Genomic DNA, 69,039 nt, shown 5'->3' with positions numbered 1-69,039 from the left:
CCAGATGTGAACAAGGGGGACGTAAAGAGTGAGAGCGATGGCGCCAAAGAGTATATACCGTACAGTTGCTAAGGTGGGGCCCCGACATGGGATACTCACCACACACGGGGATATGAACACACACACAAAATGCGCCACACACTACCACGTGCTTGAACACATATCACCCTCAGCACACATTTCACCACACATACACCAACCTCGCCACATAAAAGTCGAAACACAAAAGTCGCCGCTCAAAACTCGCCACGCGCAGAACTCGCCACATGCAAAAACTAGGCTCTTGCAAAACTCGCCACAAGTGCAAAACTCACCTCATGGAAAACTCGCCACACGCAAAACTTGCACATGCGGAAAGATTGCCACATGCACAAAAGTTGCAACACATGCAAAATTTCTTCACACAAAACTTGCACATACTCAAAAGGCACCACACACAAAACTCGCCACGTGCAAAACTCGCCATGCGCAAAACTTGCTGCACACAACTTGCTACACTAACCTGTCACATGCAACTCGACACACAAAAAGTTGCTACACGCATGTTGCCACACACAACTCATCTCACAAAAGTCGCTACATACATGTCGCCACACGCAACTCAACACACACAACTTGACAAACGAAACTCGCCCTAAAACACACACAAGTCTGGTATTAGCCTTCAAAAATAAAAATCTGATTAATAAGCAGACAAACTACAAGAGCAACAAATGTACCATATAGGAAATACAGCAGCTGTCAGTCACATGACCTGTCTATTATGTGTATGTGTGAGCTAATATATACTGCCAGGGGGAGGGCTTCCTACTGGCTGGGGATTTATCAGGCTGCCAATATAGCTTACAAATACTGAGGTAAAAATACTGAGCAAATAACGTGTGAACGAGGTCTAATACAGGAGGAGATGACACACAGGTATATACTATATACAGGAGAGATGACACACAGGTATATACTATATAGAGGAGGAGATGACATACAGGTACATATATATATACAGGAGGAGATGACATACAGGTATATACTATATACAGGAGGAGATGACACACAGGTATATACTATAGACAGGAGCAGATGACCTACAGGTATATACTATATACAGGAGGAGATGACATACAGGTATATGCTATATATAGAAGATGACATGCAGGTATATACTATATACAGGAGAGATGACACACAGGTATATACTATATAGAGGAGGAGATGACATACAGGTACATATATATATACAGGAGGAGATGACATACAGGTATATACTATATACAGGAGGAGATGACACACAGGTATATACTATATACAGGAGCAGATGACCTACAGGTATATACTATATACAGGAGGAGATGACATACAGGTATATGTTATATATAGAAGATGACATGCAGGTATATACTATATACAGGAGGAGATGACACACAGGTATATACTATATACAGGAGGAGATGACATACAGGTATATACTATATATAGAAGGAGATGACATTCAGGTATATACTATATATAGGGGAGATGACACACAGCAGGTATATAATATATACAGGGGAGATGACATACAGGTATATACTATATACAGGAGATGACATACAGATGTATACTATATATAAGGGAGATGACAAACATGTATATACTGAGGTGATGAGGTGAAAATGAGAGGTGTGAGGTGAAAATGAAAAGGTGTGAGTGCAAAATGAGAGGAGTGAGGAAAAATAATGGAGTGATCAGAAAATGACAGATGTGAGGTTGAAATGACAAGTGTTAGGGGGGAATGAGAGGAGTGCGGGAGAAAATGAGAGATGTGATTGGGAAAATGAGAGGCGGGATGGGAAAATAAGAGAAGTGAGGTGCTATAACTAACCACAGATATTTACTATGCCCAGGCAACGCCGGGCTCTTCAGCTAGTATGATATATAGGGTGCCAACCTCCGCAGCAAGGTAGGGGTACAGATACAAACAACTGGTACTGGTTTTAGGTTGTATGTGGTATGTGTTTTTATTATAAAGAGTATTATTAAATGTTAAGTTTTATTAGGTATATTTTTCTATTCATATATGGTGTTCCTTTGCTGTGAATTTCTGTTTTTGTTGGCACCTTTATTATATGTTCTGTGATATAATCCCTGTCACTGTGTCCAGCATTCTGCCCCTGTCACTGTGTCCAGCATTCTGCCCCGTCACTGTGTCCAGCTTTCTGCCCTCCCTGTGTCCAGCTTTCTGCCCCCCCCTGTGTCCAGCTTTCTGCCCCCCCTGTGTCCAGCTTTCTGCCCCCCCTGTGTCCAGCTTCCTGCCCCCCCGTGTCCAGCTTCCTGCCCCCCCGTGTCCAGCTTTCTGCCCCCCCCTGTGTCCAGCTTTCTGCCCCCCCGTGTCCAGCTTTCTGCCCCCCCGTGTCCAGCTTTCTGCCCCCCCGTGTCCAGCTTTCTGCCCCCCCGTGTCCAGCTTTCTGCCCCCCCGTGTCCAGCTTTCTGCCCCCCCCCCGTGTCCAGCTTTCTGCCCCCCCGTGTCCAGCTTTCTGCCCCCCCGTGTCCAGCTTTCTGCCCCCCCCCCCGTGTCCAGCTTTCTGCCCCCCCGTGTCCAGCTTTCTGCCCCCCCCCTGTGTCCAGCTTTCTGCCCCCCCCCGTGTCCAGCTTTCTGCCCCCCCCCGTGTCCAGCTTTCTGCCCCCCCCCGTGTCCAGCTTTCTGCCCCCCCCGTGTCCAGCTTTCTGCCCCCCCCCCGTGTCCAGCTTTCTGCCCCCCTCCTGTGTCCAGCTTTCTGCCTCCCCCCCTGTGTCCAGCTTTCTGCCCTCCCTCTGTGTCCAGCTTTCTGCCCTCCCTCTGTGTCCAGCTTTCTGCCCTCCCTCTGTGTCCAGCTTTCCGGGCCCCCCTCTGTCCAGCTTTCTGCCTCCCCCCCTGTGTCCAGCTTTCTGCCTCCCCCCTGTGTCCAGCTTTCTGCCCTCCCTCTGTGTCCAGCTTTCTGCCCTCCCTCTGTCCAGCTTTCTGCCCCCCCCCCCGTGTCCAGCTTTCTGCCCCCCCCGTGTCCAGCTTTCTGCCCCCTCCCGTGTCCAGCTTTCTGCCCCCTCGTGTCCAGCTTTCTGCCCCCCCCCCGTGTCCAGCTTTCTGCCCCCCCCGTGTCCAGCTTTCTGCCCCCCCCGTGTCCAGCTTTCTGCCCCCCCCGTGTCCAGCTTTCTGCCCCCCCCGTGTCTAGCTTTCTGCCCCCCCCAGTGTCCAGCTTCCTGCCCCCCCCCCCATGTCCAGCTTTCTGCCCCCCCCCCATGTCCAGCTTTCTGCCCCCCCAGTGTCCAGCTTTCTGCCCCCCCCCCCCGTGTCCAGCTTTCTGCCCCCCCCCGTGTCCAGCTTTCTGCCCCCCCCCGTGTCCAGCTTTCTGCCCCCCCCGTGTCCAGCTTTCCGCCCCCCCCCGTGTCCAGCTTTCTGCCCCCCCTCCCTGTGTCCAGCTTTCTGCCCCCCCCCCCTGTGTCCAGCTTTACTGCCCCCCCCCCCCCCCCGTGTCCAGCTTTACTGCCCTGACCCCCCCAATTCCCCCCCCCCTCCCCGGATCGCTTCTCTCAATAAAAAAAAAACAAGTTCTGCTTTCCTGCCGCGCTCCTGCTCTCTCCACGCAGCTGCAGCGTGCACTCGCCGGCGACTGACAATGACGTCAGATGCCGGCGACCTTCACGCTGCGGCTGACAACTATTGACATGCGGGCGCGGCCCGCACGTCAATAGCGTTGAACAGCTGTAGCTAAGGGCCCGGTTCAGCCTGCGGCTGTCGGTAGGGGCCCGGTGAGCAGGTAAGAGGCCCCCTCTGCTCACCGGGCCCCATACGCCAGTCACCGCTGTAATGCCCTGATGGCGGCCCTGGCTGTATGTAACAAATTCTAGTGGGCAACGCAGTCCAACAGTGTTTCACCAATCTGATGCACTGTAATGATTCCACTGGTTCACTGTCGGACTTCCGTGCTGTAGTGCCCCTGTGTCACGCAGGGGGCAGTCCGGCAATCCAACCTACTACAATGTTTCCGCCAGGTTATGCATATTGCCGGTCACTGTGCTCCTTGAGTTCACCTCAAGTGACAGTTGGCGGCTCAGAGGGTTCTGTGATAACCACAAACTGTTATCTCCAGTGACCTCACAGGTGGCGGCTTCCATGCCACCCTTAGTGTGTGTACGGCGGACACGGGGAGGGGTCACGTTTTATGATGTCACTGTGGCTACTGTATGTATTGGAGCTGGGGATCGTCTTGGGACCTCGATGTGGATTACACTGGACCTTGTGGATCTCCTTGAACCTGCAGGTGTTTTCTTTTTTGGGGGGGTAAATGGGTTAAAGAGGGTGTCTGTTTTTATATTTTAATTACATGTTTTTAATCTGTGTTTCTTTATTTTTACTTACAATGTTAGTAGTCGGGGTGTTTCATAGACACTTCTCTATTACTAACCCTGGGCTTGATGTCAGCTCTGATTTTTGACAAATCACAGTTGTAATTATACTTACAGCTCTGGCAAAAATTAAGAGACCACTGCAAAATGTTCAGTTTATCTGATTTTTCTCTTTATAGATATACTAGCTATTGAACCCGTTCTACGCCCGGGTGGCGAGCATTTATATTGGTATATGGTCTCCATCCTGGTATGTGCTGCTCCATCCTGCGCCCCCATCCTGTCATGTGCTGCTCCCATCCTGCGCCCCCGTTCTGTCATGTGCTGCTCCCATCCTGCGCCCGTTCTGTCATGTGCTGCTCCATCCTGCGCCCCCATCCTGTCATGTGCTGCTCCCATCCTGCGCCCCCGTTCTGTCATGTGCTGCTCCCATCCTGCGCCCCCGTTCTGTCATGTGCTGCTCCCATCCTGCGCCTCCATTCTGTCATTTGCTGCTCCCATCCTGCGCCCGTTCTGTCATTTGCTGCTCCCATCCTGCGTCCCCATTCTGTCATTTGCTGCTGCCATCCTGCGCCCGTTCTGTCATGTGCTGCTGCCATCCTGCGCCCGTTCTGTCATGTGCTGCTGCCATCCTGCGCCCGTTCTGTCATGTGCTGCTGCCATCCTGCGCCCGTTCTGTCATGTGCTGCTGCCATCCTGCGCCCGTTCTGTCATGTGCTGCTGCCATCCTGCGCCCGTTCTGTCATGTGCTGCTGCCATCCTGCGCCCGTTCTGTCATGTGCTGCTGCCATCCTTCGCCCGTTCTGTCATGTGCTGCTGCCATCCTGCGCCCGTTCTGTCATGTGCTGCGGCCATCCTGCGCCCGTTCTGTCATGTGCTGCTGCCATCCTGCGCCCGTTCTGTCATGTGCTGCGGCCATCCTGCGCCCGTTCTGACATGTGCTGCTGCCATCCTGCGCCCGTTCTGTCATGTGTTGCGGCCATCCTGCGCCCGTTCTGTCATGTGCTGCTGCCATCCTGCACCCGTTCTGTCATGTGCTGCGGCCATCCTGCGCCCGTTCTGACATGTGCTGCTGCCATCCTGCGCCCGTTCTGTCATGTGCTGCGGCCATCCTGCGCCCGTTCTGACATGTGCTGCTGCCATCCTGCGCCCGTTCTGTCATGTGCTGCTGCCATCCTGCGCCCGTTCTGTCATGTGCTGCGGCCATCCTGCGCCCGTTCTGTCATGTGCTGCTGCCATCCTGCGCCCGTTCTGTCATGTGCTGCTGCCATCCTGCGCCCGTTCTGTCATGTGCTGCTGCCATCCTGCGCCCGTTCTGTCATGTGCTGCGGCCATCCTGCGCCCGTTCTGTCTTGTGCTGCGGCCATCCTGCGCCCGTTCTGTCATGTGCTGCGGCCATCCTGCGCCCGTTCTGTCATGTGCTGCGGCCATCCTGCGGCCGTTCTGTCATGTGCTGCTGCCATCCTGCGCCCGTTCTGTCATGTGCTGCTCCCATCCTGCGCCACCATTGTATTATATGCCCCCCGCTCCAGTGTGTATGCCCCCGAATGCTGCTGCCATATAAAAAAAAAAAAAATACCATACTCACCTATCGTCCGGCTCCACTGCAGGTATGTCTTCAAGAAAATGGCGCCGGAAAGCGGGGACTGCGTAGGCGCCGATTCCGGCAGCAGGAATCGGCGCCTGCGCAGTCCGCGCTTTCCGGCGCCATTTTCTTGAAGACACACCTGCAGTGGAGCCGGAGTGTGTCTTCAAGAAAATGGCGCCGGAAAGCGCGGACTGCGCAGGCGCCGATTCCGGCAGCAGGAATCGGCGCCTGCGCAGTCCGCGCCCTCCGGAGCCGGGAGCAGAGGAGCCGGGAGACGGAGCCGCAAGCAGCGCTGGGACCGGGAAAGGTGAGTATACTTACCCTCCCTCCTGGCGGTCCCTGACTCTCCGGTGGAGATCGCGGTATGCGTTCAGTGCTTACGCATACCGCGATCTCCCGGGAGCGTCGCTCTGTGAGGCCCAGACTGCGCCGACGCTTGCGCAGTCTATAGAGGCTTCGGACAGAGTGACGCTCCCAGCGTTATATTATAGATTTTTGAGTAAAATGTAAATTGTTCTTTTATTCTATAAACTTTTGACATGTCTCAGAATTTTCAAGCAATACATTTAGCATTTTCTTCTAACAAAGAAAAATTGTCAAAATAAAAAAAACCCCAGTGCTTTCAGACCTCAAATAATGCAAAGAAAACAAGTTCCTAATTATTTAGAAACAACAGTACTAATGTTTTAACTCAGGAAGAGTTCAGAAATAGTGATGAGTGAACGTGCTTGCCACTACTCGTTATTCGCTTGTGTATCGGGGTACTCGGCGAGCACCGAGCATTTCTGGGATTATTCGGCGGTAACTGCAGTCTCCACCCAGAAGTTTTGGTGGACTTTAGAGACCCAATCACGGTGCAGGGATTGTCTGCCAGGCCATGAAACGTGGCAGCCATCTTTGTTGTGTCGTGCAGTGATTGGCTGGGCCGTACAGCATCATCCTGAGTATAAGAGTCTTGGCGCCGCCCTGCTCGCCGCATTCTGTTCCTGTTTCAGCGAGAGTAGGGAGAGTTGCTGCAGAGATAGGGTCAGAATCGTGGTTTTTAGAGTGAGTGTAGGTCTGCAACTCTTACATCCACAACTCCTGAGAAACCAAAAGTCCTTTTTAGGGCTAATTCGTGGGTCCCGATATTGCAGCGCTTGGTAGGCAGGGCACAGCATATCCACATCAGTGCAAGACCTGCAGGCTCTGTATGTGCGTCGATTGCTCCCACTGCATCCTTCCCAAAGCTCCATAACTGCCTGCTGCTGCAGCTTATTTACTGTCTATGTACCTATTTTTCCTAAAAATCCCTCCCCCCCAAAAAAATACAGTCTGTTCTGTCAGACTGAGGCCTGTTGAAAAGTTATAGTTTGTCAGGCATACGTAGCATAGTTGTGTGTGCGACCCTTGTGCCCCCTCTTTGTTTGGTCTTTTAAATTCACCGAAAAAGGCCTCATATATCTGCGTGCTCCATGTTTGGTCATTGGAGGCCGGTGTACTTATTTTTTGGCTGTGTGATAGTCAAATTCTATACAGCACTATTTCGCATTAAAAATTTCAAAGGCCACAGATTTGCCAGTGTGGTATTTCCGTTACAGCCGTCATATATCTCTGTGCTCCCAGTTTGGGCATTGGAGGCCGGTGTACTTATTTTTTGGCTGTGTGATACTCAAATTCTATACAGCACTATTTTGCATAAATTAACTTTAACCCCTTTACCCCCAAGGGTGGTTTGCACGTTATGGACCGGGTCAATTTTTACAATTCTGACCACTGTCCCTTTATGAGGTTATAACTCTGGAACGCTTCAACGGATCCCGGTGATTCTGACATTGTTTTCTCGTGACATATTGTACTTCATGATAGTGGTAAAATTTCTTTGATATTACCTGCGTTTATTTGTGAAAAAAACGGAAATTTGGCGAAAATTTTGAAAATTTCGCAATTTTCCAACTTTGAATTTTTATGCAATTAAATCACAGAGATATGTCACACAAAAAATTTAATAAGTAACATTTCCCACATGTCTACTTTACATCAGCACAATTTTGGAACCAAAAAATTTTTTTTGTTAGGGAGTTATAAGGGTTAAAAGTTGACCAGCAATTTCTCATTTTTACAACACCATTTTATTTTAGGGACCACATCTCATTTGAAGTCATTTTGAGGGGTCTATATGATAGAAAATACCCAAGTGTGACACCATTCTAAAAACTGCACCCCTCAAGGTTCTCAAAACCACATTCAAGAAGTTTATTAACCCTTCAGGTGCTTCACAGGAATTTTTGGAATGTTTAAATAAAAATTAACATTTAACTTTTTTTCACAAAAAATTTACTTCAGCTCCAATTTGTTTTATTTTGCCAAGGGTAACAGGAGAAAATGGACCCCAAAAGTTGTTGTACAATTTGTCCTGAGTACGCTGATACCCCATATGTGGGGGTTAACCACAGTCTGTGCGCATGGCAGAGCTCGGAAGGGAAGGAGCGCCATTTGACTTTTCAATGCAAAGTTGACTGGAATTGAGATGGGACGCCATGTTGCGTTTGGAGAGCCACTGATGTGCCTAAACATTGAAACCCCCCACAAGTGACACCATTTTGGAAAGTAGACCCCCTAAGGAACTTATCTAGAGGTGTGGTGAGCACTTTGACCCACCAAGTGCTTCACAGAAGTTAATAATGCAGAACCGTAAAAATAAAAAATCATTTTTTTTCACAAACATTATCTTTTCGCCCCAAATTTTTTATTTTCCCAATGGTAAGAGAAGAAATTGGACCACAAAAGTTGTGGCACAATTTGTCCTGAGTACTCTGATACCCCATATGTGGGGGTAAACCATTGTTTGGGCGCATGGGAGAGCTCGGAAGGGAAGGAGCGCCGTTTGACCTTTCAATGCAAAATTGACAGGAATTGAGATGAGACGCCATGTTGCGTTTGAAGAGCCACTGATGTGCCTAAACATTGAAACCCCCCACAAGTGACACCATTTTGAAAAGTAGACCCCCTAAGGAACTTATCTAGATGTGTGGTGAGCACTTTGACCCAATAAGAGCTTCACAGAAGTTTATAATGCAGAGCCGTAAAAACAAAACAAAATTTTTTTCCCACAAAAATAATTTTTTAGCCCCCAGTTTTGTATTTTCCTGAGGGTAACAGGAGAAATTGGACCCCAAAAGTTGTTGTGCAATTTGTCCTGAGTGCGCTGATACCCTATATGTGGGGGAGAACCAGCGTTTGGGCGCATGGGAGGGCTCGGAAGGGAAGGAGAGCCATTTGGAATACAGACTTAGATGGAATGGTCTGCAGGCGTCACATTGTGTTTGCAGAGCCCCTAATGTACCTAAACAGTAGAAACCCCCCACAAGTGACCCCATATTGGAAACTAGACCCCCCAAGGAACTTATTTAGATGTGTTGTGAGAACTTTGAGCCCCCAAGTATTTCACTACAGTTTATAACGCAGAGCCGTGAAAATAAAATAAAAAATTTCCCCTCAAAATTATTTTTTAGCCCCCAGTTTTGTGTTTTCTCGAGGGTAAAAGGAGAAATTGGACCCCAAAAGTTGTTGTCCAATTTGTCCTGAGTGCGTTGATACCCCATATGTGGGGTGAACCAGCGTTTGGGCGCATGGGAGGGCTCGGAAGGGAAGGAGCGCCATTTGGAATGCAGACTTAAATGGAATGGTCTGCAGGCGTCACATTGCGTTTGCAGAGCCCCTAATATACCTAAACAGTAGAAACCCCCACAAGTGACCCCATGTTGGAAACTAGACCCCCCCACGAACTTATCTAGATGTGTTGTGAGAACTTTGAGCCCCCAAGTGTTTCACTACAGTTTATAACGCAGAGCCGTGAAAATAAAAAATCTTTTTTCCCACAAAAATTATTTTTTAGCCCCCAGTTTTGTATTTTCCCAAGGGTAACAGGAGAAATTGGACCCCAAAAGTTGTTGTCCAATTTGTCCTGAGTACGCTGATACCCCGTATGTTGGGGTAAACTCCTGTTTGGGCACACGGGAGAGCTCGGAAGGAGCACTGTTTTACTTTTTCAATGCAGAATTGGATGGAATTGAGATCGGTCGCCATGTCGCGTTTGGAGATCCCCCTGATGTGCCTAAATAGTGGAAACCCCCCAATTATAACTGAAACCCTAATCCAAACACACCCCTAACCCTAATCCCAACGGTAACCCTAACCACACCTCTAACCCAGACACACCCCTAATCCTAATCCCAATCGCAAATGTAATCCAAACCCTAACTTTAGCCCCAACCCTAACTGTAGCCTTAACCCTAACCCTAGCCCTTACCCTAGCCCTAACCCTAGCCCCAACCCTAGCCCTAACCCTAGTCCCAACCCTAACCCTAACCCTAACCCTAGCCCTAACCCTAGCCCTAACCCTACCCTAATGGGAAAATGGAAATAAATACATTTTTTTCATTTACTTTTATAGCGGGTTTTTTAGCGGATTTTTATGATTGGCAGCCGTCACACACTGAAAGACGCTTTTTATTGCAAAAAATATTTTTTGCGTTACCACATTTTGAGAGCTATAATTTTTCCATATTTGAGTCCACAGAGTCATGTGAGGTCTTGTTTTTTGCGGGACGAGTTGACGTTTTTATTGGTAACATTTTCGGGCACGTGACATTTTTTGATCGCTTTTTATTCCGATTTTTGTGAGGCAGAATGACCAAAAACCAGCTATTCATGAATTTCTTTTGGGGGAGGCGTTTATACCGTTCCGCGTTTGGTAAAATTGATAAAGCAGTTTTAATCTTCGGTTCAGTACGATTACAGCGACACCTCATTTATATCATTTTTTTTATGTTTTGGCGCTTTTATACGATAAAAACTATTTTATAGAAAAAAATAATTATTTTTGCATCGCTTTTATTCTGAGGACTATAACTTTTTTATTTTTTTGCTGTTGTCACTGTATGGTGGCTCGTTTTTTGCGGGACAAGATGACGCTTTCAGCGGTACCATGGCTATTTATATCCGTCTTTTTGATCGCGTGTTATTCCACTTTATGTTTGGCGCTATGATAATAAAGCGTTGTTTTTTGCCTCGTTTTTTTTTTTTTCTTCTTACGGTGTTTACTGAAGGGGTTAACTAGTGGGCCAGTTTTATAGGTCGGGTCGTTACGGACGCGGAGATACTAAATATGTGTACTTTTATTGTTTTGTTTTTTTTATTTAGATAAAGAAATGTATTTATGGGAATAATATATATATTTTTTTTTCATTATTTAGGATTTTTTTTTTTTTTTTTTACACACTTGGAAATTTTTTTTTTTACTTTTTTACTTTGCCCCAGGGGGGGACAATACAGATCGGTGATCTGCCAGTTTGCACAGCACTCTGACAGATCACCGATCTGTCTGAGAGCAGTGCAGCGTTACCAAGTGCCTGCTCTGAGCAGGCACTTGGTAAGCCACCTCCCTCCCTGCAGGACCCGGATCCGCGGCCATTTTGGATCCGGGACTTACTGCAGGGAGGGAGGTAGGAGACCCCCAGAGCAACGCGATCACATCGCGTTGCTGCGGGGGTCTCAGGGAAGCCCGCAGGGAGCCCCCTCCCTGCGCGATGCTTCCCTGCACTGCCGGCACACCGCGATCATCTTTGATCGCGGTGTGCCGGGGGTTAATGTACCGGGGGCGGTCCGTGACCGCTCCTGGCACATAGTGCCGGATGTCAGCTGCGATAAGCAGCTGACACCCGGCCGCGATCGGCGGCGCTCCCCCCGTGAGCGCGGCCGATCGCGCTGGACGTAATATTCCGTCCTTGGGAATTAAGGCCCACCCCACATGGACGGAATATTACGTCCAATGGCAGAAAGGGGTTAAAAAAAAAATTTGAATACAGTCGGTTAGTTCAGGCTGAGGCCTGCCTAGTGTTTGGGTTGGAAAAATCGTAGATTTGCAGGCATACTGATCACATATTATTTCGCTACTAATAAAGACTTTTGTGTTGAGCATTTGAAATAGTGCAGTGGTCCATTTAAAATGGTTAAGGCAAAGGGCAAGGGACAGGGAAGTGGACGTGATGCTGATGGTGCATTCAGAGGATGAGGCCGTGGGCAAGGTGAAAGTGGGCAACAACAAAGACCCACATCTTCTCACTCAATATTCCTGTCCCAGTGTCTAGGGGACCGCGGCACACCAGTATTGAAGCCAGAGCAGTGTGTAACGGTTGTTGGTTGGATAGTGGATAATGCTTCCAGTCACTTAGCCATCACCACCACCACCTTGTCTTCCACACGGTCAAGTCTGAGTAGCCGTGAGTGTGGCCAGGATATTCCTCACCCTGATCCTTCTTCCTCCCACCATGCCAAGTGCCCTGATTCAGAAATCTCTCCCAGTCAATTTGAAGTGGGGAAAGATGAGATCGCATGTAGAGCTGCCCAAAGCTTTGACCAGCCCCAGTCACACGAAGGCAATGGTGGGAAAGTGTCACAAGAGGTGGACGATGATGAGACACAATTGCTAGAAAGACAGGAGGAGGAGCAGGGTGCGGATGTGGAAGACGAGGTGGTGGATGACAGCAGCACAAATGGGGAAGGAGGCATATCCCCCCAACAGGCAGGAAGAAGCAGTGTGGTGGCCACAGACAGAAGGCGTGCATCCGTTCCCCGTAACACCAACATGAGTGAAGTTGCCATTCCACCTGTGAGATCTTCCCGAGTCTGGTTATTTTTTAAAGACTCTGCCGATAACCCTAAGCAGGCCATTTGCAGCACCTGCCATGCCCGCTTCAGCAAGGGTAGCAAAACAACCAGTCATGCAAGCAAAGCACCTGACTTTGTGGGCCGAACCCCAGGCTCAAGGACCACTGCCTGCTGGTCACACCACTGCTTCTTCCACTGTTTTGCATAGAAGCCAATCCCCAGTACACCGTGCATGTGAAGATGCCTCTAACCCTGCACCTGTTGTGGCCCACAGTCAAGCAGCACCATCAGCAAGCCCGTCCACGTCCTTGTCCCAGCACAGCGTTCAGTTGTCTATAACCCAGTCTTTGGAACGCAAGCAGAAATACCCAGCCAACGCTCCACAGGCCACAGTCCTCAATTCTAATATTTATCTTCTGCTTGCGCTAGAAATGCTGCCTTTTAGGCTTATTGAGATGGAAGCTTTCCGCAACCTGATGGGGGCGGTCATCCCAAGGTACTCGGTCCCGAGTCGCCACTATTTTTCCCGGTGTGCCATACTGGCATTACACCAGCATGTGTCCCACATTACCCATGCCCTCAACAATGCTGTTACCGGCTAAGTCCACCTAACCATGGACACGTGGACAAGTGCTTGTGGGCAGGGACAGTACATCTCAATCACGGCACACTGAATTAACATAGTGGAAGCCAGGACCCAGATGGACCTTGGGATGAAACACATCCTCCCCACGCCGAGGATTGCAGGCCCTTTGTCAATCAGGGTTGCCCCCACAGTCTACAGCTCCTGCACCTCCTCCTCTTCATCCTCCATCTCTGAAATCAACACATCAGTCAGAAGCTGGAAGCACTGCCTCAGCCAAGCGGCAACAGGCTGTGCTGAAGCTAATCTGCATAGATGACAAACCGCACAATGCAGAAGAGTTGTGGACAGCACTGAAAGAGCAGTCAGATGGTTGGATGACACCGCTGAACCTACAGCCAGGCATGGTCGTGTGTGAAAATGGCCGTAACCTGGTGGCGACTCTGAGGCAAGGTAAGCTCACACACGTACCTTGCTTGGCCATGTGCTTAACCTCTTGGTTCAACATTTTCTGAAAAGCTACCCGGAGCTGCTAGTGAAAGTACACCGTCTATCTGCCCATTTTAGAAAGTCAGCTACAGCTTCAGCCGCCCTTGCCGTGCTTCAGCAGCGTTTTCAAATTCCAGCTCACCGACTGTTGTGTGATGTCCCCATCCCCACGTGCTGGAACTCTACGCTGCATATATTGGAAAGGATTTGTGAGCAGAAGAGGGCCGTTGTTGACTACTAACATCAACAAGGCCGTCGAATTTCAGGTCAGACTCCACACATAAGACCTCAGGAGTGGACATGGATGTCAGACATATGTAACATCCTCCAAAACTTTAAGGACTGCACTAAGATGGTGAGTGGCGATGATGCCATAATTAGCATCACTATCCCGCTTCTCGGCATTCTGAAAAACTCTCTGCTCACAATCAAAGAGGATGCATTGCAGGCGGGACACGAGGACATGGAGGAAGGAAACATACAGGGGGATTACACTCAGCCCAGCCTCATGTCTTCTCAACGTGGATTGGTAGGCAATGAGGAGGAGGAAGAACAGGAGCTACTTTCAAGTGCTATAGATGGTACTACAAACACATCTGTATTTGCTTCCGTTCAGCGGGGTTGACCTGAGGACAGGGAGGAGGAGGACAGAATCGTCAGTCGTCCTGTTGGTGAGGACATGGAAGTCTTGCCTGTTAGCATGGCTGACTTTATGTTGCGCTGCTTTTCACGTGACCCTCGGATTATCAAAATTTTGGGTGACCCTCATTACTGGTTGGTGACACTTCTAGACCCACGCTGCAAGGATAACTTTCAATCTCTTCTGCCTGAGGCAGAGAAGTGTACTAAAATTTTGCAGTACCACAGGGCCCTTGTAGCGGAATTACTAAAGGTACCTTCACACTGAACGATATCGCTAGCGATCCGTGACGTTGCAGCGTCCTCGCTAGCGATATCGTTCAGTTTGACACGCAGCAGCGATCAGGATCCTGCTGTGATGCCGTTGGTCGCTGCAGAAAGTCCAGAACTTTATTTCGTCGCTGGACTCCCTGCAGACATCGCTGAATCGTCGTGTGATGCCGATTCAGCGATGTCTTCACTGGTAACCAGGGTAAACATCGGGTTACTAAGCGCAGGGCCGCGCTTAGTAACCCAATGTTTACCCTGGTTACCAGCGTAAAAGTAAAAAAAACAAACACTACATACTTACCTTCCGCTGTCTGTCCCCGGCGCTCTGCTTCCTGCACTGGCTGTGAGCGCCGGCCAGCCGGAAAGCACAGCGGTAACGTCACCGCTCTGCTTTCCGGCTGGCCGGCGCTCACAGTCAGTGCAGGAAAGCACAGCGCCGGGGACAGACAGCGGGAGGCAAGTATGTAGTGTTTGTTTTTTTTTTACTTTTACGCTGGTAACCAGGGTAAACATCGGGTTACTAAGTGCGGCCCTGCGCTTAGTAACCCGATGTTTACCCTGGTTCCCGGCGTCGTTGGTCGCTGGAGAGCTGTCTGTGTGACAGCTCTCCAGCGACCAAACAGCGACGCTGCAGCGATCGACATCGTTGTCAGTATCGCTGCAGCGTCGCTGAGTGTGAAGGTACCTTTAGAAAATTCCCATGTGAGAACGATGGCAGCAGACGTCAGAGTTTGTTGTACAACCAAAGATCCTAGCAAGAGAGACAGAAGTACAATCCAGCACAGGCAGGGGAACAATGGCCAAGTTCTGGGACAGTTTTCTCAAGACACTCCCATCGTTGCGGCACAGAGGCAAGGGGTGCTGTCACAAGAAGTGCAATGTCTGGGAAGATGGTGATGGAGTACCTTGCAGATCGTACAAACGTCCTCCGTGATTCCTCTGTGCCTTTGAATTATTGGGTATCTAAGCTGGACATGTGGCATGAACTGGCTCTCTACGCCTTGGAGGTCCTGGCCTGCCCTGCTGCTAGCATTCTGTCTGAGGGGGTTTTTCAGTGCCGCTGGTGGAATTATAACAGATAAGCTCATCCGCCTGTCAACTGAAAATGCTGACAGGCTGACTGGTATAAAAATGAACAAGGCCTGGATTGGGAAAGACTTCTGTACACCACCAAGTGAAAACAGCGAAACATAACTTCACATATATTCTCCCTTTTTTTGGGAGGCGTATTTTCATGCACCTCTTCACAACCCCACATGGGTATACGCTTCCAGATTGGGTCTATTTGTTCTTATCTTCCTCCTTATCCAGAACCAATATATCACCAGGGTGAACATGATCTGTACGGTGCATTTTGGCCAAGGGTGCTGTGATGGCACTCTTGTTTTTTAAAAAAAAAAGGACAACACATTGGGGAACTGGGCATGACATTACATTGGGCCTACTTCTTAAGTCGGTCTCCTGCAATCTAAAATGTTCCTGCCACTAGATCACCAGGGCAAACGTGCTCAGTACTGTTATAGGCCGTTGATATTTGGGCTAGGTGCCTGCGATGGCACTAGTGTATTTTTAAAAAGTATCCCCATTGGGGAATTGTTTGGCAGATCATGCACTGCATTACAAGTCTCAGAGACCCACACCACTACATTGGCCCTAATTCTTAACTCTGTTTCCTGCAATGTCTCTTTCTTATCTACGACGACATGACTTGGGTGAACATGCTTTGTATTGTTATAGGCCCGTGAAGTTTGGGCAAGGGTGGCTGTGATGGCAATAGTATATTTTTTTAAAAGATAACCCCCATTGGTAAAACCATATCCTTGATGGCAAACACTTCACATTTGTGTACCTTAAAGAGCTCCCTGGAACCAGCTTATGTCTTTAACAATTATGGATTTAAAAAAAAAAAAAAAAAAAAAAAAAAAAAAAAACACCATACAGCTAGTCCGGCTGTATGGGCTACATGGAAGTGCGGGTCCGGTCTACTGGTGAGGACGTCCCTACAGATAGTTTCCCCAATAACCTGCAATGTGTAAACTCAGCCTGATACAGATCCAACTGCATTACTCTCCAGTCACCCCGCGCTTAAGAATTATAGAAATGAAAATTCAACTCATAGCTGTCAAACTATTTTATTACAAGTCAAATAGTTAGAAATAAAAAGAGATATATAAATATATACATACATACAAATGAATAATAAAGAGTTCAAGAAATCAAAACAATAAATGAAACATTAAAGACAGATTAATGACAAAAAACACATTTTGTACCAAAGTCCCCTTGTGCTTTAGCTGCAAAAATTGTATTGTGGTGCTTAACCCCTTTCTGACCTTGGACGGGATAGTACGTCCGAGGTCAGATCCCCTGCTTTGATGCAGGGCTCCGCGGTGAGCCCGCACCAAAGCCGGGACATGTCAGCTGTTTTGAACAGCTGACATGTGCCCGTAATAGGCGCGGGCAGAATCGCGATCTGCCCGCACCTATTAACTAGTTAAATGCCGCTGTCAAACGCAGACAGCGACATTTAACTACCGCTTCCGGCCGGGCGGCCGGAAATGACGTCATCGCCGACCCCCGTCACATGATCGGGGGTCGACGATGCGTCTCCATTGTAACCATAGAGGTCCTTGATGGTTTGTAGCAGAGGCGATCGAGTTGTGCCTGCTTCTAGCCTCCCATGGAGGCTATTGAAGCATGGCAAAAGTGAAAAAAAAAAAGTTGAAAAAAAATGTTAAAAAAAAAATATAAAAGTTTAAATCACCCCCCTTTTGCCCCAATCAAAATAAATCCATAAAAAAAAAAAAATATATCAAATCTACACATTTCCTATCGCCGCGTTCAGAATCGCCCGATCTATCAATTAAAAAAAAGCATTAACCAGATCGCTAAACAGCGTAGCGGGAAAAAAATTCGAAATGCCAGAATTACGTTTTTTTGGTTGCCGCGACATTGCATTAAAATGCAATAACGGGTGATCAAAAGAACGTATCTGCACCAAAATTCTATCATTAAAAACGTCATCTCGGCACGCAATAAATAAGCCTTCAACCGACCCCAGATCACGAAAAATGGGGACGCTACGAGTATCAGAAAATGGCGCAATTTTTTTTTTTTTTTTAGCAAAGTTTGGAATTTTTTTTCACCACTTAGATAAAAATAACCTAGTGATGTTAGGTGTCTATGAACTCGTACTGACCTGGAGAATCATTATGTCAGGTCATTTTTTAGCATTTAGTGAACCTAGCAAAAAAGCCAAACAAAAAACCAGTGTGGGACTGCACTTTTTTTGCAATTTCACCGCACTCGGAATTTTTTTCCCCGTTTTCTAGTACACGACATGCTAAAACCAATGATGTCGTTCAAAAGTACAACTCGTCCCGCAAAAAATAAGCCCTCACATGGCCAGATTGACAGAAAAATAAAAAAGTTATGGCTCTGGGAAGGAGGGGAGCGAAAAACGAACACAGAAAAACAAAAAATCCCAAGGTCATGAAGGGGTTAAAGGGAACCTGTCATCCCCAAAATCAAGGGCGAGCTAAGCCCACCAGCATCAGGGGCTTATCTACAGCATTCTGTAATGCTGTAGATAAGCCCCCGATGTATCCTGAACAAATGAGAAACACCGGATTACGTACCGGTAATGCTCTTTTATAGAGCCACGACAGCACCCACTTGAGAGAGGGGATCCGCCCCTAGGAACAGGAAACCCTATGGAGAGAATAAAAGGGGCGGTCCCCCTCGCTCCCACAGTTGGGTTTACAGAGATTGCGAGGAACCGGCCACCAGACTTTAGTAGGTCATTCAATATCATCATTTATAATTAGTTAACTTAAACATGGCTAACTATAAGAACCAAACACCCTTAACCGTGCTTCTAAATAAAACCTATAAGGGTGGGAAGTGAAGGGGTGCTGTCGTGGCTCTATAAAAGAGCATTACCGGTACGTAATCCGGTGTTTTCTCTTCGCCACGACAGCACCCACTTGAGAGACTTTCAGAGATAGTCATTTGGGAGGGATCACCGTGTTAAGGACTGATCTACCGAAGGACAAGTCAGATGAGGCAGATAGATCCAATCTATAGTGATTATAGAAGGTAGTAGGTGAAGACCAGGTTGCGGCCTTACATATCAGCTCTATCGGAACCTCCGCTCGTTCAGCCCAGGATGATGCAATCGCCCGGGTGGAATGTGCTCTTACGGTCTCAGGCGGATTCTCCCCTTTGGATGAATAGGCCAGACATATTGCATCTCGAATCCACCGAGATAAAGTACCCTTCGTGATTCCAGCTCCTTTTCTATGACCCTGGAACGAAACAAAGAGAGCCCTGCTCTTCCTCCAGGCGCTAGTCCTATCCAAATAGGCTAATATGGCTCTCCTCACATCTAATGGGTGGTATTTTTGTTCTTCCTGACTTGTAGGGTTATCACAGAAGGAGGGAAGGTAAATTTCTTGTGTTCTGTGAAATTTAGTGCATACTTTGGGTAAGTATGAAGGGTCTGTTTTAAGGACAACTCTGTCTGGGAAGACTGACATAAAGGGAGGATCTATCGATAGTGCCTGTATGTCACTTACTCTTCTTGCTGACACTAAGGCGACGAGAAGAGCTGTCTTGAGGGAGACATGTTTTATGTGAGCTGAATGTAGAGGCTCAAAAGGATGGTCTGTAAGAGCTTCGAGAACTAAATTAACATCCCAAGGTGGTACATGGGGAGTTCGAACTGTCTCTGACCTCTGGCATGCTGCAATAAATCTGGCTACCTACTTATTACCTGCGATATCGTGACCATATAAAGCCCCTAGCGCAGAAATGTGTACTTTTAAGGTACTGACCGCCAGACCTAGATCGCGCCCTTTTTGAAGAAATTCTAGAATCATGGGAATATGAATTTCATTTGATAGGGCCGTTGGGTAGAGGTTTAAATATTTTTTCCACACTCTTGCGTAGATGGAGGTAGTGGATTTTTTCCTACTTAATAGCAGAGTGTCAATCACTTTATTTGAGAATCCTCTCATGTTTAGCAGCTGCCTCTCAAATTCCAGGCTGTTAATCGAAGACCCTTCCCCTGAGGGTGGTTGAAGAGGCCCTGGAAGAGAAGATCCCGATCCTCCGGGAGGATCCATGGGTCTGAGATTGACATGGCTCTCAGCCAGGAAAACCATGGCCTCTTGGGCCAGAACGGAGCGATTAAGATCTCGTTTGCTCTGTCCTCCCTTATCTTCCTGATCACTGTCGGAAGTAGTATCAGCGGGGGAAAGGCATATGCCTTCTTGAATACCCATGGCACTTGAAGGGCGTCGAAGATATCTGGATTGTCGGATCGGAACAATGAGGCAAACTTTTTGACTTGCCTGTTTTGTCTTGTCGCAAAGAGATCTATCTCGGGAGTGCCCCATTTTTTTACTATCATGCAAAAGATACGACGACTTAGAACCCATTCTCCTTGGTGGAGAGTGTGGCGACTGAGGAAATCTGCTCTCGAATTGTCGATTCCACTCACATGCAGTGCTGACAGGGACAGAAGATGCTCCTCTGCTATGGCTAGAATGTCGTTGGCTATAGACATGAGTGCTTCTGATCTTGTTCCTCCTTGGTGGTTTATGTATGCTACCGCTGTCATGTTGTCTGAAAAGACTCTTGTATGCGTTCCGTGTAGCTGCGGAAGAAATTCAGATATGGCATGATAGATAGCTTTTAGTTCTTTTTTATTAGAAGAATCATCCGATTCTCTAAGAGACCACAGACCTTGCACTATTTGATCTTCTAAGTGTGCTCCCCAACCACTAGGACTGGCATCAGTGAAGATAGTTTTTGATGGTTTAACCACCCAGGGAACCCCACTGGTAAAATGATCCGGATTCAACCACCAAGTGAGAGATTGTATTACATCTGATGGTAAGGGAATACGACTATCCAGTCGGCCATGTAATCTCTCTTCCTCACGAAGAATTGTATATTGTAATCTCCTGCTATGGAATTGGGCCCACGGAACAGCTGGAATACAGGAAGTGAATGAACCGAGAAGGGACATACCTTCTCTTAGGGAAATTAGAGGGTGGTTAATCACTGATTGTACTTTGTTTATGATTGTTATTTGTTTTGACTCAGGAAGAAAGCACATTTGATTTGCAGAATCTAGAATAATTCCTAAAAATTTTTGCCTAGTTGTGGGGGACAATCTTGATTTTTCCCAATTTACTAACCACCCTAACCCCTGTAGGGACGAAATTGAATCAGCTAAACGTTGATGACATTGAGAAAGAGTTCCCGACTATCAATAGGTCATCTAAATATGGTATTATGAGGGTGTCTTTTAACCTCAAATATGACATTACCTCTGACATTAGTTTTGTGAAAACGCTAGGGGCTATTGATAGACCAAAGGGCATTGCTGTGTATTGATAGTGCCGAACCTGACCTTTGACCATAACTGCCACCCGTAGATATTTTTGATGTTCACTGAAGATTGGAAGATGATAATATGCATCTTTAAGGTCAAGAACAACCATGAAGCAATGGGGAAATAGAAGCTTAATAGTTGACCGAATAGATTCCATTTTAAAAGTTTGATTCTCTAAGAAGACGTTTAGCCTCTTAAGGTTAATTATTGTTCTATATGACCCGTCAGGTTTTGAAATAAAAAATAAAGGGGAATAAAATCCCCTTCCCTTTTGATGACAGGGGACTTCCACCAAAACTCCTTTGGACAGGAGAGTTATTATTTCCTGCTCCAAGGCTTCTTGTTGTGATGGTGACTTTAAGGAAGTCAGACAAAATGAGTCCGGGGGGACTTGGGAAAATTTTAATTTTAGGCCCGTGGTAATGAGGCTAGTTGCCCATGGATTAGAGGTTATTGTCAGCCACTGTATGGAGAAGAAGGACAACCTACCACCAACGGGTAGATCTGTCCTAACGGGGTTTATCCTCAGGTTTGAAAGGGCGTTTTCCGAAGAAGTCTCCTTTTTGTTTAAAGTCTTTATTTGCCCAACGGTCCTGGTTTTTATAGTCCCGTCTTCTATTGAACATGGGCTTTCGGAACGCTCTCCTATAGGATGGAAGGTAAGTGTTATTGGGGAACCCTTTCTTCCTCTCACCCGCTTTGGTAAGGATTTCATCTAACTGAGTACCAAATAGGTACTCACCTTGGCATGGTAGACCACATAACTTCGATTTCGTTTGTGGATCTCCTTTCCACCCTTTTAACCACAAGGCGCGGCAAGCCGCGTTGGTCAGACCTGCTGATTTGGCTGCCAACCGGATGGAATCAGCTGAAGCATCAGCTAGAAAGGCCGTAGCTCCTTTAATCAACGGAATAGATGATATGATTTTATTGCGGGAAAGGCCACCTTTCAAGCCTTCTTCAAGGTCATTCAACCAGACCAACATGGACCTTGCCGTACATGTGGCTGAGATAGCCGGTTTTAAAGCTCCTGTACAAGATTCCCAAGTTCTTTTTAAAAGGGAATCCGCTTTCCGATCAAGTGGGTCTTGCAAGGATCCAGAATCTTCTACAGGTAGTAGAGATTTCCTAGAAGTGGATGCCACCGCCGCATCCACTTTTGGGGCTTTCGACCATTTGGAGAAATCATCATCGTTAAAGGGATAGCGACGTTTTGAGGAAGACGGCAACCCTTTTTGCCCTGGCTTTCCCACTCCTTTTTGACCAAGTCCTTTATCGCTGGGATAACAGGAAAGGAAGGTCTCTTTTTCTCAGACAGGCCGGCAAACATCACGTCCTGTGGTGTCTTGGGGGTTATAGTATCTTCCATACCCATAGTATTACGTATTGATCTAACTAGATTGTCAATACTGTCTGTAGGGAAACATGTATCCTGTTCACCTTCCGAGGATATAACCTCTTGGGAATCGTCCGAATCCTTATCCTCCACCTCAGATGACTGTTCAGATCTAGGAGAACTATATTTTTTCCTACTCTCAGGAACTTTATCCGAGCTTCGAAAGGCTCGTAATTCCTCCCTAATCATGCTACGTATATCTTCCGACCTTACAGAAGACTCCTCACGTAAGGTGGATTCGATGCATGAATGGCACAACTTTTTTAAATAGGTGTCCGGGAGCGCTGAGAGCATAAGGCACATTGCCTATGTTTAGATTTTCCTGTTCTTTTAACCTAGGAAATTAGATAAAAGAGGGGACTGTAATCAGCTTAAATAGGGTAGACAAACACTCACCCCTGAAGCTGTAGTCATAATACCGGCTGGAGAGGAGGAGACGGAGGCACAGATGGAGGAGCTGACCGGTCCGATCTTTTTTCCCTGGTGCTCTTGGAGGATGATCTGCGGCTGCTGCTAGTCCGGCTTCCAGGAGTAATAGCGGTGACTTCAGCTGAAGGCAACGCTGTGTCCTGGGGAGATGCCATGATGGACGCCGGGTATCAGCGCCGGCGTCCTTTTGTAGATGGGGGCCACCATCTTCTTCCTGCCGCACCCGGAAGTGACCACTACATCCGGGTTGCGGCTCTGCTGTGCGCACCTGCGCCTCCACCCAGCAATCGCGCAGGCGCCGTCCTCCTCTTACGTCACCCCGGAAGTTGTAGCAATACTTCCGGGGGAGAAACCATGGGCCACACGCTGCCTGTGCGCCTCCCGAAGATGGCGACACAGGGTCTTACCCAGCGGTCCGGTCCCTGCAGGTGCGCTGGATGATTCTTCCGTGAGCCAGGCGACACCCCGATCCTGGCCTCACGGTACCTGCCGGCAGAGGGGGGAAGCTGCCATAGAACCCCCGATGCCGCTTCCAGCTCTGGAGCCCTTGCCGTCCCTATAAGGTAAACTGTGCAAGCGGCATCCAGGCTGGGAATCCTCTTCTCTCCAGGTGTCTCCCGTAGGAACAGGAAACCAACTGTGGGAGCGAGGGGGACCGCCCCTTTTATTCTCTCCATAGGGTTTCCTGTTCCTAGGGGCGGATCCCCTCTCTCAAGTGGGTGCTGTCGTGGCGAAGAGAAAAAAGAGGTTAGACTATACTCACCCAGTGACAGTCCCGGTCCTGTCCGATGGGCATCGCGGTCCGGTCCAGCGCCTCCTATCTTCATCAGATGACGTCCTCTTCTTGTGTTCACACTGTGGCTCCAGCACAAAGTACTGCAGTGCGCAGGCCCCAAGCCTCTCTGACCTTTCCCGGCGCCTGCGCACCGCAGCGTGAAGACAAGAAGAGGACGTCATCCTATCAAGATGGGAGGCCCCGGACCGCGACGCCCATCAGATCGGACTGCCTGCGTGAGTATAATATAACCTCTTTTTCTCATCTTTTAGGATACATCGGGGGCTTATCTACAGCAACAGCATTACAGAATGCTGTAGATAAGCCCCTGATGCTGGTGGTCTTAGCTCAACTTCAATTTTGGGTCTGACAGGTTCCCTTTAACACATAATTCCTCTCACTGAATACAGACACAGGGGGCCCCGACGGGCCCGGGGACACAGGGGGGCCCCAACGGGCCCGGGGACACAGGGGGGCCCCGACGGGCCCGGGGACACAGGGGGGCCCCGACGGGCCCGGGGACACAGGGGGGCCCCCGACGGGCCCGGGGACACAGGGGGAGGTTTTGCTTTTGGGGTTTTTTTTTTGTAGGAAATATACTCATCTATCTGACATTATCAGACACCCACAGTGTCATCACTTTGGGTCCTCGCATGGATTGTGGGGGCACCGCCATTCCACTTGGTGAAGAGAAGTCCAGAGATGAAATGACATCTGTAGAGAAGTCACTGCTCTGGGGGAAAGCCACAATACCTAGAATTAAACAGAAAAAAAATCATGCAGAAAACTCGATACAAGTAGTGGCTGACACCAGTGGCCACCAGGCTAATACTGAACAGTATAGCATGCGAGGAGAGAATAAAGCCCGGGATCTGGAGACATTATTATCACGCAGTTTCGCTCCCAGAGGTCATAGGTCAGTCATCAACCTGACGTCATGTGTGCCCAATAATATTAGTGAAAAAGTTTTATGTTAAAAAAAACAACAAAAAAAAAACCACCACAACAGGACCGACTCACCATCTCATGTTAAGTAATCTCAATCCCTCAGATCTCCATCATCATTCATCCCCTACCCTGTTCGCCCCCTCACACGTAGAACTATACTTCCCTACTCACCCCCCACCGCAAGTGACATCACACACTGACCTGCACAGCACAACAGCCCCCCCACCATGCAGACCCATGCAAATAACATCAGCCCCACTCTGCAGGTAGACCCCCCTGCACACAGATCCCCCACGCATGCAACATGACCCCTTCCCAACAGACTCCAGCACACAGCCTCTCTTCCCCCGAGACCCCCAGCACGCAGCCCCCCTTCCCAACAGACACCCAGCCCCGCTCGCAAGGAACATGACCCCCTTCCCACAGAGACCCCAGCATGCAGTCACCCTTCCCCAGGCAGGCCCCTCCAGCACGCAGTCTCAGGCAAGCAACATCACCCCCTTCCCCAGGCAGGCCCCTCCAACGTGCAGTCCCATGCAAGCATCACCCCCGTCCCCAGGCAGACCCCTCCAGCGTGCAGTCCCATGCAAGCATCACCCCCTTCCCCAGACAGACCCCCAGCACGCAGTCTCAAGCAAGCATCACCCCCTTCCCCCAGGCACACCCCCAGCACGCAGTCCCACGCAAGCAACGTCACCACCTTTGCTAGGTAGCGCCCCCAGCACCCAGTCCCACGCAAGTAACGTCCCCCCCTTCTCCAGGCAGACCACCAGCACGCAGTGCCATGCAAGCACCATCTCCCCCAGCAGACCCCCCCCTTCCAGCATGCACATGCAGCCCCATGCAAGCATCACCCCCTTCTCTCCAGGCAGACCCCCTCCACTATATACATGCAGCCCCATGCAAGCATCACCCCATTCTCCCCAGGCAGACCACCCGTCCAGCATACACATGCAGTCCCATGCAAGCATCACCCCCTTCTCTCCAGGCAGACCCCCCTCCACTATACACATGCAGCTCCATGCAAGCAACATTACCTCCTTCTCCCCAGGCAGACCCCCCTGCACTATACATATGCAGCCCCATGCAAGCAACATTACCTCCTTCTCCCCAGGCAGACCCCTGTACAGCATGCACATGCGGCCCCATGCAAGCATCACCCCTTTCTCCCCAAGCAGACTCCCACTTACCTGATCTGTGACTATGGAGAACGACCCCAAAACACTTTAAATCCTGCACGAAATCCCGCCATGACAGCCACAGCTTCCTCATATCTGCTCTGTCTGCTCTATGGAGGAAGAAGCGCCGCCCCTTCCGGTCACATGGGCACGACGTCAGCAGAGGTCCTTTAGCCGCCTTGGATTTAGCCTCTACCCGTTTACAATGGAAGTGAAGGTGTTGTGGGAGCGGCTGACCGCCCGGAGACTCCTGGATGAGGTGACGCATTGATCGTTGTCATTATTCTCTGCTGCCCGCGGCTCCTCTGCCTCTTGTGAGCGGACATGGCGGTGTCGCCCATAGCAACCAATCAGATGGCCGCTTTCATTTTGGGCTCTGGTTGCTATGGGCGACCGCTCCTTTCTGCTGTGACTACTATGAGGGATCCTCCATGGGATCGGATTAACCTCTTCCTGACTCGGTGTTTTTTTTGTCTCCTTCCTTTTTTTCCTCCCCCTTTGTTACATCACCTTTTTTTTTTAGTTTTCCATTGATGGATTCGGCCAGGACTTTGTTTTGTTACTGGGAGAGTTGACGGTTTTATATATTTTTATTACATTTTTCCCTATTTCTGCGGTGATTACAGCAATTTGTGTTTTTTTTCATTTTTTTTTCTTAACCGTACAAGTGAAATAATGTTATATTTTCTTAGATTGGACTTAGACAGATCTCGTATCGCCGCCTCTGTCGATTTCTTTACTTGGGAGTGATTTAACCCCTTCATGACCCAGCCTATTTTGACCTTAAAGACCTTGCCGTTTTTTGCAATTCTGACCAGTGTCCCTTTATGAGGTAATAACTCAGGAACGCTTCAACGGATCCTAGCGGTTCTGAGATTGTTTTTTCGTGACATATTGGGCTTCATGTTAGTGGTAAATTTAGGTCAATAAATTCTGCGTTTATTTGTGATAAAAACGGAAATTTGGCGAAAATTTTGAAAATTTCGCAATTTTCACATTTTGAATTTTTATTCTGTTAAACCAGAGAGATATGTGACACAAAATAGTTAATAAATAACATTTCCCACACGTCTACTTTACATCAGCACAATTTTGGAAACAACATTTTTTTTTGTTAGGAAGTTATAAGGGTTAAAATTTGACCAGCGATTTCTCATTTTTACAACGAAATTTACAAAACCATTTTTTTTAGGGACCACCTCACATTTGAAGTCAGTTTGAGGGGTCTATATGGATGAAAATACCCCAAAGTGACACCATTCTAAAAACTGCACCCCTCAAGGTACTCAAAACCACATTCAAGAAGTTTATTAACCCTTCAGGTGCTTCACAGCAGCAGAAGCAACAAGGAAGGAAAAAATGAACATTTAACTTTTTAGTCACAAAAATTATCTTTTAGCAACAATTTTTTTATTTTCCCAATGGTAAAAGGAGAAACTGAACCACGAAAGTTGTTGTCCAATTTGTCCTGAGTACGCTGATACCTCATATGTGGGGGTAAACCACTGTTTGGGCGCACGGCAGGGCTTGGAAGGGAAGGAGCGCCATTTGACTTTTTGAATCAAAAATTGGCTCCACTCTTTAGCGGACACCATGTCACGTTTGGAGAGCACCCGTGTGCCTAAAAATTGGAGCTTCCCCACAAGTGACCCCATTTTGGAAACTAGACGCCCCAAGGAACTTATCTAGATGCATAGTGAGCACTTTGAACCCCCAGGTGCTTCACAAATTGATCCGTAAAAATGAAAAAGTACTTTTTTTTCACAAAAAAATTCTTTTAGCCTCAATTTTTTCATTTTCACATGGGCAACAGGATAAAATGGATCCTAAAATGTGTTGGGCAATTTCTCCTGAGTACACCAATACCTCACATGTGGGGGTAAACCACTGTTTGGGCACATGGTAAGGCTCGGAAGGGAAGGAGCGCCATTTGACTTTTTGAATGAAAAATTATCTCCATCGTTAGCGGACACCAAGTCGCGTTTGGATAGCTCCTGTGTGCCTAAACATTGGCGCTCCCCCACAAGTGACCCCATTTTGGAAACTAGACCCCCCAAGGAACTTATTTAGATGCCTAGTGAGCACTTTAAACCCTCAGATGCTTCACAAATTGATCTGTAAAAATGAAAAAGTAGTTTTTTTTCACAAAAAAATTCTTTTCGCCTCAATTTTTTCATTTTCACATGGGCAGTAGGATAAAATGGATCATAAAATTTGTTGGGCAATTTCTCCCGAGTACGCCGATACCTCATATGTGGGGGTAAACCACTGTTTGGGCACTCGGCAGGGCTCGGAAGGGAAGGCGCGCCATTTGACTTTTTGAATGGAAAATTAGCTCCAATTGTTAGCGGACACCATGTCGCGTTTGGAGAGCCCCTGTGTGCCTATGCATTGGAGCTCCCCCACAAGTGACCCCATTTTGGAAACTAGACCCCCCAAGGAACTTATCTAGATGCACATTGAGCACTTTAAACCCCCAGGTGCTTCACAGAAGTTTATAACGCAGAGCCATGAAAATAAAAAATAATTTTTCTTTCCTCAAAAATGATTTTTTAGCCTGGAATTTCCTATTTTGCCAAGGATAATAGGAGAAATTGGACCCCAAATATTGTTGTCCAGTTTGTCCTGAGTACGCTGATACCCCATATGTGGGGGTAAACCACTGTTTGGGCGCACGGCAGGGCTCGGAAGGGATGGCATGCCATTTGGCTTTTTAAATGGAAAATTAGCTCCAATCATTAGCGGACACCATGTCACGTTTGGAGAGCCCCTGTGTGCCTAAACATTGGAGATCCCCCAGAAATGACCCAATTTTGGAAACTAGACCCCCAAAGGAACTAATCTAGATGTGTGGTGAGGACTTTGAACCCCCAAGTGCTTCACAGAAGTTTATAACGCAGAGCCATGAAAATAAAAAAAAAAATTATTTTCTCAAAAATGATCTTTTAGCCTGCAATTTTTTATTTTCCCAAGGGTAACAGGAGAAATTTGACCCCAAAAGTTGTTGTCCAGTTTCTCCTGAGTACGCTGATACCCCATATGTGGGGGTAAATCACTGTTTGGGCACATGCCGGGGCTCGGAAGTGAAGTAGTGACGTTTTGAAATGCAGACTTTGATGGAATGCTCTGTGGGCGTCACGTTGCGTTTGCAGAGCCCCTGATGTGGCTTAACAGTAGAAACCCCCCACAAGTGACCCCATTTTGGAAACTAGACCCCCAAAGGAACTTATCTAGATGTGTGGTGAGCACTTTGAACCCCCAAGTGCTTCATAGAAGTTTATAATGCAGAGCCGTGAAAATAATAAATACGTTTTCTTTCCTCAAAAATAATTATTTAGCCCAGAATTTTTTATTTTCCCAAGGGTAACAGGAGAAATTGGACCCCAATAGTTGTTGTCCAGTTTCTCCTGAGTACGCTGATACCCCATGTGTGGGGGTAAACCACTGTTTGGGCACATGCCGGGGCTCGGAAGTGAAGTAGTGACTTTTGAAATGCAGACTTTGATGGAATGGTCTGCGGGCGTCACATTGCGTTTGCAGAGCCCCTGGTGTGCCTAAACAGTAGAAACCCCCCACAAGTGACCCCATTTTAGAAACTAGACCCCCCAAGGAACTTATCTAGATATGTGGTGAGCACTTTGAACCCCCAAGTGCTTCACAGACGTTTACAACGCAGAGCCGTGAAAATAAAAAATCATTTTTCTTTCCTCAAAAATGATGTTTTAGCAAGCATTTTTTTAGATTCACAAGGGTAACAGGAGAAATTGGACCCCAGTAATTGTTGCGCAGTTTATCCTGAGTACACTGATACCCCATATGTGGGGGTAAACCACTGTTTGGGCACACTTCAGGGCTCGGAAGTGAGGGAGCACCATTTGACTTTTTGAATACGAGATTGGCTGGAATCAATGGTGGCGCCATGTTGCGTTTGGAGACCCCTGATGTGCCTAAACAGTGGTAACCCCTCAATTCTACCTCCAACACTAACCCCCCCACACCCCTAACCCTAATCCCAACTGTAGCCATAACCCTAATCACAACCCTAACCCCAACCCTAATTCCAACCCTAACCCTAAGGCTATGTGCCCACGTTGCGGATTCGTGTGAGATATTTCCGCACCATTTTTGAAAAATCCACGGGTAAAAGGCACTGCGTTTTACCTGCGGATTTTCCGCGGATTTCCAGTGTTTTTTGTGCGGATTTCACCTGCGGATTCCTATTGAGGAACAGGTGTAAAAAGCCGCGGAATCCGCACAAAGAATTGACATGCTGCGGAAAATACAACGCAGCGTTTCCGCGCGGTATTTTCTGCACCATGGGCACAGTGGATTTGGTTTTTCATATGTTTACATGGTACTGTAAACCTGATGGAATACTGCTGCGAATCCGCAGCGGCCAATCCGCAGCCAAATCCGCACCGTGTGAACATAGCCTAATTCTAAAGGTATAAAGTCAAAGTAATGGAGTGGAGGAAGCCGACACAATCCTGTGTCACGGCGGTGATTCACCGCCGTGACACAGGATTGTGTCGGCTTCCTCCACTACGCCACCAACGCTTGCCCCCTGCTGCCAAGGGATACAGAGACGGATATCATCCCCAGTTCTGCCTTTAATAGACCACACCATACAGGGAGTCCACTTCCGCTATTACACCCCTGAATACATCTATGCTTCTGCATGCATAAGCGATACAGCATTATATGGTCTCATTCCCTCTGGGGCTTTCCAATTAACGCAGGAGGAACACAGCCCAAGCTGTATCCCTGATATTACACACAGGGCAGCTATAGGTGTCTTTCCAGCCGGAATTGCGGCTACAGTGCACTGGCAAGCGCTCTTTATGATTTCAGTATGGTTATGCAACTTTATTCCTTTACCTGACTCACCGGTCAAATAGGGTCCTTTCTGTACAAAACAACAGAGTTATAACGGGCGATTTTGTGAACAAGGCCAAGGTTTGGCCGAAACGTCAATTCGCCAAATACCTCTTTTTCACGAATTTATATTTAATAAACTTTTTGCTAATTCGATAATATACGAGTGCAGTGATTACTTTGACTTTATGACTTGTGGGATCGAGTATCCCGTTCACTGGCACCGTGAACTTTATTTGATTGAGTGCTAGCTTTCAATTTTTTCTATAATTCTAAAGGTATGTGCACACGCTGCGGAAAACGCTGCAGATCCGCAGCAGTTTCCCATAAGTTTACAGTTCAATGTAAACCTACGGGAAACAAAAATCGCTGTACACATGCTGCGGAAAAACTGCACGGAAACGCAGCGGTTTACATTCCGCAGCATGTCACTTCTTTGTGCGGATTCCGCAGCGGTTTTACAACTGCTCAAATAGAAAATCGCAATTGTAAAACCGCAGTGAAATGCGCAGAAAAAAACGCGGTAAATCCGCCATAAATCCGCAGCGGTTTAGCACTGCGGATTTATCAAATCCGCAGAGGAAAAATCCGCAGAGGACCAGAATACGTGTGCACATACCGAAACCCTAGCCCTACCCCTAACCCTAACCCTAACCCTAGCCCTAACCCTAGCCCTACCCCTAACCCCAGCCCTAACCCTACCCCTAGCCCTAACCCTAGCCCTAACCCTAGCCCTAACCCTAGCCCTACCCCTAACCCTAACCCTAGCCCTAACCCTAGCCCTAACCCTACCCCTAACCCTACCCCTACCCCTAACCCTAACCCTATTCTAACATTAGTGGAAAAAAAAAATTTTCTTTATTTTTTTATTGTCCCTACCTATGGGGGTGACAAAGGGGGGGGGTCATGTATTATTTTTTTTATTTTGATCACTGAGATAGATTATATCTCAGTGATCAAAATGCACTTTGGAACGAATCTGCCGGCCGGCAGATTCGGCGGGCGCACTGCGCATGCGCCCGCCATTTTGGAAGATGGCGGCGCCCAGGGAGAAGACGGACGGGACCCCGGCTGGATCGGTAAGTATGATGGGGTGGGGGGGGATCACGGGGGGGGGGATCGGAGCACGGGGGGGGAATCGGAGCGCGGCAGGCGTGGAACGGAGCACGGGGGGGCTGGAACGGAGCACGGGGGGGTGGAACGGAGCACGGGGGGGGTGGATCTGAATGCAGGGGGGGGTGATTGGAGCACGGGCAGGTGATTGGAGCACGGGGGGAGCGGACAAGAGCACGGGGGGGAGCGGAGCACTGGATGGAGGGGAGCCGGAGCAGTGTACCGGCCAGATCGGGGGGCTGGGGGGGCGATGGGTGGGGTGGGGGCACACTAGTATTTCCAGCCATGGCCGATGATATTGCAGCATCGGCCATGGCTGGATTGTAATATTTCACCCGTTATAATGGGTGAAATATTACAAATCGCTCTGATTGGCAGTTTCACTTTCAACAGCCAATCAGAGCGATCGTAGCCACGAGGGGGTGAAGCCACCCCCCCTGGGCTAAACTACCACTCCCCCTGTCCCTGCAGATCGGGTGAAATGGGAGTTAACCCTTTCACCCGATCTGCAGGGACGCGATCTTTCTGTGACACAGCATATGCGTCACAGGTCGGATTGGCACCGACTTTCATGACGCATACGCTGTGTCACAGGTCGGGAAGGGGTTAAACTTTGATTTTCTTTTCTTTTTTTTTTTTTGTAAAACATTTTATTATTTTTCACTTTATTTTTAGTGTTCTCTGGGAATGATCATTGGTTAGTTTAATAAGTGGTTAATAAGCAGCGTACCCCTGCACAAACTGTGACATCCTAGGTTGGGATGGCAATGTCATTAGTTGCTATGGGCAACGACTCCACTTTTTATTTATTTTCCCCCTGCACCATTGTCTTCTTGTTCCTCCTTTTTCTGTTCATCTTCCGTCTCGCTTTTTATTGAATCTAGTATCTGTCTCGTCTGTGCCAGAATTCTGGAATGAAAAAGCCACTAGAATTAGTGGAAACGTTACAATTATTATTTTTTTTTCACCTTTTTCAAATAAATGGGGACAGTGGCCAAATGCTGCACAATCACATTGACGAGAAGGTTCGTCGTTGACTCACGGCGCGAAAAGATTTAATTTTCTTGCGCCAGGAATAATCCGGAGACTTGTGGCGATGTCTGAACAATCCCCCCAATGTCTTCCTCCACGTCACCGTTCATGGTTATTGCCTTCTGCTTCTTGTATCTCTGCGTTCATTGTTTTCCTCTTGTTCCTTTGATTTCTCTTTTCCTTCATTGTCTTTTTCTTCTTTTCATGGTTTTTCTCTTTTATGTAATTGTTTTCCATTTTTCCTCGTCTTCTTTCTTGTCTTCTGATTTGTTTCCTTCCTCTTTTGCTTCATTCTCTTCCTCTTCTATTTCGTTTTCCTCCATTTTTTTTCTTCTTCTCATCTTCCTTCTTCTTGTTCATGGTTTTCTACTAGTTCTTGTCTTCGGCTTCTTCATTATCTTCTTTTATCGTTCATTGTCTTCCTCCTGGTTTGTCTTGTTGTCTTCATTATTTTCCTCTGTTTTTTGTCTTCGTTTTCTTCATCTTCTACTTTATATTTTCATTGTTCATTGTTTGTTTTCTTCTCGTTCATTGCCTTTCCTTTTGTTCTTTGTCTTCCTCCTCTACTTCATTGTTTTCCCCTCTTTGCTCTGCGTCTTCTTTTTGCACTGACCTCTGTATAAGTCATGCACAGTCTCTTGCCCTTTCCTCTACAGTTAATAAAAAACTAAACCACAATGAAAAAAACCCTAAAAAAAAGTCTTTATTTGTAAATATTTTAAAAGGCCAAATAATCACCACTAGACAAATACATAAATTACCATCACCAAACTGAAGCTGGGTATTGGTACAGGGGTACTGATCTGAAAAATACCAGATCAAAAATAATGGTACACAAACCTAATGTGGCCCTAGTAGGGTCCTACACATGCTGCACCTTCCTGACAGTGGAGGTCGGCACCCTAAGTTCGACACGGCGCCCCCACTCCGCGACGGCTGTCCCAGAAGACCCTCTCGGCTACCCAACCCAAGACCCTCCACCGTGCACACAAATAGCTAATTTCCTTGGCTATAAAAATATGAATAAACCTCTCCTAGGACGGGAATAAATCCTCTAGTGATTGCTAGAATTTATTGAGAGTTGCCAAACGTTGTCCACTCAGAGGACGACAGATTGTCCTTATATTAAAGCTCCTTCTATAGCGGTCATTGGCATGGCTGAAGAACAAGAACGAACCACAAGAACTATAGATGTATTCAGGGCTGTGGAGTCGGAGTTAGTTTTGGTTGGAGTCGGTAGAAATGTACCGACTCCGACTTTAAGAAAAAAAATGTATTAATATTTCATAATTGAACTTTCATATGAATTTTATAAATGTTACTCAAATATATATGTGCTATCAAACTATGAACAACAGTGACAAGCAGTTCTGCTGGAGATAGAGACATTTCTTAAGGTACCATCACACTGAGCGACTTTAGAACGATGACGACAGCGATCTGTGACGTTGCAGCGTCCTGGATAGCGATATCGTTGTGTTTGACACGCAGCAGCGATCAGGATCCTGCTGTGCCATCGTTGGCCGGAGTTAGAAGGCCAGAACTTTATTTCGTCGCTGGATCTCCCGCTGACATCGCTGGATCGGCGTGTTTGACGGAGTGCAAAGATTACAGTGCGCATGTCCGTAGCCCTATGACGTACTGCTGACCTGCCGTGGTCGGAGGGTCGTCAGCGCCGCACTCAGCCTGAGAGATGGAGGAGTGCAAAGACTATAGTGCGTATGCCCGCAGCTCTGCGACGCATTGCTGACCCACCGCATGGAAATGCAGGATGGGAGGTCAGAGAAAGGGAACGAGGCCTGGAATACAGAGCAGCGTGCGCTCCACCTAATGGTGGAAGTGAGAGTACTGTAATCTCCAAATTATATGCGAAATGGCCTGAAGTGGCTAATGAGGCAATATAGGGAGCTAAAGGTACCGTCACACTCAGCGACGCTGCAGCGATACCGACAACGATGCCGATCGCTGCAGCGTCGCTGTTTGGTCGCTGGAGAGCTGTCACACAGACCGCTCTCCAGCGACCAACGATCCCGAGGTCCCCGGTAACCAGGGTAAACATCGGGTTACTAAGCGCAGGGCCGCACTTAGTAACCCGATGTTTACCCTGGTTACCAGTGAAGACATCGCTGGATCGGCGTCACACACGCCGATCCAGCGATGTCAGCGGGAGATCCAGCGACGAAATAGAGTTCTGGACTTTCCTCAGCGACCAACGATCTCCCAGCAGGGGCCTGATCGTTGGTCGCTGTCACACAGAACGATTTCATTAACGATATCGTTGCTACGTCACAAAAAGCGTAAATTGAACGCGGTAATCTCCATTTCTCCACATGCACTGTAGGCCACTATGGCTTTGCCTCTACTGATGGCCCCCCGATGAGCCCCTATATCAGGAGGGGGCGAAACGCGTAGGGACGTGGACTATGAAACAATTTACATGACTCAGATAAGTAACCTGCTTTAGTTTCGACAGCTTGCTGGCCACAAACATTTCCGGCAATGCATTTGATATTATGTGTGGCACAGCTGTATGTGGCATATTAACCAGGAGATTCTGCTGAATGTATACATCCATTGAGTTTTACCAGAGTTTGCTATGAAACTATTTTTATTCCTTTTCGGCTCATAATGTACTGAGGAGTAGACCTTGATATTATACGGAAACGTTAGGACAATACGTATATAGTTCTTGTGGTTCGTTCTTGTTCTTCACCCATGCCAATGACCGCTATAGAAGGAGCTTTAATATGAGGACAATCTGTCGTCCTCTGAGTGGACAATGTTTGGCAACTCTCCATAAATTCTAGCAATCACTAGAGGATTTATTCCTGTCCTAGGAGAGGTTTATTTATATTTTTATAGCCAAGGGAATTAGCTATTTGTGTGCACGGTGGAGGGTCTTGGGTTGGGTAGCCGAGAGGGTCTTCTGGGACAGAAGGGACAGCCGTCGCGGAGTGGGGGCGCCGTGTCGAACTTAGGGTGCCGACCTCCACTGTCAGGAAGGTGCAGCGTGTGTAGGACCCTACTAGGGCCACATTAGGTTTGTGTATCATTATTTTTGATCTGGCATTTTTCAGATCAGTACCCCTGTACCAATACCCAGCTTCAGTTTGGTGATGGTAATTTATGTATTTGTCTAGTGCTGATTATTTGGCCTTTTAAAATATTTATAAATAAAGACATTTTTTAGGGTTTTTTCTTTGTGGTTTAGTTTTTTCTTATTACACCCCTAGCTTTATTCAGTTTTTTTTTTTCCTCTACAGTTAATACTCAGTTCTCGGACGTGTCACGTCTGCCCGAGGTTCCTCTCAAACATACATGAGATGTGAACGGAGCGCAGGTTCTAGACAATCCCTCCTCAGCGCTTCCTTACACTTTCAATGATTCTTCTTTGTTGTTTTTTTTTATTCTTTTCTTTTCTTCTTTCAGTTCCGGGATCGTCATTGCTGAGCTTCCTCCATGATTGGTGTCTACAAGAACCTGAGCCTAGTCCACCGCTGATCGGCAGAGGATGAAGACGGGCAACGATGAGATGACCAAGAGAATATTAGGTGTTACCCTGGAGATCATCTACCTGCTGACCGGTGAGGTGAGCGATGCTGGATGTTAGGTCACAAGACAAGAGTTTGGAAAGTTTCTGGTGCTTAAATCTAGTCCTTTCCTTGTCTCCATCTCGTTATTAGGATTATGGACCAGTGAAGACGTCCATCCGACCTGTGACCCCCAGTTTATCTAGAGGACGGAGCAGGACTCATCTCCTCACGTCAGCGCCTTCACCTCTCTTGCTGATCGTGGAGAGACCCCATGAGAAGAAGATCCTAGACCTCACCAAGATCATTGAGCTGCTGACCGGGGAGGTGAGGTCTCGGGGTCATTATGTTCAGACGCCGGGAGGGGGACAATGTGGACGATAATGAGTGTCTTTCCCTACATCAGGTTCTTGTGCGGTGTCAGAACGTCGCTGTCTACTTTTCTGTGGAGGAGTCGGAGTATTTAGCAGGGCGTAAGGATCTGAACAAGGACGTCATAATGGAGACGCAGCCGGGTAGGATATATAGCTATATACCCTCATCCGATGATAAATCTTATATATACTCTGTATTCTGTCACTGCAGAGTCCAGGAAGAAACGTCCCAGAACAGACAACGCACAGGAGTCAGCAGAGGAGAGTGCCGCACACGAGCACCAGGTAGGTAATCTAGGGTGATGTTCTCCTGTCATTAGTCACCATCTATATGTCCTGTTATTTCATTGTGAGATGCCCCTTACCTGGAGTTCTCTGCAGACAGCCACATCTGTCTCCATATAGCAAGCAACAGCCACATCAGTCTCCATATAGCAAGCAACAGCCACATCAGTCTCCATGTAGTGACCGACGACCACATCAGTCTCCATATAGCGAGCGACGGCCACATCAGTCTCCATATAGCGCATGACGGTCGTATCTGTCTCTACAGTGCGCGACGGCCACATCAGTCTCCATATAGCGAGCGACGGCCACATCAGTCTCCATATGGCGAGCGACGGCCACATCAGTCTCCATATGGCGAGCGACGGCCACATCAGTCTCCATATGGCGAGCGACGGCCACATCAGTCTCCATATGGCGAGCGACGGCCACATCAGTCTCCATATGGCGAGCGACGGCCACATCAGTCTCCATATGGCGAGCGACGGCCACATCAGTCTCCATATGGCGAGCGACGGCCACATCAGTCTCCATATGGCGAGCGACGGCCACATCAGTCTCCATATGGCGAGCGACGGCCACATCGGTCTCCATATGGCGAGCGACGGCCACATCAGTCTCCATATGGCGAGCGACTGCCACATCGGTCTCCATACGGCGAGCGACGGCCACATCGGTCTCCATACGGCGAGCGACGGCCACATCGGTCTCCATACGGCGAGCGACGGCCACATCGGTCTCCATACAGTAGGCGACGGCCACATCGGTCTGTATATAGTAGGCGATGGCCGCATCGGTCTGTATATAGTAGGCGACGGCCGCATCGGTCTCCATACAGTAGGCGACGGCCTCTATATAATTCTTGCCATTCTGTATATAGCGACATGTAAAAGTTTGGGCACCCCTGGTCAAAATTACTGTTATTGTGAACAGATATGGAAGTTGAAGATGAAATGATTTCTGAAAGGCCTAAAGTTAAAGATGACACATTTTATTTGTATTTTAGGCTAAAAATTACCGTATTTTTCGGACTATAAGACGCACCGGACCATAAGACGCACCCCAAATTTGGGGTGAAAATTGCAGAAAAAAAGATTTTTTATAACATGGGGGTCCGTCTTATTGTCCGAATTTACAGTATCTTATGGCGGTGGCAGAGCAGGGTCACAGGAGGCAAGGTGGGGTGATGCTGGGATGAGGAGGTGCTGGGATGAGAAGGTGCTGGGATGAGAAGGTGCTGGGATCAGGAGGTGCTGGGATGAGAAGGTGCTGGGATCAGGAGGTGCTGGGATCAGGAGGTGCTGGGATCAGGAGGTGCTGGGATCAGGAGGTGCTGGGATCAGGAGGTGCTGGGATCAGGAGGTGCTGGGATCAGGAGGTGCTGGGATCAGGAGGTGCTGGGATGAGAAGGTGCTGGGATCAGGAGGTGCTGGGATCAGGAGGTGCAGTGAGAGGTATGGCGTGAGAGGGGTCCCTGGCGTACCATGCAGGCTTACCTAGGTGGCAGAGGTGCGGTGGCAGAGGTCCGGTGGCAGAGGTGCGGTGGCGGGGGTGTGGCAGCAGAGGAGGCGCAGGAAGCGGGGTCCCTTTCCCCGGTATGGTGATGCAGCAGGCCCGGTATGCAGCAGAGCCGGGTGAATCCTCTTGTTATCGGTGGGCGCGGCCATCTTCCTGAGGCCGCGCGTGTGCAGATGAAGCGCTCTGCTCCCGGGGCTTCAGGAAAATGGCCGCGGGAGGCCGCGCGTGCGCAGATGGAGATCGCGGCGGCCATTTTCCTGAAGCCCCGGGAAGCAGAGCGCTCCATCTGCGCACGCGCGGCCTCCGGAAAATGGCCGCCACCACCGATAACAAGAGGATTCACCCGGCTCTGCTGCATACCGGGCCTGCTGCATCACCATACCGGGGAAAGGGACCCCGCTTACTGCGCCTCCTCTGCCGCCACACCCCCGCAACCGCACCTCTGCCACCGCACCTCTGCCACCGCACCTCTGCCACCTAGGTAAGCCTGCATTGCGACTATTAGACGCACCCCCCATTTTCCCCCCTTTTTTGGGGGGGAAAAAGTGCGTCTTTTAGTCCGAAAAATACGGTATATATAATTTCATCTTTTACATTTTAAAAATTACAAAAAGTAAAATGGGCTGATGCAAAAGTTTGGGCACTCTTGGAGATTTGTGTGCTCAGATAACTTTGACGAAGGTTTCAGACCTTAATTAGCCTGTTAGAGTTATGGTTTGTTCACCATCATCTTTGGAAAAGGCCCGGTGATGTAAATTTCCCGGCTTTATAAACACTCGGCCTCCTCTAACCTTGTGACAAAAACACCAGCCATGGGTTCTTCTAAGCAGCTGCCGAGCACTCTGAAAATGAGAATGGTGGAGCCCACAAAGCAGGAGCAGGCTTTAAGAAGATAGCAAAGTGTTTTCAAGTTGTCCTTTCCTCAGTTTGATATGTAATTATGAAATGGCAGTTTCCAAGAACAGTGGAGGTCAAGATAAGGTCTGGAAGACCAAGCAAAATGACAGTGAGAGCTGCTCGTAGGATTGCTAAGGAGGCAATTCAGAACCCCCGCTTCACTGCAAAAGACCTTCAGAAATAGTTAGCACAATCTAGAGTTATGGTACATTGTTCTACTGTTCAGACACTCCTGCACAAATATGGCCTTCATGGAAGAGTCATCAGAAGAAAACCTCTCCTGCATCCTCAGCATAAAATCCAGCATCAGAACTATGCGAAAGAACATCAATACAAGCCTGATTCATTTTGGAAACAAGTCCTGTGGAATGATGAGGTAAAATAGAAATCTTTTGTCACAATGATGAAAGGTATGTGTGGAGAAAAAAAGGCACAGGATTTCAGGAAAAGAACATCTTACCAACCAGTAAGCATGGAGGTGGATGAATCATACTTTGGGGTTGTGTTAAAGCCAATGGCACAGGGAACATTTCACGGGTAGAGGGAAGAATGGATTCAATGAAATTTCAACGAATTCTTGATGCAAACATAACACCATCTGTAAAAAAGCTGAAGGTGAGAAGAGGAAGAGGATGGCTTCTACAAATGGATAATGATCCTAAACATCTCACAATCCACAATAGACGACCTCAAAAGGCGCAAGCTGAAGGTTTTACAATGGCCCTCACAGTCCGAAGATCTGAACATCATTGAAAATCTGTGGCTAAAACTCAAAATAGAGGATGGAAGACGCCCCAGGAATCTCACAGAACTGGAAGAGTTGTTCAAGGAAGAACGGAGGAAAATCCCTCAGACGAATTGAAACCGTTGTATGACTGCAAAAAGTGTTTACAAGCTGTGATACTTGGAAAAGGGGGCGCTACTAGGGACTAAACATGCTGTGTGCCCAAACTTTTGCATTGGCCCATTCTCCTTTGTGTAATTTTCAAAATGTAAAAGATGAAAATATATATATATTTTTGCCTTAAATACAAAGGAAATGTGTCCTCTGTTACTTTAGGCCTTTTTTAGATCATTTCAATCTTCAACTTACTTTACTGTTCACAATGACAGTAATTTTGACCAGGGGTGCCCAAACTTTTACACACCACTGTATATCACGTGACGGCCACGTTGGTCTGTATATATGACTCAGGCGGAGGAGTGAATATCTGTTCTGTTCAGGATGGAAGCTATAGAGTGATCAAGGTTGAAGATGAGGAGTTAGAAGAACATGATGCAGAGGAGACAGGTGTCGGCCCAGGTGAGAGCAGAGCTGCCCTCCGAGTCAGAAGCATCGTGAGTCCTACAGATGAGCCCAGTGCGAGAAAAACATTGGAGCGGCGTCCCAGACCGGACGATGCCCAGGAGTCTGGAGAGGAAAGTGACTGCGCCACGCAGGACCACCAGGTAAATGGAGACGAGATGATTCCACCAAACCCGTGATCGGGCGAAGTCATGATATTGTGCAAACTGACCGCCGACGGGCAATGACGCTCACGTGTGACATCTGCCCTCGGGGTCTTCTGCTTTATGTAGGATGGAAGCCTAAGAATCATCAAAGTGGAAGTAGAGGAGATAGACGGGTGGGGAGTTGAGCAGAGTCCTCAGGAGACCCCTACAGATACCATCCCAGGTGAGAAACTACCTCCAAACCCAGGTCGTAGACTTTATAGGAGAACGTTATTTCACTATACTGCTATATAGTGTAGAAATATTTATTTTTATTAATAGGAAAAGGGTGAAGGCTTTAAAAGTTTTTTTTACATTGTAGCCTTTGATCACAGATAGTGATGAGCGAGTATCAGGGCCGGACTGGGACAAAAATTCAGCCCTGGCATTTGAAGGTACACAGGCCCGCTTGTCGTATGGTGGTTACACACTAAGGCTAAGTGCACACGTTCAGGATTTTTCGCGCTTTTTTTTCACGTTTTTTCAATATAACAATGCGAAAAAACGCTTACATTAAGCATCCTATTAGAATGCAATCCGCAAATTTTTGTGCACATGCTGCATTTTTTTCCAGAGCGGAAATGCATTCCGGAAAAAAACGCAGCATGTTCATTATTTTGCGGAATCGCGGGGATTCCGCACACATAGGAATGCATTGATCTGCTTACTTTCCGCATGGGGCTATGTCCACCACGTGGGAAGTAAGCGGATCATGTGCGGTTGGTACCTAGGGTGGAGGAGAGGAGACTCTCCTCCAGGGACTGGGCACCATATCCCTGTAAAAAAAAAAAATAAACTAACAAATATTGATATACTTACCTTCCGATTGGCCCCCGGAGTCCTCCCGCCTCTTAGCGGTGCACGCGGCGCCTTCTGTTCCCAGGGATGCATTGCGCGAAGGACATGGGATGACGTCACGGAGGTGTCAGTGCACGCTTAGATTTCATAAAATCCCATCCACTATGCTGTAACATCTGGCCGCTGTGGATAGGACACTGCATCGAATCCACAGCAAATCCGCCAAGTGGAAACATACCCTCAGCCGTCAGATTTCCTTTAAAATCCCACAGGTGCCATCTATGTCCCATGGTTGACTATTAGGCTATTTGCACACGTTGCGGATTTTGCTGCGGATTCGCAGCAGCTTTCCATGAGTTTACAGTACTATGTAAACCTATGGAAAACCAAATCCACAGTGCACATGCGCGGAAACGTAGCGTTGTTTATTCCGCAGCATGTCAATTCTTTGTGCGGTTTCCGCAGCGGTTTACACCTGCTCCATAATAGGAATCCGCAGGTGTAAAACCGCAGGTGGAATCTGCGCTAAATCCGCAGGTAAAACACAGTGCCTTTTACCTCCGGATTTCTTAAATCCGCTGTGGAAAAATCCGCAGCCATCAAAACTACGTGTGCACATAGCCTTTTCCCTGCTTTTGAGAACTATAACTCCCAGCATGTACAGCAGCTCCTATGGCATGCTGGGAGTATAGTGCACCACAGGACTGGTGATTTTTTGAGGGAAGAAGAGTGGACATGGCTTTTTTTTCCTTAATTCTATTAGAGCTTGCCTCTTAGCTAGTTCCAGGTACAACTCCGGGCTTTCTGTGCTTCTGCTCCATGCACTCAGGGTCAGGTTATCATCAGCTGGTAAATCCTTTCTGTCCCTGCCACCTCGCTGGACAGGAGTTAGTGGGCGTCTGATGTCCTGACTCCTGACCCCAGGCTACAGTAAGTGGCAGGGTCCCAGCAGCACAGAAGAGCAGAGCGCGCCTCTCCCCCTGCCCCTGTGCCTGTTTCCTCATCACAGCTGGTGTTCAAACCATCAGACCGCGGCCATCAACTTCATCCTGTCCAGCGTGGCGGCCGCAATGATTTTAGAAGTGCAGCGCGATCCTGGGCACAAGGCAAGCTGATGCTGCCTAGTGTGCTGGCTGCAGAAAACAGAATGCCGGCTGACAGCGTGAAGGGGGCGACAGATCGAGCGGCCCACTGCAGGCACCGGCCCTTCCGGCATTTGCCAGAAATGCCCGATGGCCAGTCCGGCCCTGGCGAGTATACTCGTTACTCAAGATTTCCCCAGCACACTCGGGTGATCTCCGAGTGTTTAGACATGATCGGAGATTGTTTCTGTCTCCATAGCTGCATTATTTCCAGCTGCTAGACAGCCTGAGTACATGCAGGGATTGCCTGTTTGTTAGGGAATCCCCACATATATTCAGGCTGTCCAGCAGCCACAAATAATGCAGCTACGGAGACAGAAACTAAATCGCCGAGCACGCTGAAATACTCGGACATCACCCGAGCGTGCTGGGAAAATCTCGAGTAACGAGTATACTCGCTCATCATTAGTCACAGATGCTCCTTTCCCAGTGTATTGATATTGTTGAGATCTCGGGGGAGGTTGATTGGATGACAGATAAATATCTGTTATTAGCTATACCTTACAGTAAAAAACAATCTTCCAGGTTGGGGACATTTTTTTTGAGTTTTCACCAATCTGCGCCTTAAGGTAAAACTCTTAATATAAAGAATATCTTTCCTTCCCTTTTCTCAGGTCCGACATCCTCCAGTTTGGATAACATGGTGTCCTGTCCTGAATGTGGCAAATGTTTTTCCCATAAGTCCAAGCTCAGCCGGCACAAAAAGACCCACACGAGCGAAACGCCGTTTTCATGTAAGGACTGCGGAAAATGCTTCAAACATAAAACGTCACTTGCCGACCACAAGAGAATCCACACGGGAGAGAAGCCGTTCGCCTGTTCCTACTGCGGACAGAAATTTGCCCATCGGTCCATTGTTATCGACCACGAGAGGACGCACACGGGCAGCAAGCCCTTCTCCTGCTCTTTCTGTGGCCAAAGCTTCACTATGAGGTCCACATATGTTAACCACCTGAGAATCCACACGGGGGAGAAGCCGTTCTCCTGCTCGGATTGCGGTAAATGCTTCACTCAGAAGTCAGCACTTGATAAACATCGGTTCCTCCACACGGGAGAGAGGCCGTTCTCGTGCCCAGAATGCGGGAAGAGTTTTTCCAGAAGGTCTCTGCTTGTGGAACATGAGAGGACACATACGGGAGAACGGCCGTTTTCATGCTCAGAGTGTGGCAAAGCCTTTGCCCACAAGTCGACCCTTTCTGCTCATAGGATAAGTCACTTGGGGCTGAAGATGTTCTCCTGCTCTGATTGCAACAAGTCCTTCACCACCAAAAAAGGGCTTGTAAGACATTGGCAAATCCACGCAGGAGAGAAGTGATATCAGTGCCGCATCTACAGGGGGTATGAAAAGTTTTTGGGTGTGACGACTATAGGTTCATTGGGAAAAAGCTGGTAAGAGCTGATCTCCTGGGTAAGATGGGGCATGTGGTTGTATCCAGGAAGACGCACCAGTGCCAACATTTGCAACCCTTATGCCTCTAGGGACACCCATCGGACATTTATGAGGGAGGTATGGGTACCTCTGAAGAACACGGCTATGGTCTGAGGAGCCAAGTGGTACAGCGGATTGTTGCACCGTGTAGACATTAAATGGTCACTATCATTTCAAGAAACTGGTGAATATAATAAACTTTGTATTACTTTGTCAAAGGAATCTGCTGCTTCTTTGTCCAGCTCCTGGGACTCATCATTCACTCTGAAAAACTGCTAAGTTCGGTCCTCGTCAAAACAAGATGGACGGCTAGCGCAGCCACGGATAAGATTGCTGCCTTTTGATGGCAATGGAGGAGGAACGGAGTGAAAGAGGTACACACACTTGAGATGTTTTCACAGCTACGCAGCTCAGTACTTCTATATAATATCCTTTCATGCAGCAGCTATTTTCTAGTGTTTTCTCTCATCCCTGTGCCGGATTCATAGCCACACTGCTCAGTACTGCTGTATAATATCCTCCATTCTGCTGTTTCTGAATATGCAACATAGACATGAGGGATTCCTCCTGCAATCATGGCTCTGTGTGTGCTGTGTATGGAAGTCATTGTAGCAGCTAGTATCCACCCACCAGTGCAGAGACAACTGAAAATAAGAGAGCGTGCAGAGGGAAAACTGGTGAAATATGCAGCATGCAAGTCATATAATGGCCAGAAACAATTGTATTCCTCATCTCCACACACAACAGATTATTCTGAACAGTCCTCTAAAATGATAGGTAAGATTTAATACTCCTGTCACGGATGGTACGTGGAATAAAACCTTTTCTCCTGTCAACAAAATTGGTCGTTCCCCAGACTTTTTGGTTTTGGGGCGACAGCAGCTGTCAGAATTAATGTGTCGTCACCCAAGGAGCCATGAATCGGATAGAATAAACCTGTGACATGCAGTACTGACTTGTCTTGGAACAGTTTCCTGCCTGTAGTCAGACAAGAAGGAAATAATTTGATTATTGCCATTCAAGACCAATGGAAACTCAGCCAAACTGAGCGTGCATGTGTGCAGGGGAAAACCAGAGGAACAGTGTTTGGCTGCGGTACATGGGAATATTTAGGCCCTGGCTACACGAAGATTCACTGAATCTCCTGATGAGAAGATGACTCTGCCGACCGTGCCCTGCAATGACGAGATGGCTCTGCAGACCCAGGCTACATAGCAAAGCTGAAAACTCAACTGCAGCTAGCAGAAAATGTCAGCCTAAGGCTGCCGTCACACGTTCAGTATTTGGTCAGTATTTTACATCAGTATTTGTAAGCCAAAACCAGGAGTGGGTGATAAATATAGAAATGGTGCATATGTTTCTATTATACTTTTCCCCTAATTGTTCCACTCCTGGTTTTGGCTACAAATTCTGATGTAAAATACTGACCAAATACTGACCGTGTGACGGCAGCCTAATACTGGAGGGGTCAGAATGATGGAGACACTGAACCTGGTTGGAGTTTTGTCTGTTGTATGGCTTTTATATTGAATCCATTTTTCTAATAAAAATAAATAAAAACAAAAGTTTTTTTTGAATACTGAGGTCCGGATGACTGTGATGTAGAAGCTGAAAAAAGTCAAGTAACTGCTAGTAGTTTGCATGGTGTGAACATATACCTTAGCGGTGGTGGTGAGGGACGGGGATATACAGATTTTTTTATTTTTCTTGCCAATATTGTTTTGGTTGCTGCAGGATGAACCGTTGAGCCCCTCGCTGGTCAAACTGGATCCCGGGACATTTCCCCAACAGCAGTGATTCTGGAGGGCCCCATCATAACACCGCCCCGACAGCAGTGATTCAGGAGCCCCCCACCCCTGTAGCAGGGATCCTAGAGGACCCCCCCCATAACACCACCCCAACAGCAGCGATCCCGGAGGGCCCCCACCATAACACCGCCCCGACAGCAGCGATCCCAGAGGGCCCCCACCATAACACTGCCCCGATATCAGTAACCCCGGAGCACACATAACAGCCCCCCCGATATCCGTGACCCCGGAGCCCCCATAATAGCGCCCTGATATCAGTGACCCTTGAGCGCACATAACACCTCCCCGATATCAGTGACCCCGGAGCCCCCCCATAACACTGCCCCAATATCAGTGACCCCAGAGCCCCCATAACACCCCCAATATCAGTGACCCCGGAGCCCCCTCATAACACCGCTCTGATATCAGTGACCCTTGAGCGCACATAACACCGCCCCGATATCAGTGACCCCGGAGCCCCCCCATAACACCGCCCCAATATCAGTGACGCCGGAGCCCCCATAACAACCCCCAATATCAGTGACCCCGGAGCCCCCTCATAACACCGCTCCGATATCCGTGACCCTTGAGCTCCCCCATAACACCGCCCCGATATAAGTGACCCCGGAGCTCCCCCATAACAACCCCAATATCAGTGACCCCGGAGCCCCCATAGCACCCCCCAATATCAGTGATCCTGGAGCCCCCCATAAAACCCACCCAATATCTGTGACCTCGGCGCCCCCCATAACACCACCCGATATCAGGGACCCCAGAGCCCCTCTATAACCCCCCCTTCCCGATATCCGTGACCCCAGAGCTCCCTCCATAATACCCCCCCGATATCAGTGACCCCGGCGCCCCCATAACACCCCTCCGATATCAGCGACCCCGGAGCCCCCATAACACCGCCCCAATATCAGTGACCCCGGAGCTCCCCCATAACACCTCCCCGATATCAGTGACCCCAGAGCCCCCCCATAACTCCGCCCTGATATCAGTGACCCCAGAGCTCCCCCATAACTCCGCCCTGATATCAGTGACCCCTGAGCTCACCCATAACACTGCCCCGATATCAGTGACCCCAGAGCTCACCCATAACCCCCCCCGATATCAGTGACCCCGGAGTTCCCTCCAAAACTGCCTCGATATCAGTGACCCCGGAGCTCCCCCATAACACCCCCCCCCCCCCCCCCCCCGATATCAGTGACCCCGGAGCTCCCCCATAACACTGCCCCGATATCAGTGACCCCTGAGCCCCCCATAACACCGCCCTGATATCAGTGACCCCAGAGCTCCCCCATAACACCCCCCTGATATCAGTGACCCCGGAGCTCCCTCCAAAACTGCCTCGATATCAGTGACCCCGGAGCTCCCCCATAACACCGCCCCGATGTCAGTGACCATGGAGCTCCCCCATAACACCGCCCCGATATCAGTGACCCTGGAGCCCCCCATAACACCGCCCCAATATCAGTGACCCCAGAGCTCCCCCATAACACCCCCCCGATATCAGTGACCCCGGAGCTCCCCCAAAACACCGCCCTGATATCAGTGACCCCTGAGCTCCCCCATAACACCGCCCCGATATCAGTGACCCCAGAGCTCACCCATAACCCCCCCCCCCCCCGATATCAGTGACCCCGGAGCTCCCTCCAAAACTGCCTCGATATCAGTGACCCCGGAACTCCCCCATAACACTGCCCCAATATCAGTGACCCCGGAGCTCCCCCATAACACTGCCCCGATATCAGTGACCCCTGAGCCCCCCATAACACCGCCCCGATATCAGTGACCCCGGAGCTCCCCCATAACACCCCCCCCCGATATCAGTGACCCCGGAGCTCCCCCATAACACTGCCCCGATATCAGTGACCCCTGAGCCCCCCATAACACCGCCCTGATATCAGTGACCCCAGAGCTCCCCCATAACACTGCCCCGATATCAGTGACCCCGGAACTCCCCCATAACACTGCCCCGATATCAGTGACCCCAGAGCTCCCCCATAACACCCCCCCGATATCAGTGACCCCGGAGCTCCCTCCAAAACTGCCTCGATATCAGTGACCCCAGAGCTCCCCCATAACACTGCCCCGATATCAGTGACCCCGGAGCTCCCTCCAAAACTGCCCCGATATCAGTTACCCCGGAGCTCCCCCATAACACCGCCCCGATATCAGTGACCCTGGAGCCCCCCATAACACCGCCCCGATATCAGTGACCCCTGAGCCCCCCATAACACTGCCCCGATATCAGTGACCCCGGAGCTCCCCCATAACACCGCCCCGATATCAGTGACCCCGGAGCTCCCCCATAACACCGCCCCGATATCAGTGACCCCTGAGCCCCCCATAACACTGCCCCGATATCAGTGACCCTGGAGCTCCCCCATAACACCGCCCCGATATCAGTGACCCCTGAGCCCCCCATAACACTGCCCCGATATCAGTGACCCCGGAGCTCCCCCATAACAGCCCCGATATCAGTGACCCCGGGACTCCCCCATAACACCGCCCCGATATCAGTGACCCTGGAGCCCCCCATAACACCGCCCCGATATCAGTGACCCCTGAGCCCCCCATAACACTGCCCCGATATCAGTGACCCCGGAGCTCCCCCATAACACCGCCCCGATATCAGTGACCCCGGAGCTCCCCCATAACACCGCCCCGATATCAGTGACCCCTGAGCCCCCCATAACACTGCCCCGATATCAGTGACCCTGGAGCTCCCCCATAACACCGCCCCGATATCAGTGACCCCTGAGCTCCCCCATAACACCGCCCCGATATCAGTGACCCTGGAGCCCACATGACAGCCCCGATATCAGTTACCCCGGAGCTCCCCCATAACACCGCCCCGATATCAGTGACCCTGGAGCCCCCTATAACACCGCCCCGATATCAGTGACCCCGGAGCCCCCTATAACACCGCCCCGATATCAGTTACCCTGGAGCTCCCCCATAACACCCCCCGATATCAGTGACCCCGGAGCCCTCCCATAACAGCCCCGATATCAGTGACCCTGGAGCCCCCCATAACACCGCCCCGATATCAGTGACCCCGGAGCCCTCCCATAACAGCCCCGATATCAGTGACCCCGGAGCCCTCCCATAACAGCCCCGATATCAGTGACCCTGGAGCTCACATGACAGCCCCCGATATCAGTGACCCTGGAGCCCACATGACAGCTGCCCTCACTGTGCCCGGCACTGCGCTTTATTCTGAGCTGCAGCCACCACCTGAGCGCCCACATAACGCTGTAACCACTGACTCCGCTCCGAGATCGCAGGCTCTTCATGATTGGCCGAGAAGTAGTGATGGGCAGTCCGGATCTTTTTGGCTCAAAAAAGTGTTTCTTCTTGCACATTGCGCTACTTTTCCTACTTTTATCACTCCAGTCCCTTCACTATAAAGCCGGGGCCTCATTATACAGCTGTACAGGCGTCTAGTGAAGGCTTTTTAGCCATGTTCTCAGATTGTAGCTCCTGGGACCCGGCCCTCGCTCCTCGTCTGTATTGCTGACTTGTGTTAATTCCTAAAATCCATGCACTCACCTGTCCTAATTGTCCCCCTGTAATGCTCTTGACCACTCATGCAGCAGAGCCGTGGAGAATGCGCTCATGCAGCGGAGCCGGGGAACATGCGCTCATGCATTAGAGCCGGGGAGAATGCGCTCATGCAGCAGAGCCGGGGAGAATGCGCTCATGCAGCAGAGCCGAGGAGAATGCGCTCATGCAGCGGAGCCGGGGAGAATGCGCTCATGCAGCAGAGCCGGGGAGAATGCGCTCATGCAGCGGAGCCGGGGAGAATGCGCTCATGCAGTAGAGCCGGGGAATATGCGCTCATGCAGCGGAGCCGAGGAGAATGTGCTCATGCAGCGGAGCCGGGGAGAATGCGCTCATGCAGTAGAGCCGGGGAATATGCGCTCATGCAGCGGAGCCAGGGAGAATGCGCTCATGCAGCGGAGCCGGGGAGAATGCGCTCATGCAGCGGAGCCGGGGAGAATGCGCTCATGCAGCGGAGCCGGGGAGAATGCGCTCATGCAGCGGAGCCAGGGAGAATGCGCTCATGCAGCAGAGCCGAGGAGAATGCGCTCATGCAGCGGAGCCGGGGAGAATGTGCTCATGCAGCGGAGCCGGGGAGAATGCGCTCATGCAGTAGAGCCGGGGAATATGCGCTCATGCATTAGAGCCGGGGAGAATGCGCTCATGCAGCGGAGCCAGGGAGAATGCGCTCATGCAGCGGAGCCAGGGAGAATGCGCTCATGCAGCGGAGCCGGGGAGAATGCGCTCATGCAGCGGAGCCGGGGAGAATGTGCTCATGCAGCGGAGCCGGGGAGAATGCGCTGATGCAGCAGAGCCGTGGAGAATGCGCTCATGCAGCAGAGCCAGGGAGAATGCGCTCATGCAGTAGAGCCGGGGAATATGCGCTCATGCAGCGGAGCCAGGGAGAATGCGCTCATGCAGCAGAGCCGAGGAGAATGCGCTCATGCAGCAGAGCCAGGGAGAATGCGCTCATGCAGCAGAGCCGAGGAGAATGCGCTCATGCAGCGGAGCCGGGGAGAATGCGCTCATGCAGCGGAGTCGGGGAGAATGCGCTCATGCAGCGGAGCCGGGGAGAATGCGCTCATGCAGTAGAGCCGTGGAGAATGCGCTCATGCAGCAGAGCCAGGGAGAATGCGCTCATGCAGTAGAGCCGGGGAATATGCGCTCATGCAGCGGAGCCAGGGAGAATGCGCTCATGCAGCGGAGCCGGGGAGAATGCGCTCATGCAGCGGAGCCGGGGAGAATGCGCTCATGCAGCGGAGCCAGGGAGAATGCGCTCATGCAGCGGAGCCGGGGAGAATGCGCTCATGCAGTAGAGCCGGGGACAATGCGCTCATGCAGCGGAGCCGGGGAGAATGCGCTCATGCAGCGGAGCCGGGGAGAATGCGCTCATGCAGCGGAGCCGGGGAGAATGCGCTCATGCAGCGGAGCCGGGGACAATGCGCTCATGCAGCGGAGCCGGGGAGAATGCGCTCATGCAGCGGAGCCGGGGAGAATGCGCTCATGCAGCGGAGCCAGGGAGAATGCGCTCATGCAGTGGAGCCGGGGAACATGCGCTCATGCAGCGGAGCCAGGGAGAATGTGCTCATGCATTAGAGCCGGGGAGAATGCGCTCATGCATTAGAGCCGGGGAGAATGCGCTCATGCATTAGAGTCGGGGAGAATGCGCTCATGCAGCGGAGCCGGGGAGAATGCGCTCATGCAGCGGAGCCAGGGAGAATGTGCTCATGCATTAGAGCCGGGGAGAATGCGCTCATGCATTAGAGCCGGGGAGAATGCGCTCATGCAGTAGAGTCGGGGAGAATGCGCTCATGCAGCGGAGCCGGGGAGAATGCGCTCATGCAGCGGAGCCGGGGACAATGCGCTCATGCAGCGGAGCCAGGGAGAATGCGCTCATGCAGTGGAGCCAGGGAACATGCGCTCATGCAGCGGAGCCAGGGACAATGCACTCATGCATTAGAGCCGGGGAGAATGCGCTCATGCAGTAGAGTCGGGGAGAATGCGCTCATGCAGCGAAGCCGGGGAGAATGCCCTTATGCATTAGAGCCGGGGAGAATGCGCTCATGCAGTAGAGCCGGGGAGAATGCGCTCATGCATTAGAGCCGGTGAGAATGCGCTCATGCAGCAGAGCCGGTGAGAATGCGCTCATGCAGCAGAGCCGGGGAGAATGCGCTCATGCAGTAGAGCCGGGGAGAATGCGCTCATGCATTAGAGCCGGTGAGAATGCGCTCATGCAGCAGAGCCGGGGAGAATGCGCTCATGCAGCGGAGCCGGGGAGAATGCGCTCATGCAGTAGAGCCGGGGAGAATGCACTCATGCATTAGAGCCGGGGAGAATGCGCTCATGCAGCAGAGCCGGGGAGAATGCGCTCATGCAGCAGAGCCGGGGACAATGCGCTGATGCAGCAGAGCCGGGGAGAATGCGCTCATGCATTAGAGCCGGGGAGAATGCGCTCATGCATTAGAGCCGGGGAGAATGCGCTCATGCATTAGAGCCGGGGAGAATGTGCTCATGCATTAGAGCCGGGGAGAATGTGCTCATGCATTAGAGCCGGGGACAATGCGCTCATGCATTAGAGCCGGGGAGAATGCGCTCATGCATTAGAGCCGGGGAGAATGTGCTCATGCATTAGAGCCGGGGAGAATGCGCTCATGCATTAGAGCCGGGGAGAATGCGCTCATGCATTAGAGCCGGGGAGAATGCGCTCATGCATTAGAGCCGGGGAGAATGCGCTCATGCAGTAGAGCCGGGGAGAATGCGCTCATGCAGTGGAGCCGGGGAGAATGCGCTCATGCAGTGGAGCCGGGGAGAATGCGCTCATGCAGCAGAGCCGGGGAGAATGCGCTCATGCATTAGAGCCGGGGAGAATGCGCTCATGCATTAGAGCCGGGGAGAATGCGCTCATGCATTAGAGCCGGGGAGAATGCGCTCATTCAGCGGAGTCGGGGAGAATGACGCCTGCAGTGAGCGGCCCTGGACCTCAGTGAGTGACAGGACACTGCTTGCTAAGGCCGGGTTCACGGTAGCGTATCTGTGCGCAGCGTATGCTTGCGTACAGATCTGCATACGTCTTGCGTACGTATATTTAACATTGTGTACGCAGGGACATGCTTTGGCATCATTTTGTATGCGGATGCGTCCGCATGCGTTGTTTCGCTGTGCCCGCCGAACACAACATTGTTGTCTTTTTTTGTCGCGTCAAATATGCGCAGGCTTGCACATGCGGATGAGTGCGTCAAAACAATGCATTACTGTCTATAGGAACACATTGGTACGCAGGGACATACGAATGGATGCGCTTGCTTACTACGGACTGCGCGTGTCCAGGAACTGATTGAGACACGCCCTCCTGGAAATATCAAACGCATGCGCATAAAAAACACAAACGCAGGCAAAAACGCATGCACACGCACCGTTTTTTTGTGTTATGCGTAAGCTGATGCGGATAAAAAATGCAGCGTAAGCATACGTTTAAATGCGTTTGCGCACGCAGATGATACTTTGTACAGAAATACGCTAATGTGAACCTAGCCTAAGCGCAGCAGGGGCCCGCTCGCTGCAGGCGTCATTCTCCCCAGCTCCTCTGCATGAGTGGTCGCATGGATTGCAGTGGGGGACATTTAAAACAGGTGAATATAAGATTTTTTTGTATTTTATCCTTATTTTTACAGGTGGACACAGTGGGAGCAGACTACTACTCTCATCATTATCCCCTGTTGGTGCGTTCGGCGCTTGGGATCAGAGCAAACTGTGCACTGATACCCAGGCTCCGATACGTGTCGCACTGACTCATTGACTTGAATGGGTCCGTGTGATCCGTGCTGTCGTCCTCGACACACGGTCCGTGGAAACACGCTGACATGTGTCTGTCTGTGTCACTGTCTCCAGTGCGTGTGGAAACTGTCACCACACGTACCAGAGATACTGATGTAATAAAGAAGTGCGGTGGTTTTTTTTTTTTTTCAAATATAAACGAGTCCACAAAAGTACAATCTATTGAAATCTAAAATTAACATGATCTGTAAAGACTATAAAAGAAAACCAACATATGTAAATACGGAAGCACTAGTCACAAATATAATACCAAAAATGCTTTATTAAGGATAACAAATTTTATCCACACATAAAAAATGGAGATGCACATGCAAGACCACAGCAAGTGCAGGTACAGCCTCACATCTCTAGGTAAATGTCAAACTTTGCATATACAGTGGGGCAAAAAAGTATTTAGTCAGTCAGCAATAGTGCAAGTTCCACCACTTAAAAAGATGAGAGGCATCTGTAATTTACATCATAGGTAGACCTCAACTATGGGAGACAAACTGAGAAAAAAAAATCCAGAAAATCACATTGTCTGTTTTTTTTACATTTTATTTGCATATTATGGTGGAAAATAAGTATTTGGTCAGAACCAAAATTTCATCTCAATACTTTGTAATATATCCTTTGTTGGCAATGACAGAGGTCAAACGTTTTCTGTAAGTCTTCACAAGGTTGACACACACTGTTGTTGGTATGTTGGCCCATTCCTCCATGCAGATCTCCTCTAGAGCAGTGATGTTTTTGGCTTTTCGCTTGGCAACACGGACTTTCAACTCCCTCCAAAGGTTTTCTATAGGGTTGAGATCTGGAGACTGGCTAGGCCACTCCAGGACCTTGAAATGCTTCTTACGAAGCCACTCCTTCGTTGCCCTGGCGGTGTGCTTTGGATCATTGTCATGTTGAAAGACCCAGCCACGTTTCATCTTCAATGCCCTTGCTGATGGAAGGAGGTTTGCACTCAAAATCTCACGATACATGGCCCCATTCATTCTTTCATGTACCCGGATCAGTCGTCCTGGCCCCTTTGCAGAGAAACAGCCCCAAAGCATGATGTTTCCACCACCATGCTTTACAGTAGGTATGGTGTTTGATGGATGCAACTCAGTATTCTTTTTCCTCCAAACACGACAAGTTGTGTTTCTACCAAACAGTTCCAGTTTGGTTTCATCAGACCATAGGACATTCTCCCAAAACTCCTCTGGATCATCCAAATGCTCTCTAGCAAACTTCAGACGGGCCCGGACATGTACTGGCTTAAGCAGTGGGACACGTCTGGCACTGCAGGATCTGAGTCCATGGTGGCGTAGTGTGTTACTTATGGTAGGCCTTGTTACAATGGTCCCAGCTCTCTGCAGTTCATTCACTAGGTCCCCCCGCGTAGTTCTGGGATTTTTGCTCACCGTTCTTGTGATCATTCTGACCCCACGGGGTGGGATTTTGCGTGGAGCCCCAGATCGAGGGAGATTATCAGTGGTCTTGTATGTCTTCCATTTTCTAATTATTGCTCCCACTATTGATTGCTTCACTCCAAGCTGGTTGGCTATTGCAGATTCAGTCTTCCCAGCCTGGTGCAGGGCTACAATTTTGTTTCTGGTGTCCTTTGACAGCTCTTTGGTCTTCACCATAGTGGAGTTTGGAGTCAGACTGTTTGAGGGTGTGCACAGGTGTCTTTTTATACTGATAACAAGTTTAAACAGGTGCCATTACTACAGGTAATGAGTGGAGGAAAGAGGAGACTCTTAAAGAAGAAGTTACAGGTCTGTGAGAGCCAGAAATCTTGATTGTTTGTTTCTGACCAAATACTTATTTTCCACCATAATATGCAAAAAAAATGATAAAAAAACAGACAATGTGATTTTCTGGATTTTTTTTTCTCAGTTTGTCTCCCATAGTTGAGGTCTACCTATGATGTAAATTACAGACGCCTCTCATCTTTTTAAGTGGTGGAACTTGCACTATTGCTGACTGACTAAATACTTTTTTGCCCCACTGTATAGGGAGTATACATAGGGTTATTGCACACACCATCTAGGTGGTTGTGGACAGCTGACCTAAATGACATGCCACATTAACGGCTACCAGTAAAGTCAGGACACTGCTGCACATTCTTATAGCAAATGCCAGTGCACATTGGTAATATTCTCACAATGTCCTATCAGACAGTACATAAGGTTATAGCCACATGCTAAAAGTCAGAAAGTGCTGCCGCATATACAATACATAGCTAGACCCAACTCCATGTTGTATATAGAGAGAAGTAAGTAAAGGTGATACATGACCTGTACGAGCTGTGAAGAGCCCCAACGCGCGTTTCGCGTTAGCTTCGTCCGGGGGTTGCTAGTGTGAGTGTTAAAGTATGGAGTTTTTATAGATTTACCTTCATTGGTGGGTGCGGCGTGGTAATGGCGCTCGCATCTCTGAGCCGAGTCCCGGCGCATGCGCAGGTCGGCGTCCTCGTCACTGTTCCGCTTCCCCGTCTGACGCGTCAAGGCGGGGAGGGGCGGAGCCAGCAACGTACCAGACGCGTTGCCACGGCAGCGCGAGAAATCAGTCAGAGGTGGAGCGCACTCACCGCACTGTAATGTGCTGATGGTATCTGCAAAGATGGGATGCACTGAGGGGCAAGTATAGGGGGGACGGAGACATCAGGTTACTTCCAGGATGCCACTCATAACTTAAAAAGTGTTCCGTGTTGCTATGTGCGATATACCCAACTAGTGGATATAATAAACCACATATCACCCAACCGCAGCAAATAAGCTGTAGTTTGTATAGAGGCAACCTAGGCATATAGGTGTCAATTGATGTCATTATATAAATGAGCTTATTAAAAGTGAGTAATCGTGCAAATTATTTCTATAGTTTATAGAATAATCATATAAAATGTTATAACCACAGAGTGCAAATATAGACAGAGTCCCATAAATATTAAATTGAATAAATATTACACATATATTGACAAAGTGATAACAAATACTGAGTGACATCACACTTAATGTCCCCATAATTCTCTTATTTTCCATTGATGTAGATCTCCTCTCTTCTTCTCCCTCATACACGACTAGATGTAAATATATGGTCCCTCTCCGGTCCAAGCCATACTTCTCCCAGGGATGCCAATGATCAGAACCACCAAACAGGCACTCATCCACCGACAAACATCTAGATATAAACTGAGAAAAATACTGTTAAAATTCAAGCTAAAAGTACAGAGAACAATAGACCATAAATTAAAAAAAGAAAAAAATACTGCAAAACACACACAAATAAGTACCTAAAGAAAAGGGGCAAAACTAAGCTTCTCCTTTAACCCTTTCGGCTGTATACAATCAATCTTCTTTATCCATCTGGTTTCTAGCTGCGCTAATGTTCTTTTCCAGTTTCCACCTCTCTGGTCTATGAACACTTTGTCAATGCCAGATACCCTCAAGAGTTTGGCGTCAGAGTCATGATTTCTTTTAAAATGCCTCGCTACTGGCTTTAATGTTGACATGTCAGTTGTTTCTCTTGCATTTCTGATGTCTCTGTAATGCTCTCTGACACGACCTCTCAGTGGCCTGGAGGTTAGACCCACATAAATTTTGCCACAAGGGCAGCTGGCATAATACACCACACCAATTGCATTGCACGTTATATGTTGTGTAATAGTGAATACCTTTGTTCCGTCACTTGATTTGAACGTAGGTGCGTTCTGCATGTTGGGACAGGCTATGCGGTCATTGCAAGGGAAGAACCCCCATTTAGGACCTTTTGAACCAAAAGCTTTACCTGGATCTTCACCCGGGTGATAGCTGTGCACCAGCATATCCTTTAAATTTTGTGATCTCCTGTACGTGATAGATGATGCATTGCTGATGTGTTTAGTCAAAACTTGGTCTGTCTTTAATAATGCCCAATATTTATTAAGGGCTGATCTCATATCGTTCCATCTTTCATTATATGTAGATATAAATCTAATCATGTTGTCCTGTTTAGTTGTTTTGATCCTGGGTTGTAGAAGTTTGATTCCTTATCCTTATTTTTACAGGTGGACGCAGTGGGAGCAGACTACTACTCTCATCATTATCCCCTGCTGGTGCGTTCGGCGCTCGGGATCAGAGCAAACTGTGCACTGATACCCAGACTCCGATACGTGTCGCACTGACTCATTGACTTGAATGGGTCCGTGTGATCCGTGCTGTCGTCCTCGACACACGGTCCGTGGAAACACGCTGACGTGTGTGTGTGCGTCACTGTCTCCAGTGCGTGTGGAAACTGTCACCACACGTACCAGAGATACTGATGTAATAAAGAAGTGCGGTTTTTTTTTTTTTTTTCAAATATAAACGAGTCCACAAAAGTACAATCTATTGAAATCTAAAATTAACATGATCTGTAAAGACTATAAAAGAACAAAAAAATTATTTAATGCCAGAATTGTGGGGTTTTGGTCACAATGCCACAAAAAAAAAAGTCCCAGATGTTTTGGCAAATTGCATCTCAAGTACGGTAATTTTTTTGTTACGAATTTCTCACCGGCCCACAGAACATGTTTTTTTTATTTTCCAGCTGACAAAGTCAAAGTTACAGCTGTTAGAGCGGTTTCACACATCCGTGTGTCCGGTACGTGAGGTGACGGTTTCCACACGGTCCGGAGACACTGACACACGTAGACACATTCAAATGAATGGCTCTGTGCACGTTAGTGTGTTTCCATGGACCGTGTGCTCCACACGTAGACATGTCCGTTTTTTCCCGTCAGCACAGATGGCAAAACGTCTAACACACAGAGAGCACACATGGATGTCATCCGTGTGACACGCATCGGCGCCGGGGAAGAAGCGCTACAGTAAGTTGTGTGGTAAATAAAGACACGGCCGGAATAAAGTCCTTTATTAGAAATAAAAAAGTAAAACTGTGTTTTGTTTTATTTAAAAATAACAAACACCGGGTATGTGCACACGTTGCAGATTCTCTGCGGATCCACAGCGTTTTTTGCGGTGCCGAAACGCTGCAGATCCGCAATTGATTTACAGTACAATGTAAATCTATGAGAAAAAAAAAAATGCTGTGCACACTTTGCGGAAAATCCACTGCGGAAACGCTGCGGTTTAAAAGAAGTAGCATGTCACTTCTTTTTTGTAAGTCTGCAGCGTTTTTGTACCCATTCCATTATAGAAAACTGCAGGGGTAAAAAACGCAGCAAATCCGCAAGAAAAACGCACAAAAATGCTGCGGAACCGCACAAAAACACGCGACAAATCCACAGGTGCGTTTTCTGCCAGGAGAGTCAGAATCCGCACCAGAAATTCCTAAGCCTAATCCGCAACGTGTGCACATAGCCTTATACTTCTCTAACGCCTAATTCCACCGAAAACTAAGTAAAAAGCCCCCGCCTGCTGTCATTGCTCTGACCTGAATATAAGGCTGTGTGCGCAGGATGCAGATTTAGTGCGGATCCGCAGCGTTTTTCTGCGCAGAAACGCAGATCCGCAAAGTGATTTACAGTACAATGTAAATCAATAGAAAAAAAATGCTGTGCTAATGGTGCGGAAAAATCTGCATGAATACTGCTGCGGATCAAAAGAAGTAGCATGTCACTTCTTTTGTGCGGATCTGCAGCGTTTCTGACCCCTTCCACTATAGAAATCCGCAGGGGCAAAAAATGCAGAAAATCCGCATCAAGTCTGCAGCAAAAACGCACAAAGTCTGCATAAAAAACCATGTCAAATCTGCACCTGCGTTTTCTGCCAGGAGATGCGAATTTTGTGCAGAAAATTCTGCACCCCAATCCGCAACGTGTGCACATGGCCTTAGGCCGGGGTCACACTTGTGAGTGTGATGCGATAAACTTGCGCATCAAGACCTTGCACTGAACTCGCAAGTGTGACCCCGGCCTAAGGCCGGCGTCACACTACCGTGTTTTACGGACATAAGAGAGGTGCTGAAAATACGGATTGCATACGGTACAATGCTTCTCTATGCCCCAGCTCCTATCTGCCGTATTTTACTGATCAGTATTATACGGTCTTCTACGGCTGTAGAAAATCGCAGCATGCTGCGTTTGTCACCGTATTGCGCAAAAAATACGCCAATGAAAGTCTATGAGGGCCAGAAAAATACGGATTACACACGGAGCAGCAGTGTGACTTGCGAGAAATATGCAGCGGTGTTAGAGAGAAAAGCCGGTAATTCAGTGCGGTGTACAGTAAAATCACACTGACAGCTTACAATAGAATAGGTAGAATAAATGTGTACACATAGAATAGGTATATATATATATTTATTTATTAATATTTCATACAGCGCTAGATAGTGTGACAAAACACTCTGGGATCGCCTTTGCTGGGGTCAAAGGACACGTGGTTTGTGCATTGAATCTGAGGCGTACAGCAGGTTTCTGAGCAGGCTGACCTCAGGTCAGATTTATTAACGTGAAAGCAACACAAAAAACAAAACATAAAAATAAACCCTAGCCTGTCCGGCACTAACTAAACAAATACGTTGCTATCTCAACAACTGGGGGGCTTCTCCCACCCAGCTAACATCATACAGATCTTGAGCAGAGCTCTTCACTCACGTTTGTCTCACACAGGCAGGCAATCTGTGTGCCCCAGGCAGACACTGGAAACACCCAGCTGGTCATCTTTTATTCCTGCAATCATTAACCCATTAGCACCCTGAAGATACTGAGTGGCCTAATTCACATAGGACAAACACCTGGGCGAGATATACCTGCCTCCATCTACCACACCAGCATGAGTCTTACATATCCCCCCCCCCCTTGCTCAGACCACTCCGGTCGAGCAAGAACACTTTTGAAACAGTGCACTCGGGATAGGGCATCGGCGTTCCCCATCTGCACCCCAGGTCGGTGCTCCACCGTAAAAGAGTAAGCCTGCAGGGCAAGGAACCACCTGGTTACCCGACTATTACGGTCCTTGTGGAGGTGCATCCACTTGAGAGGGGCATGGTCTGTGACCAGCCTAAACTTCCTACCAGCCAGGTAATACTTGAGGGAGTCGAGAGCCCATTTAATGGCTAGGCACTCTTTTTCAACCACGGCATACCTCTGCTCATGTACATTCAGTTTCCGACTGAGATAGAGGACCGGGTGTTCGACTCCGTCCCTCACCTGGGAAAGTACAGCTCCGACACCAGTATCAGAGGCATCAGTTTGTACCACAAACTCGCTGCTGAAATCAGGAGTCACTAGTACGGGCTGAGAGCACAAAGCCCGTTTCAGGCTGTTGAAGGCCTCTTCAGCAGCTGAGGTCCATTTTACCATGACGGAACCCTTCCCCTTGGTAAGATCCGTCAAGGGAGTAGCCATGGCTGCAAAATTGGGTATGAACCGGCGATAATAGCCGGCAATCCCCAGGAAAGCCTGCACTTGTTTCTTGTTCACTGGTTGTGGCCAGCCCTGAATTGCCTGTATTTTGTCGATCTGGGGTTTAACCACTCCTCGGCCAATCACGTAGCCCAAGTATCGGGCTTCTTCAAGCCCGATGTGGCATTTCTTGGGGTTTGCCGTTAAACCTGCATCTCGCAGGTCATCAATCACGGCTTGTACCTTCTGGAGATGAGTTTCCCAGTCCATGCTGTAAATTACGATGTCATCCAGGTAGGCAGAAGCGTACTGTCTGTGAGGCCTCAAGACTCGATCCATCAATCTCTGGAACGTTGCGGGAGCTCCGTGAAGTCCAAACGGCATATAGACATACTGGAACAGACCTTCCGGTGTAGCAAATGCCGTCTTCTCTCTGGCCGCCTCGGCCAGAGGAATCTGCCAGTACCCCTTTGTTAAATCCAGGGTCGTAATGTATCGGGCTTTACCAAGCCGGTCGATCAACTCATCGACCCGGGGCATAGGGTACGCATCAAATTTAGAAACTGCATTCAGTTTCCTAAAGTCATTACAAAACCGGATGGAGCCATCCGGTTTAGGTATCAACACAATTGGACTGGACCAGGCGCTGTGTGACTCCTCAATGACTCCTAAGTCCAACATTGCCATCACTTCCCGGGAGACGGCTTCACGGCGGGCTTCCGGAATCCGGTACGGCTTCACATGAACAGTGACGCCAGGCTCTGTGACAATCTCATGTTTCACCAACTTCGTCCGGCCAGGTTTTTCGGAGAAAAACTGTCGGTTCTGTAACAAAAATTGCTTAACCTCAGATTTTTGTCGTTCTGAGAGAGTCTCAGCAACCTGCACCTCTGGTACAGTAGGTGAACAAACCGGACGGGGCAGATCCGCCGTTAGGGCAGAGCGGTCTTTCCAGGATTTTATCAGATTCACATGATAAATCTGTTCCGGTTTTCTCTTACCCGGCTGGTACACTTTATAGTTCACTTCACCAACTCTTTCTCGGACCTCAAATGGGCCCTGCCATTTCGCCAGGAATTTACTATCCACCGTAGGGATTAGGACCAACACCCTATCGCCGAGTGCAAATGTACGGACCTTAGCGCCTCTATCATAACTTTGCCTCTGGGCTCCCTGGGCCTGTAACATATGGTCCCTAACAATGGGCATGACAGCGGCAATACGATCCTGCATTTGTGTTACATGGTCGATCACCGTTTTAAAGGGAGTGACTTGACCTTCCCAGGTTTCTTTTGCGACGTCCAGCAGTCCCCGGGGACGACGGGCGTACAACAGTTCGAAAGGCGAAAATCCTGTGGAAGACTGGGGAACTTCCCTAATGGCAAACAGCAAATAGGGTAACAAGTAATCCCAGTTCTTCCCATCTTTGTCTATCGCCTTCCGGAGCATTTGTTTTAAGGTTTTGTTGAAGCGCTCAACCAGGCCATCTGTTTGAGGGTGATAGACAGACGTACGCAACGGGTCTATTTGTAAGAGCCTGCAGAGCTCCTTCATTACCCTCGACATAAAGGGAGTCCCCTGGTCGGTGAGTATCTGTTTTGGAATTCCCACCCGACTAAACACTTGTACCAATTCCTTGGCGATCGTCTTGGTAGCTGTGTTACGCAAAGGGACGGCTTCCGGGTAACGAGTGGCATAGTCCACGATGACGAGGATATGTTGGTGCCCACGTGTGGATCGGGGAAGGGGCCCAACCAAATCCATCCCAATTCTCTCAAAAGGGACCCCGATGATAGGAAGGGGTACCAAAGGGCTACGGAACTGAGATTTAGGGGCCGCGATTTGGCACTCTGGACAGGACTCACAATAGTTACGCACATCACAATGTATTCCAGGCCACACAAAACAATGCAATATCCTTTCTGTGGTTTTCTGTACCCCCAGATGTCCCCCCATTATATGTCCGTGGGCCAAATCCAGTACCTTCCGCCGATAAGGTTTGGGTACCACTAACCGTTGCACTGTGTCTTCCCCTTTTTTTTCTACCTGGTAGAGCAAATCATTTTCAAGAACCATATACGGGTACGCTAGCCTAGTGTCAGGTTCTACGGGTACCCCATCTATCATTTTTACATTTTTCCTAGCCGGAGTCAGGGTAGGATCTTTCATTTGCTCGCTGTGGAAGTCATCCACCTGGACTCCCAAATCTGGCAGGCAGGGTGCCGGATGGCTGTCTGCCTCCGCCTCTCGCTGAGGTTCCTCAGTTTCCTCTGTTTCCCCCGCCATGACGGAGAAGGGGTACTGAAGGTTAGATTCACTAACCTCCCCAGCAACATCTTCCTGTGGGGTCTCCTCTAGGGACTCGGGACCTCCAGATGGCATGGGAGAAGATTCACGGATACTGATACCGTGAAGGAGCAACTGATTCTCCCACAACTGCCAGAAATAGGGAAAATCCCTGCCCAGGATTACATCATGTAACAATGCGGGAACGAGTCCCACTTTGTGCTGCACTGACCCATAGGGAGTAGAAATCCATATGACCGCTGTTAAGTACGAGCGGGTGTCACCATGCACACACGTCACAGAAAACTTGTCAGACGGACCAGACGGAAGTGCCACCAGACTAGCTTTCACCAGAGTCACCACACTTCCAGAGTCTAGTAATGCCACAACATTTTTCCCATCAACAGATAATTCACACAGGTGTTTCACTGTATCATTTTGACCCGCATTCACACTCACTAGCTGTGTAACCAAAGACATGCGTTTTCTAGAGTCTATAACGTCGCACTGCATGGGTTCAGCGGTAACAGGACAGTTCGCAGAAACATGACCCTTCTCATGGCAGCGGAAACACCTAACAGGTCCCCTACTGAGACCACCGTCCAATACTCTTGGTCTCGGAGTGCAAGCAGTCCCGGACTCCTCCCCCACAGTTTTAAGCGATTTTCCTTCACCCGTGGTCCCTGGAACAGTCTTACCGGTTCCACGAGGAGGAGGCACAGTCCGGGGTTTGGCGGTGTCGTCGGGAAGTCCTTCTGCCACGGAATAACGCTCGACCAACTCCACAAGTTGATCCGCTGTCGTGGGATTTCCTTGGCTTACCCACCTTTTCAGCGCTGGGGGTAGTACTCTCAGGTACTTGTCCAGGACAACCCGCTGGATTATTTCGGGTATTGTCAGTACCTCGGGTTGCAGCCATTTCTTTGTCAAGTAGATCAGGTCGAACATCTGAGACCGCGCTGGTTTATCTTGCTGGTATGTCCACTGATGTACCCTCTGTGCACGGACAGCCGTCGTCACACCCAGCCGGGCCAGGATCTCAGCTTTCAGCTTCTCAAAGTCCTGAGCGACCTCCGGGTCCAAATCATGGTAAGCTTTTTGGGCCTCGCCGGAGAGAAACGGGGCAATCAAATCGGCCCATCGTGCCTTCGGCCACTTCTCTCTCAATGCCGTCCGCTCAAAAGTTGTCAGATATGCCTCGACGTCATCTTCTGCAGTCAGCTTTTGCCAGTATCGACTCACATGGATCCTTCTGGACTCTGCTTCCGGGTCAGCGTCAGGCATGCTCACCAGGCGCTGCGCCACCTGTTGGAGAAGTTGGCGGTCTGCAACCGTCATGTCCAGTAACTCCTTCAGCTGTGCGGCCATCAAGCGATTAGCTTCGTGCTGTGCGGCTGTGGCCTGCTGCTGTACGGCAGTGGACTGTACTAAGGCTTTCACCACGTCTTCCATGCTGTCGCCTGTGCCACGGTATGCCCGCGTTCTCCACCACAATGTGACAAAACACTCTGGGATCGCCTTTGCTGGGGTCAAAGGACACGTGGTTTGTGCATTGAATCTGAGGCGTACAGCAGGTTTCTGAGCAGGCTGACCTCAGGTCAGATTTATTAACGTGAAAGCAACACAAAAAACAAAACATAAAAATAAACCCTAGCCTGTCCGGCACTAACTAAACAAATACGTTGCTATCTCAACAACTGGGGGGGCTTCTCCCACCCAGCTAACATCATACAGATCTTGAGCAGAGCTCTTCACTCACGTTTGTCTCACACAGGCAGGCAATCTGTGTGCCCCAGGCAGAAACTGGAAACACCCAGCTGGTCATCTTTTATTCCTGCAATCATTAACCCATTAGCACCCTGAAGATACTGAGTGGCCTAATTCACATAGGACAAACACCTGGGCGAGATATACCTGCCTCCATCTACCACACCAGCATGAGTCTTACAATAGCTTAAAAGCCGGTAATTCAATTGCCGGCTTTTGCTATCTCCTTCCTAAACCCGACATGATATGAGACCTGGTTTACATACAGTAAACCATGTTATATCCCCATTTTTTTTGCATATTCCACACTACTAATGTTAGTAGTGTGTATGTGCAAAATTTGGGCACTCTAGCTAGTAAATTAAAGGGTTAAGTGGCAGAAAAAATTGGCGTGGGCTCCCGCGCAATTTTCTCCACCAGAGTAGTAAAGCCAGTGACTGAGGGCAGATATTAATAGCCTGGAGAGGGTCCACGGTTATTGCCCCCCCCCCCCCGGCTAAAAACATCTGCCCCCAGCCACCCCAGAAAAGGCACATCTGGAAGATGCGCCTATTCTGGCACTTGGCCACTCTCTTCCCATTCCCGTGTAGCAGTGGGATATGGGGTAATGAAGGGTTAATGTCACCTTGCTATTGTAAGGTGACATTAAGCCAGATTAATAATGGAGAGGCGTCAATAAGACACCTATCCATTATTAATCCAATAGTCTGAAATGGTTAAAAAAACACAAACACATTATTACTAAGTCTATTAATGAAATAAAAACACAGGTTGTTTGAATATTTTATTATTCTGGTAATCCACCTGAAGACCCTTGCTCTGTAACAAAGGAAAAATAAAAAAACAACAATATACATACCTTCCGATGATCTGTCACGTCCCACGATGTAAATCCATCTGAAGGGGTTAATTTTTTTTACAGGCAGGAGCTCTGCTATAACGCAGCTGTGCTCCAGACTGTAAAACCCCAGCGAATGAATGTAAAGTAGGTCAATAACCTGTAGTTACCTTCATTCGCGGTGATGCGCCCTTTGCTGGTTGGCCCTCGAGCGTGGGAAAAAATCTGAAAAGTTCCCAGGCTCGAGTTCATATGAGGACATCCAGCAAAGGGCGCATCACCGCGAATGAAGGTAACTACAGGTCATTGACCTACTTTACATTCATTCCCTGGGGTTTTACAGTCAGGAGCACAGCTGCATTATAGCAGAGCTCCTGCCTGTAAAAAAAATTAACCCCTTCAGATGGATTTACATCGTGGGACGTGACAGATCATCGGAAGGTATGAGATATTGTTGTTTTTTTATTTTTCCTTTGTTACAGACTGAGGGTCTTCAGGTGGATTACCAGGCTAATAAAATATTCCAACAACCTGTGTTTTTATTTCATTATTACAAAGTCTTTTAATGTGTTTGTGTTTTTTTTTAACCATTTCAGACTATTGGATTAATAATGGATAGGTGTCATAATTGACGCCTCTCCATTACTAATCTGGCTTAATGCCACCTTACAATAGCAAGGTGGCATTAACTGTTATGACCTGGTGGTTAGGAGCACCCGGAATAACCTGATAGTTAAACCTCATAGAGGACGAGCTCTGGGATGTGGGAGCTCTGCTGACCGCAAGCCCTAATTCTATCACACACACTAGAAATAGCCGTGGAGCGCTCCTGACCAGACCTAGGCGCCTCGTCACAGCCTAAGAACTATCTAGCCCTAGAGATAGAAAATAAAGCCTACCTTGCCTCAGAGAAATTCCCCAAAGGTAAAGGAAGCCACCAGAGCCCCCAGGCCGATCAGGATGAGCCAAATGAAAGGCACGAACAAGATCGGCAGCATGAACATCAGAGGCAAAAACCCAGGAATTATCTTCCTGACCATAACCCTTCCACTTGACCAGGTACTGGAGTTTCCGTCTCGAAACACGAGAATCAAAAAACCTCCACCACATACTCCAACTCCCCCTCGACCAACAGCGGGGCAGGAGGATCAACGGAGGGAACCATAGGTGCCACGTATCTCCGCAACAACGACCTATGGAACACATTATGGATGGCAAAAGAAGCTGGAAGGTCCAAACGAAATGACACAGGATTAAGAACTTCAGAAATCTTATATGGCCCAATGAAACGAGGCTTAAACTTAGGAGAGGAAACCTTCATAGGAACGTGACGAGATGACAACCAAACCAAATCCCCAACACGAAGTCGGGGACCAACACAACGCCGGCGGTTAGCGAAACGTTGAGCCTTCTGGGACAATGTCAAATTGTCCACCACATGAGTCCAAATCTGCTGCAACCTGTCCACCACCGCATCCACACCAGGACAGTCCGAAGGCTCAACCTGCCCTGAAGAGAAACGAGGATGGAAACCAGAATTACAGAAAAAAGGAGAAACTAAAGTAGCCGAGCTGGCCCGATTATTAAGGGCGAACTCAGCCAAAGGCAAGAAAGACACCCAGTCATCCTGATCAGCAGAAACAAAGCATCTCAGATATGTCTCCAAAGTCTGATTAGTTCGTTCGGTTTGGCCATTAGTCTGAGGATGGAAAGCCGAAGAAAAATACAAATCAATGCCCATCTTAGCGCAAAAGGACCGCCAAAACCTCGAAACAAACTGGGAACCTCTGTCCGAGACGATGTTCTCTGGAATGCCATGCAAACGAACCACATGCTGGAAAAACAATGTCACCAAATCAGAGGAGGAAGGCAATTTAGATAAGGGTACCAAATGGACCATCTTAGAGAAGCGATCACAAACCTCCCAAATGACCGACATCTTTTGAGAAACAGGGAGATCAGAAATAAAATCCATGGAAATATGCGTCCAGGGCCTCTTCGGGATCGGCAAGGGCAAAAGCAACCGACTGGCACGAGAACAGCAGGGCTTAGCCCGAGCACAAGTCCCACAGGACTGCACAAAAGAACGCACATCCCGCAACAAAGAAGGCCACCAAAAGGATCTAGCCACCAAATCTCTGGTACCAAAGATTCCAGGATGACCAGCCAACACTGAACAATGAATCTCAGAGATAACTCTACTAGTCCATCTATCAGGGACAAACAGTTTCTCCGCTGGGAAACGGTCAGGTCTATCAGCCTGAAACTTTTGCAGCACACGCTGCAAATCAGGGGAAATGGCAGACAAAATTACCCCCTCTTTAAGAATACCCGCCGGCTCCGGAACACCCGGAGAGTCAGACACAAAACTCCTTGACAGGGCGTCAGCCTTCACATTCTTAGATCCCGGAAGGTATGAAACCACAAAATCAAAACGGGAGAAAAAGAGCGACCATCGAGCCTGTCTAGGATTCAACCGTTTGGCAGACTCGAGATAAGTCAAATTCTTGTGATCCGTCAAGACCACCACGCGATGTTTAGATCCTTCAAGCCAATGTCGCCACTCCTCGAATGCCCACGGCCAACAACTCCCGATTGCCCACATCATAATTGCGCTCAGCAGGCGAGAATTTTCTAGAAAAGAAGGCACAGGGTTTCATCACCGAGCCATCAGGACTTCTTTGCGACAAAACAGCCCCTGCTCCAATCTCAGAAGCATCAACCTCAACCTGAAACGGGAGCGAAACATCTGGCTGGCACAACACAGGGGCAGAAGCTTCAACTCCTGAAAAGCCTCTACAGCCGCAGAGGACCAATTGACCACATCAGCACCTTTCTTGGTCAAATCAGTCAACGGTTTAGCAATACTGGAAAAATTAGCGATGAAGCAACGATAAAAATTAGCAAAGCCCAGGAACTTCTGCAGGCTCTTCACAAATGTCGGCTGAGTCCAATCGTAAATGGCCTGAACTTTAACAGGGTCCATCTCGATAGTAGAAGGGGAAAAAATAAAACCCAAAAATGAAACCTTCTGAACTCCAAAGAGACACTTTGACCCCTTCACAAACAAAGAATTCGCACAAAGGACCTGGAACACCATTCTGACCTGGTTCACATGAGACTCCCAATCATCCGAAAAGACCAAAATGTCATCCAAATATACAATCATGAATCTATCCAGGTACTCTCGGAAGATGTCATGCATAAAGGACTGAAACACAGATGGAGCATTAGAAAGCCCGAATGGCATAACCAGATACTCAAATTGGCCCTCGGGCGTATTAAATGCCGTTTTCCATTCATCACCCTGTTTAATTCGCACAAGATTATACGCCCCTCGAAGATCTATCTTGGTGAACCAACTAGCCCCCTTAATCCGAGCAAATAAATCAGACAGCAGCGGCAAAGGATACTGAAATTTGACCGTGATCTTATTAAGAAGGCGGTAATCAATACAAGGTCTCAAAGAGCCATCCTTCTTGGCCACAAAAA

General features: G+C 48.8%; 1 protein-coding gene across 1 annotated transcript; it reads left to right on the top strand.

Moving 5' to 3' along the window:
- Positions 1-25,848: 25,848 nt before the first annotated feature.
- Positions 25,849-45,445, top strand: LOC138671320 (oocyte zinc finger protein XlCOF7.1-like). The gene is made up of 8 exons (XM_069759406.1): positions 25,849-25,964; positions 36,155-36,314; positions 36,409-36,582; positions 36,662-36,770; positions 36,841-36,914; positions 40,554-40,778; positions 40,908-41,004; positions 43,375-45,445. Exons 2-8 carry the CDS (start codon positions 36,237-36,239, stop codon positions 44,073-44,075), a joined length of 1,458 nt encoding a protein of 485 aa, XP_069615507.1. The 5' UTR covers positions 25,849-25,964; positions 36,155-36,236; the 3' UTR covers positions 44,076-45,445.
- The last annotated feature ends 23,594 nt before the right edge of the window (positions 45,446-69,039 follow it).

This window comes from Ranitomeya imitator, chromosome 3 (assembly GCF_032444005.1).
Source record: "Ranitomeya imitator isolate aRanImi1 chromosome 3, aRanImi1.pri, whole genome shotgun sequence".
Lineage (NCBI taxonomy): Eukaryota > Metazoa > Chordata > Amphibia > Anura > Dendrobatidae > Ranitomeya > Ranitomeya imitator.
The sequence above is the reverse complement of the archived record's forward strand: the minus strand, read 5'-3'. Positions and strand labels throughout refer to the sequence as shown.

Bases quoted from the DNA above. Each gene is read 5' to 3' on its own strand.
- LOC138671320 (XM_069759406.1), top strand. From the start codon at position 36,237: ATGAAGACGGGCAACGATGAGATGACCAAGAGAATATTAGGTGTTACC. The intron at 40,779-40,907 runs GTAAATGGAGAC...TGCTTTATGTAG, and splicing joins GCGCCACGCAGGACCACCAG to GATGGAAGCCTAAGAATCAT. The intron at 41,005-43,374 runs GTGAGAAACTAC...CCCTTTTCTCAG, and splicing joins CCCTACAGATACCATCCCAG to GTCCGACATCCTCCAGTTTG.